Below are 72,089 nucleotides of genomic sequence, written 5' to 3' on the forward strand. Positions count from 1 at the left end.
AAATTCTATTTGGTTTCTAAGTCACCACTAAATTTATATCGTTTTCACAGCCTTCAATATAAATCAGTAAAGCCACAAGCCCACAACAAGACCAAGCAATGTCACATTTGTTAAGGCTTAAATGGATAAATAATATTTTTGTTATACGGTAATATTTCACTCGAATGTTCCACACCCATGAAAAAAAAAATTGGATACACTGCAGTGTAGAGTTTATTTGCAGAGTTCAGGCTGGCTAAACTCGATAAGGTTAGGCATTAAACACGGCGGAGTTTTTTCGGGTATCTGAAGACGACATTAACATTTGCATGTATTATCAAAAGCGTAGTGGGCATTCCTCTTTTCATATTCCTAATTCAATGTAGCTTTATTATCTTCCACTGTTTTCCTCTACATTAGTTGCTACGCTCAACGATCTCCAAAATAATTGGAGTTATTTCCATAATCGAAGCCTTCAATAGCGCATTCTATAACAACAAGCTAGAAAGAAAAGGGAAAGGGCAAATACCTTCAAGTGGAGGTTCCGCCATCAAACAACTCGACGCCACTTCTTAGGCGGTGTAGCCTAGCTTTGCATCATGCAAAAACACTCCTTCGAAAAATGCACTCCATCTAGCCAAGCCAAGACACATCGCCTCCGACTGGCACACATTTTAGGAGAAAAGCGTTTCAAATTAGCCATTGAATACACGACACGATTGAATGAACAAGTTGTCACAATTACACTTCTACGCAATTTTTATTGTTTCTGCTTTTAAGCCTTTACCTTAGGCTTACAAGGAAAGGACCCCGATGAATCCCAGGCCATAAAGTAGGCCATAAAGTAGTTCTAATCTTCAGCATTGTCATCATTTCGCAATTCTGGCATTGTGGGGGCCATCTATCATAACTGGGACTGTGTTGTAGCGTCACTCATCACATAATTCCCAAGACGCATCGCCTCCGACTGGCACACATTTTAGGAGAAAAGTGTTTCAAATTAGCCATTGAATACACGACACGATTGAATGAACAAGCTGTCACAATTACACTTCTACGCAATTTTTATTGTTTCTGGTTTTAAGCCTTTACCTTAGGCTTACAAGGAAAGGACCCCGATGAATCCCAGGCCATAAAGTAGGCCATAAAGTAGTTCTAATCTTCAGCATTGTCATCATTTCGCAATTCTGGCATTGTGGGGGCCATCTATCATAACTGGGACTGTGTTGTAGCGTCACTCATCACATAATTCCCTGTGATTACCATTATTAGCCTGCCAATATCCAGCATTTAAATTCATTTTTTACTCACATTTCCCACGGGGACAACAATCTGAAGCTACAAATGAATTTTAAGCAATGATCACAAGCAAAGACGCAAATCTAGTCGACCATAGACAGTGTTGAACGGAAAATATTTCGCTTTCGCAAAGACGTAACCAAGAGCAAGGAGATACTCAGACATATAATATCAGCAAATAGATGACTAAAACAAAAGCACATATGTGACGCACACAATTCATACCACATATTATTCTGCTTCATAACACAATTCATCAATCTTATTCGCCATTCCTACCCAGAATATTACGAATTACTCCAAATCCCTAGAACGGAGTTTAATTTCCTATGACTGAAATTATGCGATTGAGAGAGTGAGTTTAATTTCCTATGAGTGAAATAGGATAGGATGGCGTTGAATAATGAACAAGGGAAGGGTAATACTTGAGAGAGCGCCGGGTTTGCCGGAAAAGAGCACCCCTCAGGAAAAACCACCGCGCTTTCCAATCTAGCATGACATCAAAAGCTTTCCAATACAGTGAAAAAAAACACTACGATCAAACTCCACACCAAAGCAAAATAATCACCAAACTGACAAAACCAATCACCAATAAAATCAGCAGTAAGAAAGTCACAAATGAGACATAGATGAAACGAAATGATCCAAAACCCTAAAGCCTACAAAGCTGCATAGCTGAAAATCAAAAAAGCCATAATATATAATCATATATTTATTATATAGCCCCTAATTACTAAACTCCTTGTCAATTTTATAAACTGAACATAAAGAAATTAGTGAGACACTCAAACAAGGAATATGTAAAACACGGACAGAAGGGAGTAAGTCAAATCTGTACAAATGCAAAAATTCAATAAGCTGTATAAATGAAATTTAACAAAGCTAAAATATATACTCCCTCTATCCGGATCAATTCTATATACTGAAACGTAAAGAAATGACCAAGACACTCAAATAAGGAAAACGTAACGACCTGACAAAGACGGAAGGAGTAAATTAAGGAAGATAAAAAAAACCCAAAGAGATACAACAGTATTCAAAACCCAGCCGGGTTGACCGCTTAAAGAAAGAGAGTTAATCCCACAGCTAATGCAAGATTACCAACACTCTTGCAGTTGTCCCATAATCTTTTTCCTCCAGCTCCACCTTAAATACAAAATTAAACCCTTGATTAAATTTCACAGTTGAGTGTTACTCTCTTAGAAACTACTGATTTGTTACTCTCTCCGTCAGAAACTATTCAGCTATACAAATAAGGCATTTGTATATCAACTCAGCTATAATACCCCATGATCAAAACACAATTCAGCAAAACCTGTGCGGAAATCACAAGCCAATGTGTAAGTGAAATTGTGAAACCCCAATTTATTTTTTCCTATAAATTGGTGAACACATATGTCAATAAAACTAAGACTATACGATAAAAAAACCAATTTAAACTCCAGCATTTTTATAGGAGGGGCAAGTGTGATGAAAAATCTAAACTATATTGAACGACAATAAGAAATAAAAGACTTAAATAACAATTCTGAAAAATATTGAACAAGAATAGGGTCAGGAAAAACCTCTTAGATCAAAATTAGTATCAATAGTAGCCGTCTATCCGAAGTCACCGGAGTGTTGGCTCGTTACCCTCTACAAATTGCCACCATATTCTATTAGTATTTCCTAGTTGGGAAATTAAAGAAGTGTAAACATTACAATATCACATTGGCTATAAGTAATCAAGAAGACGACAATTATGTGAGGTAGCAAAAGAAATTACCTTTCCGCTCATATAAGCTGTAGGGGAGAGAAGGATAGAAGCGAAAACTGAAAAGCCAATTCAGAAGGTACCTTTCTTAGCTCTCTGGAAATACAAAATATTTCACAATGAAGCATTAGAATATTGACATATTGAAATATACAGAAAAATGGTGATAGATGAAACTGCTCATATAAACTAATGCCTAAACAACTCCCTTGAATAGACAGAGACATTGAAGATTAGTTCTAGCATTAGCTTGACAAAATAAAGATGCACACACTGGGAATGAACCCCTGTGAACTATTGTGATAGAGTATGACCATTTTCTACGCAGTAAAGTAAGGATGACACTACCAAATACATAGTACAAATTAAGAATTGAAATCAAATTTACACCCTCATGCCTTCTCTAAGAAAGAGAAACTTAAATCTTTCAAAGTTTCTAGGGGAAGAACAAAAAGGCTATTAATCAACCATGTACTAATAAATGTAATTTAGAACTTGAATCAATCAAAATCAATACTGGAATCGATCAAAATCAAGATGATTAATGCAACGATCAGATAATCGTACGACTTCGTTATCCAATCAAGGCAGTACTTGAATCAATCAAAATCTAAATAGTCAAAAGCAATCAAAACCTAAATAACCATCAAGCAATCAAACGAAAAGTAGCAATAACCAACGATAAGATCGAAGACATACCATTCCAGAATGTCGATGAATAAACCCAAATTAAGCAATCGAACACAACTGCATCACATACGATTAATTATATAAGTGAGAAACAAAATAGGCTATGGGGAAACATCAATAACTGTAGCCTTAAACTGAGCAGAATTGCAGAAATTACGGGAATCAAATTGTAAGCTGGAGAAATCGAGTTTGTTCACCTGAGTTTGTTCCGATCGCAATTGAAGGAGAAGGGAATTGAAAGACAAATAATTTTTGGTTAGAAAGAGGCGATGAGAATGAAAGAATAAACAAATTTAGGTGAGCAGGGAAGAATAAAGAGGAATGATGAGTGGTAGAGAGAAGAAGACTGTTCATCACATGCCAAGCACGGAGAACACTGCTCTACTGTTCAATGTAGAGTATTTTCCAATGTTCATGCATTTAGAAGGGTCTTAGATAAAATGTAAGCTTTCATTTATCAAAGGAGAAGGGAACCATATGTCCAAAACAGGTGGGATAGAAATCCTCAACCCATTCCAAACGGACAGTACAAAAACGGCCCAAAGCCCATACCCAATACATAAAACCAAGCCAACCCTATCTTTTATGACAACAAAACGGAGATAAGGAAAACAAAACACAAACTATTATCTCTCACATAAATGCCTTATCCAGTCTTCCTCTTTACTCCTTCGAGTAATCGACCTGCGAAACCAAATCTTCAGATCAGCTATAATGCTATCTGTTACCACTTGAGGTCTGGTGAGGCGAGCTTCATGTCTGCACTGATTCCTCTGTTGCCATATCACATATATCGCTGCATTGATGGCTCCATTGATCACATCCCTTCGATCTGGATTTTGGGGGATATAGTTATGCAGTAATTGTTATCTTATAGTTATGTACATGACGTGGACAATATGAATAGATGGGTTTTCTGATGTGGCAAAGTAACATATGGGTAGTTTGTCTTTTAATAATATTTATTTATAGATTTGTGTATTCAGGAAGAACCGGCCTCCTTATACTTAAAAACAATACCCGAAGACAATTCACCAAATAGAATTATAAAGGCTTAGGTATAAGGAGTAATGTTCTGTTAGAGGACATAACCATTTTTTCCTCTTTTATATACTACTTTGTATTTTTCGTCTGCATTACCCTTTATTATCTAAATAGTGCGATCATACTACGATGATTAGCTAATAAGGGCATTCAAGTAATTTAATTTACTAATGGTTTTATAATTCTTTTATCGTAAATCTATATTATAACATACTTACTCTATGTAGTTTTAGGATAAAATCTAAACCGTTGACAGAAAATAAAGATGATGTAAATTGAATAAAGGGTACTTCCTTCAAAAACTCTACACATAATTTTTTCTTAGAGAGCGAATCTTGAGGCAGAAATACTCTCAAATTCTTAGAAAATGAGATCCGGAAAGTTTTTTTCCATCTCCTCATAGTCCTTCATGTGTCCTCTTTTTTCCCTATCTTCATAACCATCGTCTTCCCTTTTGTTTCCACATGGTTGATGGTTGTGATGATTGGTAATCTTTGTTTAGTCCTTTTAATTGAATATTTTCAGTTTTCTTTCTCGAATTATTTCTTCTTATAAATGACTAGACTTTGATTTACTCTCCATCTTAGCCTAGGAGAGTTTATCATAATCATATGTCTTGCTCAAAGAAGGATTAATTCAAGAATTTAATAGCATATTTCATTTGTTGTTGATAGAAATGTGGTTGGAAATTTTAATTTTTTTTGGATTTCTTCTGAAATCTAAAAATTATTTCTTCTAAATCTGAAGTTTCTTCATTATAGTTTCGGGTCTCTTTATTTCTCTTTAGAATTATTTGCATATTTTAAGCACATCACCTTGTTCTCTCTTTCCTGTCGGAAGTAGTCCCCTTCTTCACCTTGGAATCCCCTTTGTTTTTGGGGAACTATCTCTGCCTTTGATCCAGTAACATCAAGCTTTTTGGGGGTTTAACTGTGCTACTTATCTGCCGTGAGCTCGTTCTTTCCCAGCTCTTTTCGAGTTCGTTTTGTGGTCCGTGAGTTTGCGGTGTCAGTGTGTTGCTTTGGTCTGTTCTCATGTCTTTTGCATTATGGTGCATCAACCTGAGCACATCCCCCAGTATGACCAATTTTTAGGGGAGAAATTGTTACCATTTCTTATGTTTTTTTAGTTTATCATTCTTTTATTCTTTGTTAGGGTTTTGGAGTGACTTCTTGTTTGAGAGCTTCCTTTTTAATATCCTTTTATTATGTTTGATTTCTGTGTGTTGAAAATCATTGGATTTTCTTGCACCTTCCTCATACGAAAGGGTGTTATAGGTTGATTTTAATCAATCTAGTTTCTTTACCTTATAAAAAAAAGGGTACTTTCTTCAATTCACGGCCTATGTAAACATATCACTAAACATATCTGTTGCACTTCCATAAAAGTCACTAAATGAAGAGGATCTAAAAATGCTATATATCAATATATAAAAGGGTGTAAACTCGATATAGGGGTATGATTATTTTTAATCCTCCCCCCCCCCCTCCTATCAACTAGGAAAATTTTGATGCACCTATTATACCAACACACTTAACACAAGTGGTGTAACTAACCAATTAGAGCCTTCCAAATTTACAACTCAGCAATTAACTTGAGAACATAATAACTGATTCCAAAACAAACGAAGTTAAAGCTAACCAATTAAGTCTCTCCTAGGGTTTTCCTATGGAAGGTTTGTCTATGCTTAGTCGTCGCTCCTTCCTACGAGTTCGAGGCTGATTTTCCCGCCTTCGGTACGTGGAAATCTTCTTTATTTCTATTTCTTTAATTCGTTCTTTCTTTTTTTTCGTTCTTTTGTGATTTCTCTTGCTCCCCTGTGAAGTTTTGTCGTAGATTTCTACTTGGGTTTCCCTCTTGATGGAAGGATGAGTAGACGAAAGGGTAAGGAGATTATGGAGGGTAGGGATCTGAATTCGGCAGTTGTCTTTAATTGGGATGGGAGTGATGATGAGGGGAATGACGTTGTTTCAGGTTCCATGCTTATAGGGAAAATCTGGGCATCGAAGGCTATCAATGTGAAGGCGGCTATAGACTCGATGATAAAATTATGGAACCCTAAAAACAAAATTATGGGTAACTTACTGGATTCCAAAGAGAAGATATTTTTGTTCAAGTTTGATGATGAGAGGGATAAGACTAGACTGCTGCACGGACAACCATGGCACTTTGACAAGTTCGTTTGGTGCCTTAATGAACCCCGGGATGATGGGAAAATAACTGAGACCCCATTATATAATCTACCTATATAGGCTCGTGTGTACGATCTTCCGCTAAAAGGGAGGCCGAATGAGGCTAACCTTCGCAGAATTGGTGCTCAAATAGGTTGTTATATTAGGGTGGATGAGGCCCCATTCCTGGAGATGGAGAGGGCAGTGCGGCTTCCAGTAGTCCATAATGTTCGTCGACCTATGAAGAAGGCTGTGGAGATACGTATGTCTTTGAAAAGGGTGCTTGATTTTACGGTCAAATACGAGAGACTACCTACTTTTTGTTATGGCTGCGGGGTACTTGGTCACAGAGAGAAAGATTGTGATGAGGGCTCTTATGAAGCGGAAGACTTAGTATTTGGCGACGAACTACGTGCCTCACCGTGAAAAGTGGTTAAGACAAATGTTGAGGTAAATCCTAGAGTTGCCTGTAATTTGAGCAGTGAGTTTGCGGATGATCAAAAGCGTATGGAGGAGGATGACCTGGAGAAGATGGTGGAGAAGCTTCAAGCCTTTGCACTGTCACATAAGTAAAAAAAGAGGGGAGTTTTGGTGGGTACTAGTCCTAATAATGATGAGCCTATTATGGTGGAGACACCAGACACTGCTATGGCGTTTGGGGATGGAGATGGGAGGCTTGGCGACATGAGCAGAGATGTGGGGTGATGCGTGTATTTTATATAAGGTTTTTACCTCATTTTTACACGCATTTCAATACTATTTTACGTGGCATCTAGCTACAAATACCCCCGAATAGTCTACTTTGGTTCGTCTTGTGTAAATTGTAGGTACAGACCGGAAAGAAGATAAATCAAGCCTAAACTCGTCCTATTTGCATACATTTATGGAGAACAAGGAATCGGAGCTTGGAATCTATCACTTTGAAGACGCGTGAGCTGATTTCGGAAGATGTCGAAGTGCCTTATGTGCTAATATAGCTCGATCGACCTCTTTTCAGTCGATCGAATGCTTTATTTCTGAAGTTTAACTCGATCGAGTAGTTTTCATACTCGATCGAGAAGGCCATTATAAGGAGTTACTCGATCGAACGGTTTTTCCATTCGATCGAGGGGATTTGCTGCATAGTTACTCGATCGAGTGGTTTTATTCCACTCGATCGAGAGGTTTTACCCTTCAGCCGTGTTTTCGCCATATATCTTATGGGCTTTTGTAATTAGGCTTATTAATTAGGTTTAGGAGTAAGATTCTCGTGTGCTATTTTACACTAGAGACTGCGTTACTCTGAGCACCTCTTCTTCCTCTCTTCTTCCCTTTCCTTTACTCTTTTCTACTCTAGACTACTCGGATTCGGAACTTGTAATTGGTACATTTACTCCTTTTTATTTCTTAATCGTAATGCTATTTTAATTCTTTCCTTCTCTTATTGCTTTTCATTATTGCCTTATTCAATCTCCATTAGCATTATTATCATGTTTAATTCCGATTATCTATGCAGCATTGTTGTTGATTCGATGATGATACGTAGCTAATTCCCTTTTGTTAAGACTAGGGAATCCATGATTATGAAGGAATAGTAATTGATTTATTTGGGTTAATGCTTGTGTAGTCTTTGTTGTTAATCGCTGCAATTAATTGTTTCTGCTTAATTAAGTCGACGCAATTAGTCATTTAATCGTAGTAAACCTTGACCTGGACCGGAAGGTTGGAAAGGGTGAGACTCGTAGCGAACATTAAGGCACCGTAGTGAGGGTGGAAGCTAAGATATTTGTGCTTTAGGGGGAATTGAGACCGGAAGGAGATAATCACTGCCCTATGGACCATACTTGCATTGACCTGAGACCTAGATTGCTTGACTGAATGATCATGGTGAACCGACTGTGTTAGCTGCTTTTTCCTTATTTGCTTAATCTTTATTCTCTTGCCTTTTTCTCTTCCTTAACCTCTTTAGTTTAGAACAAACAAATTTAAACCCCCAAATTGGTTACCGTGACGAACTTAGTAAAGCTGACATTTTCCCATTTACCTGTGGAGATCGACCCGACTTCCCTAGCTATATTATTTAGAGCCAGTTGATTATTTTTTATAGGTATACGACTAGCCTATCAAATTTTGGCGCCATTGTCGGGGATGTGGCGCAATTTTGTTGCTTTATTTTAGTGTGTCTCTCATCTCAAGGAATTTATTCATTGAGACTGATCTCATTATTTGCAAGTTCTTGACTAGTTTTGCAGATTATCTGTTCTAGAAGAGAACATTGTCGTGCCTGCTCCACTCTGTAAACTCTATCTTCCAGGATGCCTAATATAGCCAGCCATTTAGAGCCAACGGTGGATTCCCTCCCAAAAGGTTTCCTATTACCCACTACTGACTTGGGAACCTTTAGAATCCACCCATCTTATATACAGCTGGTGGAGAGAAATCTCTTCAGGGGGGGTGACCGGAGAAGATCCGTGCAAGCACATAGAGCTGTTTACAGAGTATTGTTCCACCATTCCTCTTGCTGCTGGGGTGACACATGACAGAGTGAAGGAAGTTCTCTTTCCCTTCTCTTTAGCTGATGATGCCCGGAAATGGTTCTCTTGCCTTGGCCTTTTACATGCGATATTTTCCACCACAGCGCACTAATGCGTTGAGAGCCTAGATTACTGCATTTGAGCAACTACCTACTGAAGACCTAAATGGGGCGTGGACTAGGTTCAAGAAGCTAGTTCATTATGTACCTCATCATGGTTTCAAGCGTTGGTTCCTATGTACCCAATTCTACAATGGGTTGTATCCGGACCAGAGAGTTCATCTAGATAGTGCAGCCAAACGGAGATTTCAGAAAAATGTAGAAGACAGTAAAGGGTGGCATCTTATTGCGGAGATGGCTATTCATGTTGCTGAGTATGGAAATCCCCGGGGAGGTAGGAATGCAAATGATATAGTAGTAGCTGAGGTGGAGAGTCCTAGTGGAAGTCTAGGTAGTCCGAAGATTGTAGAGACTGTGACCGAGCATGCACAAGTGTATGCTATTACTGAGCATGAGATAGTATGCGGTAGATGCGGCATGGAGGGGCATGACCCTATTGGTTGTTTAGCAGGTAGAGAGCGTGTCCTTGCCTACCAAAAATTCAGGCAGGGAGTTCCTTTCTCCCAATTATATGAAGACTTGACAAGTGCTTCAACCTCTTCTACACCAATGCCGCAGCCAGACTCCTCTTCTACAAATGGGGAGTATGCCGAATTGAAATCCTTGGTTTTGAACTTAACGCAACAGTTTGGGGAGAAAAGCACCAAGGATAATACCGCTATTGTGGAGTTAAGAGAGCAAGTTGTGCAGTTAACGCTCGCGCAAAATCAAATTCATCATCCACCCTCGTGCGATCCAGTCAATGCAATAAATCTCCGAAGTGGCCTTGATTATGAGGGGCCAAAAATGCCAGAAGACGGGGTTGTGACAGCTGATAATACCCCGGAGGATGAATTGGATGAGTTCACGGACGATATCCCTGCTGCATATTGTCCAGGCACTCGATCGAGTGAAATTTCAACTCGATCGAGTGAAATTATCCATCAAGATGCTCGATCGAGTATAAATCCTACTCGATCGAGAGGTGCTCAATTTGAAGAACTCGATCGACCAATAAATTCCTCTCGATCGAACATTCTGACAGAAGAAGTCACTCGATCGAGTGAAAATTGTACTCGTTCGAGTGAACCAGAAATACAAGAGCTCGATCGAGCTATTCAAATACCTCGATCGAGTAAAACTCAAGACAAAACCACTCGATCGAGTGAGGAAAGTGCTCGATCGAGTGCCAGAACCAGCGGAGCTCCTATTTTAGCATCTAATTCCGCTACCGTGTTATCTTCCCCTGCTGTGAAGACGTCACGTGCTGATAAAGGTAAAGAGAAAGTCGCGGGTCCACTCATTGCTACCAGAGTACCCTTTCCAGGATGTCTGAAGGACGCAAAGGTTGAGCGACAGTACGGTAAGTTTGTGGACGTTGTGAAGAATCTCCAGGTAACTGTCCCTTTTACCGAACTTATTACCCAGGTACCTACTTACGCTAAATTTATGAAAGATATTGTGACGCGTAAGAGAGAGCTAAGTGAATTTGAGATTGTTTCATTTTTGGAAGAGTCTTGTAATTTACTTTTAAATAAGGCTCCACCTAAAATGAAGGACCCGGGTAGTTTCTCTATTACCTGTGTTATAGGCAATGAAGTAATTGATAAGGCTCTTTGTGATTTAGGAGCCAGCGTCAGTGTCATGCCTCTATCTATCTGCAAGAAATTAAATATGGGTCACCTTAAATTGACTAACATCACTCTACAGATGGCTGATATATCTGTAAGACGACCCTTAGGTGTCTTAGAGGACGTGCCTGTGAAACAGGGCAAGTTCTTTATACCAGTGGACTTTATTGTTTTAGATATAGCTGAGGACACCTGGACCCCAATTATATTAGGAAGACTGTTCCTTTGTACAGCTGGGGCCATTATTGATGTCAAACAAGGGCGTTTGACTCTTGCAGTAGGGGATGACGCGATTACTTTCAGTCTGCCTGGCACTTTGGCTCGGCCAATGATAGAGGATACATGTTACTCTGTTGATATTGTTGACGAGTCTGTCTATGATTTCTGGTCGGGTTCTTTTATAAAGGACCCACTAGAAGCTCTTATGCTTTTGGATGAGTGTGCAGATAACCCAGATAACAATGATGCTATGTTAGATTTGCTTGAAGCTGCTTTAGATGAGCGTGAACTAATCGACGCTAAGGGAGAGCAACTGGAGTAGATGATCAGTACTCGTTGCTCCATAGAGGTAAAGGTACCCGAGCGTAAGCCTCTTCCCTCTCATCTAAAATATGTTTTCCTAGATGATACTGAGCAATATCCAGTTATTGTTAGTGCTAAGCTTGATAATGATCAGCTGACTGCTTTGTTAGCTGTGCTTAAGAAAAACTGGAAAGCTTTGGGTTATTCTTTGGATGATATCAAGGGGATTAGTCCCGGTATTTGTATGCACAGGATAGAGCTGGAGGAAGATCACAAACCTTGCAGACAGGGTCAGCAGCGCTGGCTGAATCAGAAGATGCAAGATGTTGTGATGGCTGAGGTAATGAAGCTGCTTGACGCAGGTATTATCTATTCTGTTGGTCATTCTAAGTGGGTGAGTCCAGTGCAGGTAGTCCCTAAGAAAGGAGGGACTACTGTGATTAGGAATGACAAAAATGAGTTAATACCTACAAGAGTAGTGACTGGTTGGCGGATGTGTATAGACTACAAACAGCTGAATGCCGCCACCAAGAAAGATCATTTTCCCCTTCCTTTTATTGATCAGATGGTAGAAAGGTTAGCTTCTCATAAGTTTTTCTTCTATTTAGACCGGTATTCAGGGTTCTTTCAGATCCCTATTCACCAGATGATCAAGCTAAGACTACTTTTACTTGTCCTCAGGGCGTGTTTGCTTATCGCAGGATGCCTTTTGGTTTATGTAATGCCCCTACTACCTTTCAAAGGTGCATGATGGGGATATTTTCAGAGTATATTGAGTCTATTATGGAAGTTTTCATAAACGATTTTAGTGTTTATGGAAGTGATTTTTCTAATTGTCTGTCTAACCTTGATAAAGTGTTGCAGCGCTGCATTGAAGTTAACCTTGTGCTTAACTGGGAGAAGTGCCATTTCATGGTCAACGAGGGAGTTGTCTTAGGGCACTTAGTTTTTGATAGGGGAATAGAAGTTGCTAAAGCAAAAGTGGAAGTGATTCAACAATTACCTCCTCCTGTTAATGTTAAAGGAGTGAGGAGTTTCCTTGGTCACGCCGGCTCGCCGGTTTATTAAAGATTTTTTAAAAATTGCTAAACCACTTACACAACTGCTACTTAAGGATGCCCCTTTTGTATTTACTGACGAGTGTCATTCTGCTTTTAACAGGTTAAAGCAGGCTTTGGTATCTGCGCCGATCATACAACCTCCCGACTGGGATTTGTCGTTCGAGATAATGTGTGATGCCAGTGACTATGCACTAGAAGCGGTGCTAGGCCAAAGGAAAGACAAAGCTTTAAATGCAATCTAATATGCGAGCCGAACTCTGGATGAGGCTCAAGTGAAGTACACCACCACTGAAAAAGAGCTGCTAGCTGTAGTTTATGCCTTAGAGAAATTTCGTTCTTATTTGATTGGGTCAGAAGTTACTATTTTTACTGACCATGCAGCTTTGAGGCACCTCGTTGCTAAGAAGGAGGCTAAACCACGGCTATTGAGATGGATACTCCTTCTTCAGGAGTTTGATTTGCAGATAAAAGATAAGAAAGGAGCTGAGAATGTTGTAGCTGATCATCTGTCGCGACTGTCACGGCAAGAGGGAGAGGATTCTTTACCTATTGATGAGTCTTTTCCTGACGATTCTTTATTTATCGTATTGTCTTCTATTATTAACCAAGAACCTTGGTATGCAGATATAGCTAATTACGTTGTCAGTGGCAAGCTACCGCCTGACCTTTCTCATCAGCAGAGGAAGCGTTTTCTGTATAACGCTAAGCAGTACTTTTGGGATGATCCTTATTTGTTTAAGAAATCTGCAGACGGTCTCTACAGACGGTGTATTCCGCAGTGGGAGGTCAAAGTAGTACTGGAAGGCTGTCACTCATCCTCTTATGGTGGTCACCACGGTCCATCGCGCACCGTGGCTAAGGTACTTCAGTCTGGTTTTTACTGGCCTACTTTGTTTCTGCGATGCTAAGTCTTTTGTTTCAGCTTGTGATGCCTGCCAACGATTAGGGAACGTTTCAAAGAGACATGAGATGACACAAAATGGTATCTTAGAGGTCGAGGTTTTCGATGTCTGGGGCATTGATTTCCAAGGACCGTTCCCATCTAGTAAAGGTAACAGGTATATTTTAGTAGCTGTTGATTATGTGTCTAAGTGGGTTGAGGCAATTGCTTCACCCCATTGTGATGCCAAGACCGTGATAAAGATGTTTAAAAAGATCATATTTCCCCGATTTGGTGTCCCTAGGGTCGTCATTAGTGGTGGGGGAATGCACTTTAAAGAAAAGAAACAAACTTCCATTCTGTCTAAGGTTGGTGTTCAACACCGGGGTGGTTTGGGGTATCATCCCCAAACTAGTGGCCAGGTTGAGGTCTCTAATCGCGAGATTAAAGAGATCTTGTCTAAAGTAGTTTCTAAATCACGGAAGGACTGGAGTCTTAAATTAGAAGACACATTATAGGCTTACAGAACTGCCTTTAAGACACCGATTGGTGCATCACCTTATCGATTAGTTTATGGGAAATCATGTCATTTACCTGTTGAGTTGGAATGCAAGGCTTGGTGGGAAATTCATGAACTTAACTTTGATCCTAAGTTGTGTGGTCAGAACCGTCTTTTGCAGCTAGATGAATTGGAGGAGTTTAGGCTTAACGCCTATGATAGCTCGCACATTTACAAGGAAAAGACGAAGAGATGGCATGACAAAAGAATTCTACCTCGGGAATTTCATGTCGAAAGAAAGGTGTTCTTTGTTTAATGCCCGATCGCGATCAAGTTTCTGGCAAGTCAAGTCCAGGTGGAGTGGTCCTTACACGGTGACAGTTGTCACTAAATTTGGATCCGTTGAGCTAGAAGGTCCCGAGGGAAATCGGTTCAAGGTGAATGGGCAATATGTGAAGCATTATCACGAAGCGAATGAAGCAGACAATCGTGTTGAACTCTTGTACTTCGACGAGCTTGACGCGCCAGTTAATTGATGCCAGAAAGGTCGTGCGGGACCTCTTAAACCTGCACTTTCCGGGAGGCAACCCGGACTATTTTGTTGAATTTTTGTTGAACTTATTTCTTTTCCCTTAGCTGTATGTTGAACTTTAAACGCCGAACTATGCGTCCCTTGCATTTCCTATGCTTCTTATTCGTGTTTTGCAGGTGCAGCAACTCGATCGAGTAGTTTTTCTACTCGATCGATCACTTTTGCTTTGATATTCACTCGATTGAGTAACTACTATCCTCGATCGACAAGCTGAAAAATCACGATCACTCGATCGAGTAACATATTCGCTCGATCGAGTGGTTTTGCGTTTTCTGACACAAAACCACTCGATCGAGCTGTTCTGAGTTGCTCGATCGAACTGTTCCGTCTTCCAGCCGCTAGTTTTCGTCTGTTGAGCTGATGTTGGACTACCTATGACCTCCCATGTTCATTGTCGGTTTGGGAAGGTCCCTCTTTATGACGTCTTGTAAGTATTCCGACTCCAGTTATCCTTTTCTCCTTAGTTTGCATTCCTTTCCCTATTTTTGGTAGAATGAGGGCTTTGTACGGTTTGGTTTCGGGAGGTATGAATCCATATCTGTGTCTGCATGTTTTCTTACATTTCCGTTTGCACGTTTAAGTTTTTCGCATGCATCGTTGTTTTTATTTCAGAAAAATCACATAAAATTCAAAAAAATTCACGTTTATTTTGAGTCGGAACGTTTAAAATTTGACACTACATTGAGTCTTTACCTCGCCCTGCATATTCTTGACATTTTGTTGGCATGATAATGTGCATAGTCTACGAGTTTTTGTTTCTCTCTTATCTGAACGAATAGACTTGACTCACGTATTGGCAAGCTACATTACATTCTGAGGTTAGAGCTTTATAAATTGGTGACATTCATGACCGGTTTCATTTAGGATGTGAGTAGTACTCTCTGTAAGACATGTAACATCAATTTGCATAAGCATGAATCCAGTCTTCTAAATACCTATATGCATTCGGTCTGTGGATGGTGACACATGTTAGGAGAGGCAGTTCCCTTTATTTCATTCTACTCATGAGCCTCACATAGCCAAATTGCCTTTTTTTGTCCTATTAGCTACAACCTATAATTTTGCCTACCCTAGCCGAGCTAGTGATGAGCAGCTGTTTGGAATGCTTTACTGCAGTTTGGTTATATATCTAATTTCAGAAGTCGGTGGAAGAATTGAAGGGAATGAAAAGAAAAAAATGTTGTGAAAAAGAAAAAAAAAATAGAAAAAGAATTGAAGAAGAAATATGGAAAAAAGAAAAAAAAAATCATAGGCGGAAAAATGAAAAAATTGTATAGATGATTTTCACTCCCATGTCTTATTTATATCTTATGGGGAGTTGACAAGTTTATGGTGTTTTGTGAGTTGAGTGCATCTAATTTGCCTTTGTTTTGTATTGTTATATTGAGTATGAAGTTGGGATGCAGTTCAATATTTGGATCCGTTGTTGCTAGCCAGGCTATTAACTCCACATTTCCAAATTCATCTTAGCCCCTTCTTACCCATTACCTCACTTACCCAAATGTAAGTCCTCGACATGTTTCTTGGTCATTAGCTTGGTTGGAATGCGTATGTACGGTTGTAGAGACTTTATTCATGTTAACTGCATGCATGTTCTTATAGGTCGAGTTAGGTGAGTGTCTTTGCTTCTCTCTATCTTTCACTTATATACTCACCATGTCCTTAAATTTGAGTGATGAGCGACCCGTGAGAGTCCGATATCTTTGTTTCTTGCAAGGTCGACGGTTCAGTAAGTTTGAAACATTCGTTTGCACTTATCACTTGCCACTTTGTTAGTTGTTGCATTAAACTGGTTTTGGCGGATGATTTGTAGCTGATGCATTGGTCCCGTTCCACTATTTGTTCTTAGTTGCATTCATAGTTTGCTTGGAGACAAGCAAAGGTTTGGTTTGGGGAGATTTGATGCGTGTATTTTATATAAGGATTTTACCTCATTTTTACACGTATTTCTATACTATTTTACGTGGCATCTAGCTACAAATACCCCCGAATAGTCTACTTTGGTTCGTCTTGTGTAAATTGCGGGTACAGACCGGAAAGAAGATAAATCAAGCCTAAACTCGTCCTATTTGCATACATTTATGTAGAACAAGGAATCGGAGTTTGGAATCTATCACTTTGAAGACGCGTGAGCTGATTTCGGAAGGTGTCGAAGTGCCTTATGTGCTAATATAGCTTGATCGACCTCTTTTCAGTCGATCAAATGCTTTATTTCTGAAGTTTAACTCGATCGAATAGTTTTCATACTCGATCGAGAAGGCCATTATAAGGAGTTACTTGATCGAACGGTTTTTCCATTCGATCGAGGGGATTTGCTGCAAAGTTACTCGATCGAGTGGTTTTATTCCACTCGATCGAGAGGTTTTACCCTTCAGCCGTGTTTTCGCCTTATTTCTTATGGGCTTTTGTAATTAGGCTTATTAATTAGGTTTAGGAGTAAGATTCTCGTGTGCTATTTTACACTAGAAACTGCGTTACTCTGAGCACCTCTTCTTCCTCACTTCTTCCCTTTCTTTTACTCTTTTCTACTCTAGACTACTCGGATTCGGAACTTGTAATCGGTACATTTACTCCTTTTTATTTCTTAATCATAATTGCTATGTTAATTCTTTCCTTCTCTTATTGCTTTTCATTATTGCCTTATTCAATCTCCATTAGCAATATTATCATGTTTAATTCCGATTATCTATGCATTGTTGTTGTTGATTCGATGATGATACGTAGCTAATTCCCCTTTTCTAAAACTAGGGAATCCATGATTATGAAGGAATAGTAATTGATTTATTAGGGTTAATGCTTGTGTAGTCTTTGTTGTTAATCATTGCAATTAATTGTTTCTGCCTAATTAAGTCGACACAATTAGTCATTTAATCGTAGTAAACCTTGACCTGGACCGGAAGGTTGGAAAGGGTGAGACTCGTAACGAACGTTAGGGCACCGTAGTGAGGGCGGAAGCTAAGATATTTGTGCTTTAGGGTGAATTGAGACCGGAAGGAGATATTCACTGCCCCATGGACCATACTTGCATTGACCTGAGACCTAGATTGCTTGACTGAATGATCATGGTGAACCGACTGTCTTAGCTGCTTTTTCCTTATTTGCTTAATCTTTATTCTTTTGCCTTTTTCTCTTCCTTAACCTCTTTAGTTTAGAACAAACAAATTCAAACCCCCAAATTGGTTACCGTGACGGACTTAGTAAAGCTGACATTTTTCCATCTCCCTGTGGAGATCGACCCGATTTCCCTAGCTATATTAGTTAGAGCCAAGTTGGTTATTTTTGATAGGTATATGACTAGCTTTGTCATGGGAGATAAATCTGTTTGTTTTACGAGGGGGAGGATGAACCTCGATGGAGCTAGGCATTTGTGGAGCAAAACGTGGCTCCTGATGGTCGAGGGAAGGACATAGAGGGTACGGGGATGAGCAGGAATGTAGGGTAGCACTGGAAGCGGTTGGCCAGGGAAGGATGAGTGGGAACGATTTGTGATAAGGAGGTGCTAAATAATAATAAAAAATGGGGTCGAAAAGATGACGAGAGGGAGGAGGCTGTTATGAATAAAAAGGTTCACTATCACAGGGATGTGTCTATATCTGAGGCGGAGGTTGAGCTAGCCCAACCCCGCTGGTCCCAATGAGTATTTTGAGCCTTAACTGCAGGGGACTGGGCAACCCTGATGCAGTAGGCGGTCTTCGAAACCTAGTCCGACGGGAGGCCTCGACTATTATATTCATATGTAAAACTAAATTGAATAGTCGTGATATGAGGAAAGTTAGGAATCGTTTGGATGGGTATGATGGGTACGAGGTGGATAGTGTAGGAATATCGAGTGGCTTGGCAATGTTATGGAGGAATGATTTGATTTGTCACTTTCGTTCAGCTTCTGTTCACTATATTGACGTGGATATTGAGTTCGATGGTCATAGATGGCGACTTACTGGTTTCTATGGGTGGTCCACGGTTCAGGATTGTCATCTGTCTTGGCAACAACTTTGTTTAATTTCTCGTAAATCTGATTACCCGTGGATTTGTGTGGCTGACTATAAAGAAATCCTTTTTTCAAATGAGATGAAAGGCGGACAAAGAGCTCAATGGCAAATGAACAACTTTCGCGGTACAGTGGAGGAGTGCGGGCTTAGAGATTTACCAATGGAAGGTTATGCGTTCACTTATGACAATGGACAGGTCGAGGATGACAATAGAAAGAGTAGGATTGACCGTGCAATGATGGGTAGTTCTTGGGGTGACTTGTTCCCGTATGCAAAACTCTTCCACCTCCCTAGAGAATGGTCAGATCATGCGCCGATCAAGGTGGTCTGCGAGAGCGTGAGGAGGATTTGCAAGAGCGTTTGAAACTTTTCCGTTTTGAACAAATTTGGGTAGGAGAGGACGGGTGTGAAGATGCGGTGAAAAGGGTGTGGGATTTTGATACGGGTAACTTGTTTGAGACTATCAATCGCTATGCCTTTGAGATCAAAAAGTGAAAAGGGGTGAGCATTGGTAAAATACTTAGGGATCTCAAGAAGAAAAGGAGTCGCCTGGTCCGTCTTAATGAGGGGGAGTGATCAATGAAACTGGTGAAAGAAAGGCGGAAAGGCGGTTCGAGAAATAGCTCATCTTCTTAGACAGGAGGAATTCTTTTGGAGGCAGCGGTCTATAGCCTTATGGTTACGTGATGGGGATCGTAATACCAAGTTCTTCCATAGAAAAGCAGGGCAACGGAAAGCCATGAATCATATTGCTAAACTTGTAGATGACCATGGGATAACTCATAATAATAACCGTGATATTGCTTCGTGTGCCGTGTCCTATTTTTCTAAGTTATTTTGCAGCTCCCGACCTTTGGGATTTGGTGATATGCTGATCGGTGTGGAGGGTAGAGTGACGGAGGAAATGAACGCTGGTCTTAACAGCAACTATAGTGAAGAGGAGGTGGTTTTTGCTCTAAACAAAATGCGTATGCTCAAAGCTCCAGGAATTGACGGTATGAATGGTCTCTTTTATCAAAATTATTGGCATATTTTTTGTCCCTCTATGATTCGCACGGTGTTGAGTGCACTTAATGGACCTCCAATTCCGGAGGGCCTTAATAAAACAAATATTGTATTGATTCCGAAAAAGAAAGCCCCGGACAAAATGGCTGAGTTTAGACCTATTAGCCTTTGTAATGTTATTTATAAATTAATTTATTAGGTACTGGCTAATCGCTTAAAGGTCTTTTTGGGGGATGTCATTTCGGAAAACCAAAGTGCTTTTACCCCTGGCCGACTTATTACCGATAACGTCCTTGTTGCGTTCGAATTATTCCACCATATGAAAAATTCTAGAAGTGGGGGCGGTCACATGGCGCTTAAGCTTGATATGTCTAAGGCCTATTATAGAGTGGAGTGGAGCTTTTTGCGAGCGGTTTCAAATGCTATGGGGTTTGAGAATCACTGGGTTAATCGGGTTATGACGTGTATTGAGACGGTCTCATATGTTGTGAGTGTGAATGGGATGTTGTCCGAGGAGTTCAGGCTGGAAAGAGGGATTCGGCAAGATGACCCATTATCTCCTTATCTTTTCATCCTATGTGCTCAAGTGTTTTCGAGCATAATTAGGCGGGCGATCGAGAATGGTTCCCTACATGGTATTAGTATTACTCTGTCTGCTCCCGTTGTTTCTCACCTCTTTTTTGCAGACGATAGCATTATTTTTGTGAAGGCAAAGGAGAGGAAGCGAGGTGTGTGCGTGACATCTTATGTGACTACGAGAAGGCCTCGGGCCAACTTGTGAGCTTTGATAAAATGACGGTTTCCTTCAGCAAGGGCACGACTTGGGCAAGAAAACAGGCTGTTCTAGGTGTACTCAATGTTTGAATGGTTGAGGAGCAGGAGAAATACTTGGATCTCCCTACAGTAGTGGGACGATCGAAATATGTGATCACTAAGACTATCCGAGATAGGATTAGAAAGAAGTTGCAGGGATGGAGGGGAATGCTGCTCTCCAAAGCGGGTAAGGAAACTTTGATAAAGGCTATAGGCTAATCTATTCCTACTTATGCTATAAGTATTTTTAAGCTCCTGGCTAATTTTTGTGATAAATTGCGATCTCTTGTTTCCCGGTTTGGTGGGGGAGTGAGAATGGCAGGAGGAAGATACCTTGGGTGGCATGGGAGAAGATGTGTCGGCTTAATGTCGTGGCGGAATGGGTTTTTGTGATTTCAAAAAGTTTAATATGGCGCCCCTCGGGAAACAAGCATGGCGTTTGGTTACTAACTCGGAATGCTTAATGGTAAGAGTTCTAAAAGGAAAACATTTCCCAAATTCGTCTTTCATGGAATCCGAGACGGGACATAACCCGAGTTACACATGGTGAGGGATATGGTGGGCTCGTGGTGTTCTCGATATGGGTGTCCAGAACAGGATAGGGGATGGCCTAAGCACGAGAGTTTGGGAAGATCCTTGGGTGCATGGTATGCAAACGAGATGCATCATTTCACCTACGGGTCAGGCAGATGACCTTCTTGTGGCTGATCTTATGTCGGAGGATGGTAGTGGGTGGAATGCTACGAGAGTCCAAGCTGTGTTGCTGCCCTTTGAGGCGAGTTGTATTCTTAATATTCGACTTAGTCATGCTAAACCCATAGATAAGTGGTGTTTGGACCTGGAAAAAGACGGAGAATACTCCGTGAAATATGCCTATCACGCACTTAATGGCGACGGGATAGAGATGGTGGTATCGTCTGACTATGCGAATGAAAAGAGGCTTTGGAATGTCACTTGGAAAACCTCAGTATTGCCTCATATAAAAGTGTTTTTCTGGCAGCGTTGCAATGATGCTATAGCTACTAAGAAGAATATTGCAGCCCGATCGGAATTGACGGATACTATGTGTCCACGATGCCATGACTACGTGGAGACTTGTCTCCATATGGTCCAGGATTGTGGCTGGGTTGGAGGGGTTTGGGAGGGCCTGGAGTTGGAGGTTGGACGGGGGAGGGAACATAAAAGTGTGCAAGATTGGGTGGATGACATTATGCGGGATATGGGAGCGAGTCGAGTTGATGGTAGGTGATATGGCAGCTGACCTAAGGTAGGAGGTACCTGGGGTTGGCGTGGCTAAGATCAACGTGGATGCGGGCTTGATTATGGGGCTAGGAGTTGGATGGGGGTGGTCTGTCGTAACAGTCAGGTGAGTGTCGAGTGGTGTGTGGCGTTACAGGCGGTTGTTGAGATGGAAACAAATTTCGCGGAAGCAATAACGATTTTACACGGAGCCCATGAAGCAGATAGAGCGGGAATCAAGCATGTTATCTTTGAGAGTGATTGCTTGAGCGTTGTGGAAGAGCTTCGGTTGAAGAAGCATGGTCGAAGCGATATTCATCTAGTCTACTTTGATATTTTATCTACTTGTTCGTTCTTTGAATCTTTTAGTTTTTTCTTTCGTTCGTCGTAAATTTAATTCGGTTGCTCATTAACTTGCTCGCTTCTATCCTTGGCTAGTGGGTAGACAAGTTTGGTCGGATGACTTCCCTTCTGACATTGTAAACTCGGCATTAAAGGATTTATTAGCTGTGGTATAATACGCTGTTGGGTGTTTATAAAAAAAAAAAAGAATATTATACCAATTGAATAGACTAAAACACACCAAAGATATTTCCAAAAAAATTTCCCCCGTAATCACATTTCCATCACTGTAATTGCGCGCTTCTTTCCTCAAAGTATATTCAGTATTTTCATTTTTCCTTTACATGCTCTCTGGAGATAATAAAAGGTCACGTAATGGCTTCAATACATTGTGAAATAGGCGAACATCCGGTTAGGGAAATGATAATGTCGACTCATTCCATGAAGAGCCTCCCATACTTGTAAATCGTGAAGTGCAGATGAATAAAATTAAAAGCGGTATTCCATTTACTGATAAAGATAGTGCATATGACTACTATAATAGATATTTTATCTCGAAGGGGTTTAGCATCTGAAAACATATTATTAGACGGAACAAGGATGAGAAAATAACTAGTCGGACATTTGTTTGCTCAAAACAAGGGGAGTCGGAAGCCCAATCTGAAAATCGTATAAAAGTTCTTACTAGGTGTAAAGCATTTGTTGAAATAAAAGAGATGGAAGGTGCTTGGATACTATCAGATTATTATGATGAACATAATCATGAGATGGCAGATGACAGTGAAAAACATTGGTTGAGGTCCGCTCGAAATATAAACATAGCGAATGAGAAAATTATTTCTTCAATGGTTGCAGCGGGTATTGGCGCTACCCAAACCTTTGCATATCTAGCTGATGAACATGGCGGAGAAAAGAAGGTCCCATTCACTCTAGGGAATCTTAATAATCATATTCAAACACGCAAAATGATTCTCTTGGAAGCGGGAGATGCTCAAATCCTTGTTAACCAGTTTAAGCAACAACATAAAAATGACCCGATGTTTCTTATAGCCTCCAATTAGACTCGGAATGTCATATGGCAAACTTTTTCTGGAGAGATGGTAAGTCATTAATAGACTAAGAGTGTTTTGGAGATGTTATTATATTTGATTCTGCCCACCGCACAAACAAATACGGAATGATACGTGCTCCGTTCATTGGAATCAACCACCAAAAAAAGAACGTGGTGTTTAGCCGTGCTTTCTTAATTGATGAAACGACTCCAACTTTTGTTTGGCTTTTTAAGATTTTCTTAGAAGAAATGGGCAATCGACACCCCGTTACCATATTTACTGATCAAGTCAAAGCACTGGAAAATGCTATCAAGCAGGTAGGTATTTCCTAACACTAGACATAGATTATGTATGTGGCATTTATCTCAAAACGCAGGAAAACATTTGAGTCATCATTTAGCTAATCCGGTTTTTAAGGAAAGTTTTGGAAAATGTGTTTATGGCTGCAAATCAGAGATGGAGTTTGAAACATGTTGGGCAAAAATGATCGCTGGTTATAATCTTATTGATCATAAATGGCTTTCTTATTTGTATGACCTTCGACAAAACTGGTGTCCGGCCTTTAGCCTAGATATCTTTTCAGCTGGACAAAGTGAAAGTAAAAATAGTGTTTTCCGCAAAATTTCTTGCAAACGATGACTTTATCTCAAATTGTTTACCATATACAAAAAGTGGCTGGAAGATGGCCTTCTAAAGAACGAAAGTTAGACTTCCGAGGAAAGCAGGGAGTGCCATTACATGCTGCCCGAGATAGTGGTTTTTTACGGCAAGCCGTTGGGATTTATACCGTCAAAATATTTACTGAATTTCGAAAAGAGCTCTATGATACCTTACACCTAGTACTAGTTGAGATTACAACCAACAAGGAAGAACTGATATATATCCTGCGACAGGAGACACAAACATCACAATTCTATGTGCATTTCAATCATGTACGTTTATCAGTCACGTGTTCCTGTAAGAAGTTCGAAACCTTGGGGTTATTATGTTGTCATGCCTTGATAGTACTTAATTTGAATGGGGTGAGCTCTATCCTGTCTTGTTACGTGCTTAAACGCTAGACAAAGGATGTAAAAAAAGGAGAAAGGGTGGTGGAAACTACTTACTTAAGTCGTAATTCTTGCGGATTATTTTCGGCCACGTTAGCAAGATCTGAACTCATGCTCAAAGCTTACAAGTCAATTGACAATAGTGTGCTAGATTCTAGGGGTTTCAACATTGCAAAGAAGTACTTAACTGCTTGGGCAAAAGAGAGAGAAAATCATATGACAACCATAAATTTGACATGTGAAAATACTTCTGATTCAGAAAATGACTCGGAGGCAGAGATAGATGTATGTGATTCTTCTCGTGTTATTAAAATTAAGAATCCCACTAAAAAGAGGCCAAAGGTAAGTCTAATGCTAGATTATTAAAAGGAGCATTGGAAAGGAATAGAAAACGCAGGCCTCAAGAGAAGTAATAACATGACTACAGTTAGTATTTTTCCCTGTCATTTACTATTTTATTGTTGAGCTTCAATTTGTAGTAAATTTTGTTCATTTTGTAGTGCTTCCTGTTGTATATGTCTTAGATTTCAGAGGTTAGTGCTTTATTACTTAAGGTGTGATGTTTTTATTGTTTCAGGTAATACAAATATGCATCTCAAGCATGAAAATCGAAAGTCCGGGGAAATATACACCCCATCGCTTTAGGCATCTATGTACTTTAGTTATTTTTTATTCATTTTTGTTTAATCGATGATCGTAAGCCTAAATATTGGTTTGTCCATTCTTGCATTTTTTTTTGTATTTTTTTTCATAGAGTAAATGAAAAATAACTTTCTTTTAAAATTCAATTTTCTAAAATTACTTCCTTATATAATTTTTTCTAAAATTACTCCCTTAAGATACACTTTTATTAAAAATTGCTTCAAAACTCCAATATAGGTGACTTGTTCCGTTTGTTTTTGAACTTATTCTCCATTGTTATACCTTTAAAAATATAAATTGACTAAGTTACAAACGGAATAAGTTCATAAACATACGGAATAAGTCGCCTAAATTAGACTTTTGAAGCAATTTTTAACAAAAGTGCATCTTAAGGGAGTACTTTAATAAAAAAAATTATATAAGCGAGTAATTTTCAAAAACTAAATTTTTAAAGGGAGTTATTTTTAATTTACTCTTTTTCATACATCAACTTTTAGCTGAAAAGGATGATTAGTTCCATTCGGTTCCTTTTGTGTACATTTTGTATTCTTTGTTTACGTATTAATTTCGCTGAGACTTGTATATACAAGCGTGGAAAAGTATAGAATTTTTTTGATGCAGCAGGTAGGTAGTGTTTGTGGGTGTAATACAAAGTATTTCATTCTTTCAACCTAACTGATATAAAGCCGTAGTACATTCATAACTCTTCATAATTGAAAGTGGTTGTTGATAGAGTTTAGAGAAAATATAAGAAAACGGTTTTATCATTGAGAATTGCATGAATTACATTAACACAATAGCACTATTTATACAAGAGGATTCATAAGCTAAATCTACCTAATTGATACACTAGCCGTGATACATGGTAAATCACAAGGAAAGAATTTCCTATACAAAATCTACTATAAATAAAGAGATTATATTTACTATATAAAAGATAAAACTTTTCAATGATAAAATCTTCAGGAATATTTTGCGTATCTTTATGATATATTCTCTATACGCTCCCGCAAGACGAACGGTCGAAGAGTAAGTTCGATCTTCGAGAAATGAGTTGTGTGAAGTGGTCATTTGAATGTTGGTGTCTTTGATTCATTGGTGGGTTGAATAAAGGAGATAGGTGTCGGCATTGGGTTAGGGTTTATGGGTTGTAATGAAGTTGGTAATTGTCAGGGTTGTTGGATGGCCATAGGGATGGGCCAACCGTTGTTGAGATGGTGGGTGCAATTTGGTGTGTTCTTGTGTAAACGGAGGTTTAGGGGATGATTAATCGGAGGGACTTGATGGTCCGAAACTGGCGGCGGCAAATATAAATCGAGCATGGGGTTCAATGGCGGTCGTACAACCAGGTCTCACAACCACGGTGCGCCAAAGCTTGTAGGTGGGTGCGCAGGTGTTAATCATCCTTGGTCCTAGGAATTTCCATAGGGTGTGTCTAGCATGATGAAAGACTGAAGTTTGTGAGCCATGAAGGAGCTAGATTTGGGTTTGCCATAATGGCAAGATGCATGGGATTGTTTGCTGCGTGGAATATCATTTTTGTTGTTGTTGTGTGAAATTAGGGTTACAGTAAAGATAGTATGTCCCAAGGTGAGGAATTTGAAGGTTGAAAGTGATCGGATATATATAATATGGTCACAACATGGGCCATGAGCTTTCTTGTGCTTCAAGGTGGCTATGATGAATGCACTTATGGAGTGATGGGCAAAACATTAGGTGTGCCACACGTTGCGGTGATGTAGACGGGTGGGTCGCTAGAATTGGGTAGTGTGTGGGTGAAACAAAGGTGGTAATTAATGAACAAATTCACCAATTCGGTTATGGAGAGCCGTGACGATGAAGGGCATCGAGGCGGTTGAGTTTGTCGTATTAATACGGTCATAATAATAATAATATTACTAATAATCATCCTGGTTGGTTGGTGCGGAATTTGGTGGTAATATGCAATTTTTGTGGTGGTCGGGAAGGTGTTGGCCGAGTCTTGAAAGTGGTCGAGACGGATGTCACCATAATATTAGTGTATCACGGGTTTGGTTTAAGGGTTGTGGTGTGGGATGGATCCCTTCTTTGATATTTATCAAGGTAAAAAATTATGGGTGGGGCTGGTTTTTACGTTAAGGTAGAAAAAAAAATATTGTGCAAGTTTGAATAAGCAAATCTCAAGACGAGTGTTTTTGGCTGTGATGTTGGTTTGTACCAAGAGGATGGTAGTTTTGTGACAACAGATGGTGGTCGTAAGGTTATGCCCAGGTTTCGAAGGCCGTGAGCAGGGTTGTTATTTTAACGGTTGTGAAAAAAAAAAGTATTGGCCATAGTTTTCGGAGTGGTGGTTAAAAGGGTGGTAGCCAAAATATATATGAGGGGTTTTGATGCAATTCTAGGGTTGGTGGCAGCGGAAGAGAGGTGTAGGTATAGGCCAAGCGAAATCGGGTTTTGGGTGGGTGATTCGGCCTAAGGATCTACTCTGAGGTGTTACCCTCTATCAAGAGCACGAGGCTCTGATACCATGATAGAGTTTAGAGAAAATATAAGAGAACGGTTTTATCATTGAGAATTGCATGAATTACATTAACACAATAGCACTATTTATACAAGAGGATTCATAAGCTAAATCTACCTAATTGATACACTAGCCGTGATACATGGTAAATCACAAGGAAAGAATTTCCTATACAAAATCTACTATAAATAAAGAGATTATATTAACTATATAAAAGATAAAACTTTTCAATGATAAAATCTTCAGGAATATTTTGCGTATCTTTATGATATATTCTCTATAGTTGTTTGAATCAAAGTGATGCCACAAGTAATTTTGATCAAAAGATTGTCGGAATAGTAACTTAGCTATGGAGTAAAAGTCATTCCGATATCTTTTCTTAGTTCAGAATTTTACAAGTTACAAACTTGTATTTGTATGTTCCTCATTCTATCTAAAGTTAACAAATCCATAAGCCTTTTCATTGACAACTAGTGGCGGAGCCAAGATTTGAACTTAGAGGGGCCCGAAAAATTTTAGGAGGGGGCGAACGGCTAATTTCATAAGGTACACTCAAAAAAATTTCGAAAAATTTAACTAAAAACTTCGAAAATTTCATCCTCCAGGGAGTAACCGCCCCTGCTAGCCCCCAGCTTCACCACTGTTGACAACCCAAGAATGTGCTATACTAATTATTTCATTCTCGACAATCTAACAAAGGTACTGAAATTAACCAAATCAACCACCATAAGAGATTCAATCTCAAGCGGCAGTTGAGCGGACAGACAAGATTGATGGTAATCAGGAAGCCATCACTCGCTGTAATTCTACAATTGCTTCTGCTACATCGGCTACCCGCTTTGCCTTCACGCGCACGTCTTGTGGCAACAATTTTCACTTCTCTATAAGCATTAGTGAGGTAAAAAGCTAGTTAGGTAGACAACAACTGTGAATGCTTTTAATTTATTTTATGAACGATTGTTTTTATCTGTAAACCCAATTACTAACACTACCATTACCATTAGTAATTTATTTATCCTATTTTGCTGATATTATGATTTAATTTCAATTTTAGTAAAGACCCAGTATAAGAAGAAAAAAATGCTTACATGTTACTCTGCCTTTTTTCTTATCACACCAAAAGAACATCAAGAGAATAAGAATTAAAATGATGAAAGAACATGAAGAGAAGAAGATTTGAATGATGTTGGTGTAATAATGATCTAGAAAAAAGAAGCAATGGAAAGAAACCTGTGTTTTATATAAATATTGAGTGTGTTATGTTAAATTGTTAACGCCGTTTGTTTTGTGATGCAGTAGTTATCTTATCAAGTTGAGTTGTAAGTTTGGAAGGTTTTAATTGGTTGGTCGCACCACATGTGTTAAGTGTGTTGGTGTATAGGGTGCAGCAAAAATTTACATAGTCTTTCCCATTAACATAATTGCTCATTTATGTACAAATTTTATTCTTTTATGGACTCTTTTTCATAATTTTTACACTTCATGCCCTTCCTCTAAAGGGGCGTTTGGTTCACAATGGTATGACAATAGTAGTATGCATGGTGGGGAATGAAATTTCATTCTCTTGGGGGGTGACGTGACTGGAAATAGAGGGTTTAGGGAGTATGGGAGAGAATGAAGAGGGGAAAGGGTATTGGAAAAATGGTGAAACAAACAATAAAAAAGGGAATGAAGGAGCATGATTTCCTTTCCCTTTCTTGTAGACCACGAACCAAACGCCCCCCTAAAACCCCCACAAAAAACATCTCTTTTCCGTTTCTCTTCAAAATTAATCAAATTTTCATCAAAATACTTTATTGATCTTAATTCTCATATTAATCAAGTGATAAATCATCGGTAATTATGCATCAAATTTTTGTGCATCAAATAAATTAAATGCAAATTGAATTAGAGGTGATACTAGTGCAAATAACGGATGAAGTAGACATTGGCTTTCTTATTTAAATAATTAGGGTTTGTGTTTCTAAAATTATAGGTAAAAAACAATTTTGTGTAGGGGATAATTAGCCAATTCGTGCTTTGAATATGTACTACCCAATCTGATTTCAGTGGCAGATGTCATGTTGATTGCATAGTCAATTAGAAGCAATGGCATGTTGAGTTTGTTGACTACGTTGCCAATTATTACTATTATTAATTTGATTTCACTAGTGTGTGCGGGGACGAAGGTTGTTGTGGTTAGTGGGGTTGTGGAGAGGAGGGAGAGGGTGGCGTACGGTGGGAGGAGTGGCGGTAGCTGGTAACGGTGGTGGTAGAGAGGTGGAGGGAGTAAATTAAAAGTGAGAATTGGAAAAAATACAAAATTGAAAAAAATGGGTGTTAAGATGACAAGGGCAAAATGGGAAATTAAGTATATAATTGAGTAAATCATGTACATGAAAGAGCAACACCCTTAATTAATCCTTTATATTGAATTTGCAAAATTCGATTCAAGAGTGATGGAGCGAGGGAGGGGCTAGGCGGCCTCCCCCGTTGACATTTGAAGATTTCAAAATTTTTAGTTAAAATTTCCTGATTTTTTAGAGGTTGCCCGCTGAAATTTTCCGCCCTACTGACTTTAAATTCTAGCTCCGACAGCAGACTACTATTCAACTTAATAAAATAACTATATTAAATATAATTAACATAGTCTTCTAAAAATAACTCAACTTTTAATTTTAAACAATAATAATTCCATCACAAAATGTCCCATTACCTAACTAAATTGCAATTTTAGCAAATTGAGGATTGATATTTTGTATAATACTTTAATACATCTTTAATATATGATAATTATGTAAAAAATATTAATTTAATCCATATCCAAATTTTTAAATTTTAAATTTTAAATTTTTTTGATATTATCTGTAAAATACAAAGGTTGGATTTTATTATTGCGATGGAAAGTCATCTGACAAAATATCGTATTTTAAAATAATAATCCAACTTTTTTTATATAATATATTTGATTTTAAAGATTTATTCAAATATTTTACAAAATATTATTCCCTTATTTGCTAAAAATGCAATTTAGTTGAGTAATAGGATATTTTTGTGACGAAAATGCAAAGGTTGGATTATTATTGTTTAAGTTGAAAGGTTGGGTTATTTTTAGAAGACTAAACAAAAGGTTGAGTTATTTTCGTAAAATTTGCCTATTTTATTTATTATATGACTCCATTAATTTGATTATATTGTTTAGTGATATGTTGCACTTCTAGTGAACAAAAGGAATTAGGGCCTAGTAGAAGATGAATAGGCACAAATAAGATTTTGTGGGAAAAAAAAATCTGTATTGATTCTACCTTTTATTTTTTATTGATGTATTTTTTTTATTGGAGAGTTTGAAAAAAAAGGGTTCGGACTTCTTGCCGGAATTATTTGAAAGATAAAATAAAAAATGAATAGTATTTACAAGTAACAACAAAATTAAGGCAATCAATCAAAATCAATATGCGTTGATTCGAAATGTGAATCCAATATAAAACCTTGGGTACACAAGAAATGTATTGAATCGATTCTTTGTATTAATCGATTCCAACAAACTCTCAAGTCTCAATCATATAAGTATAAGGAAATATTTGACATATAACCATATTTAGGGGTGTTATTCTTGGGTCCGGGGCTCGAACCGGACCAAATCGGATCATATCAAACTTAGTGAATGAAGACCAAACAAGGGTAAAATTGTGGACCGTTGACTGGACCATAGTTATGTTGGTCAGGACCGATGTGGACCCATAAAATGTATGGACCGGACCGGACCGATCCATGTGGACGAGTTAATATATTGCTTGTTACTTTATTATTTCAAGGATTACTAACATTTTGAAATCACCTATTGTTTTAGGGTTAAAACCAAATCCAACTTATTTTTGATAAATAGTTTGAAAACTTTGAAACCCGTTTTATTTTTTATTTAATAGTTTGGATTTTAATTTCATTTAAGAAAAAAAAAAAAAAAAATCTCTTCTACAAGCACCGTTTTGACTTTGGAGGCCAACCCTACCCAATACGTATATATATATTCTTCAGTTCTATAATTCTATAATTTTGTCTACGCTATCAGAAATATTTTGTGATAAAGCGTGCGCAGCCGCTTCGCTAATCACTCCAACAGAGGCCATAATCAAAGATTCAGAGAAAAAAAAAAAAAAAAAAGGTACTGCATTTATTATATCTGTGTTTTTGTATGGTTATTGACTACTCGATCCGTCTTCAGTCATTTGTTTATCTTTATATGATACGTATCACGTATGGGACGGTGACTGATGATTTGTTGTAAATGTTTTGAAATTGATCAGATGTTACCAGAAGAGTCACGGCTAGCAATTTGGCGTTATCTCAAAACAGAAATGGAACAGACTCGGTTACGTATGGAGAAGTCTTTGCCAGCAAGCCAGGATTTCCAACAAATTTTGCATATACTCAAAAAAACATATAAACAGTTTCTGGTAACACCCGAAGATTTCGATAATATTTTGCGTATATTAAACACTAGTAGTGATGGGTTGCATATGCTCGTGTTTGCATTGTCGTCCATCAACGGTATTGGCAAATGTTATGCTCTTATTTGCTGCAAGAAGGCTGGCATTGACATCGACGGCTACATATGGTTTTTTTCTTTATCCTTTTTCCATTTTGTTAACACAATTTCTCGCCTATAACGGTCACAAGTTATATATGATGGGAAAGGAGGTTGTGACTATCACAAACAAGACTTGTTGTTTGTTAATTATTTATATGCTAGCTGTCATATAATGACATTATGTGGCGGTTTTGTTTAAGGCATGCCTAAATCAGTTACAGTGTTGTTAGAATCGGGATTTTTCTAATTAGTAATTATGTATTGTATGTAGCTTTAACAATTCAATAATGTTGAGAAAGATATTTGGAGGTGGCGTGTTGACGGCTGCAGAGCTTGGTAATCTCCTGATGATTTTGGCAAATCCACGGGAGTTGAAGACACCAGACTGGCATCTTAATAGACAGGAGGACTACTCAGATGGTCGTTTCAGGCAGATCGTTTCTAATAACAAGCTTGACATGAAACTGCGAGACAAGGCTGATCAGCGCTGTACGAAAATCAGGTTTGTTCTTGTTCTGGTATGATTTGGTTGTACTTACTGTCTTGGAGAAAGTTGTCAACGCACACCGGCCAGAGTATTGTACTTACTTACTCTTGTATACAGAAACTACTCGGGTGTTAGAGTTCGTGAACAACGCACCAGAACCGTCGGACGCAGGTGAAAGACTGTCAGTGTCTCGAAGAAGCGTTATGCAAATCGCCCTATCTCTCTTTTTCAATCACTTTGTTTTAAGTTGTCTCTTGTTTTTACTGTGATGATGAAAGACTAGCTGTGTTTGATTACTTTTGTAAGTCCTAAAACATTTATCCTGCTGATCTATTATTCTATTTGCAAGAGATCTCTAAAGAGTGTATTAGGAAGGCGAAAGTGCAAAACTCATCGATCGAATCACTTTTAACACATTAGCTACTAGAAGAGTTAGGATTTACAACACCCTATTCATAATATTCTCATTTGATTTTGATGGTAAATGAGGTTTATTTTACCAAAGTTTTCACAATATATAATTGATACAGTTTGCAAAATACGATTATCTGAAAATATTTACTTTGATAACTCAAACGTCACAACGCTTACATTGTACTCGGTATCTTTCAACATAGAAACCGAACCTAAAAGATCTCACAACAACTACGGCATTGTACGTACATCAAGTGAAGAAGGCGGAAAAAAAAAACAGGTAAAAAAAACACAAGCCTTACCTTCCTTCTGGGATTTAATATACACAAGGGTTTGACGTCCAAAGATTACTACTGCATTAATAACCAATAGCAAGAACATCATGAATCCCTCCGCTTATTGTATTGCTGACAATCGGCTGGCTGTTGCACAGTTCGTTTAGAACTTATTTATCACCTAACATCACCATATTAAACATAATCAGCGCCTCGCAACTGAGTTATCAAGATTTCGAAGATTTTGGGAGCTGTTGCTATGACACAATGATTGGGATCAGGCCAAGACAATTATTTCTGATATCAAGATTCCAAACTGAGATTTAATACCATGCTCAACATCTAAAAGCTGACAAAATCAAAACTGTGGCTACAAAGTTAACCCTACTCTTCAGTCTCTTCAGATTCACTTTCCTCCTCGCTCTCCAACTTCAGATGATTTACATTCCTTTCCAATGGTGGAAGCCCATCATTGGACTCACAAGAGTTACCTTCTTCGTCACTCAGTTCCCCATCTTTATCTTCTTTACCTTGCACGACTTTCACTGTTTTCGAGGTTTCCTGAGACAACCAAGCATTTTGAACTGAGAGTATCTCAACGCTGTCTTTACATTCCGAATAAGCCTTGAGCAACTCCTTATTAAGTGACAGAAACGCGTGCCCCCATTTGAACTTGCCAAGCAACAAATTCGCAGTTTCCTCTTCGCCGCAAATGATCAACGCAGCCGACAAAGCTTCCACGCAAGATAACTCACATGGCCTGCCGTAGTTCACCGGGTTGGCTGCCACCAGCCAAGGTAGTAAGCGAGGAGCAGCACACCGTAGCTTCACAAATGGCACATCACCCAGCCGTGCCCACGAACAATCTACAACGGCCAACCCTCGCTGTTTGATCAAAGAGTAGTCCTCTCTCGAGACACAACTTGTCCCGACAGGGCTTAGGACAACACCCCCGAAACCAGCTGTCACTCGCAATTCTTTCAACAAGTTAAACCTAGCTAATTTCCGACCAGTGCACTTTTTTGAGTCACATTGTCCGAAATCCCACATGGCAAGCTGGACTTTGGGTCCTGCAAGTTCGGTTTCGTTATCTATTGTGTGCTCGTTTGGAAGCGACTCGCCTTCAACAGAAGGATCATAGCTGGAGCTAGGTTGGGCTCGCTGGGAACGATGATTTTTCACTCGCCTGGGCTTGTTATGACCCATGAGATACTGCTCAAGGCTAACTCTTATTGAGCAACTATATCCTGCAAATAATTTTAATCAAGTACTGCAAGATACGCACACAAAAGCTAATGAAGTATACCACACACCACTAGCTAAAATTCCTAATCAATACTCTGTCATCAATAGCATTTTTGGATAGGCTTTTAGGTAGAAATCTTCACACTTACCCTCTGGCCTCTAGTCTCTACTACAACAAATATACTTAAAAAAAAAGAAGCGTAAACTATCGACTTGGACAGACCAAAAAATAAAAAGAGTGAACTTGATACGATTATGGATGTCATAATTAGGCTAGGATACAAGCTCGCATTCGTATCAGAACTACTAGCGAGGGGTAATGTCCGTCTCTTTCACATTGAACTTCAAGGGAAGAATGATGCCATACAGGCCCGGTTCTGAGGGTCGTCTGGAGGGGCGGCGGCCTAGGGCCCAGGCTAGAAAGGGGCCCATTGTTCAGAGTTTTAAAATAATAATAGTGGTAAGAAAAGAAAAAAAAATCTAATTTAGTAAAAACGAAGCAATGCTTTTCTAATTTCTCACCCTGACTCTCTAGTCTCTACCCTCTTTTTTTTTTTCTAAGACCCGAATTCCCAACTCTTTTCTTTTTAAATTGGAAATTTAGAATTTAAAAACTCATCTTCTAATTCCTAAGCAACGGTTTCTTAATTTCAATGGCCCAAGATATAAGATATATGATCACTGATTAACTTATTGAGTCGATCATAACCCTAAAGCTTTGATTGAGATGGTCTTCAAATGTGGTAGGGTGAGGCTCTTGATAAAAGTTAACGCCTTAATTAAGAGTTAATCTTCTTCCACTACCACCACCCTTAATCCACCTTACACAAACCCACTATTAATGTTTTGCCGCAACTCCTTTGGTCAACCACCGCCAAAATTATTGGCCACCAGCCTCTTGGCCAAATTACCACCAAAATTGCATTATCTCACTACTAAAATTCGACCACCACTCCTTTGGTCACTATTAAAATTCGGCCACAACCCCTCATGGTAGATATTATTTTTAAGCGAAAGCAGCAAACCACTTGCCCAAAACCCGGCATGGCTCATCCCAAAATCCACAAAGCCTCTTCCCCTACACGAAAGAATTGCATTATACCCACTCCAAATTATGACACTATCCTTCTCTCACTACCAATTTCGGCCACCATCTTCTTATTCTTCTACTGGATTTACCTCAAAAGAATAAGAGGACAATTATCTAGAGTAATTAATGCATTTTTTGTAATTGGAAAGGTATACGCAAAAATAAAATTCAAACACCACTGATTTCACTTGCATTAACTAGCACATGTACATTATCCCTGAAAATCAAATAAGCAAAGCTCAAAGTTTAAAGCATTCATTCATTAACTAGCACACTCTTGGACAAATCCTCATCATCAGTAAAATCAGACGAAACATATGAAATTAAGAACAAATTAATATCAATTGAATAGCAAATTAATACAGTACTAATTTAAGGGCAAATTCGTATGAGATTCAATTCAAATAAGCATATGAAATTAAAAACAATAAAAAGATTAAAATCATACTTACTAAATAATTGATGGATTCGAAATAGGAATACAAAAAAGAGGGATTTATCCTTCTTGCTGGTCGTCGTCGTCTTCGGCGGTCACTATCGTCGTCGGCTGCCGTATAATCTCAGTTTATGGTTAGAGGTGCGTTTAGGGTTTGAGCCTAGAGGTGGGTTTTGGGTTCAACCAAAGAATTGGGATTTTGGTAAAGAAAGACACTAAAATAAGAGTCCATATTCGAGTCCATACTTGGCAGTTAGTACATTGATTTTTTTTTTTTTTTTTTTTTAAGGTAAAGAAATTAGGTTGATTAATTAACCTATACCATCCTTTCGGATGAGAAAGGTAAACGAAATTCAAAGAATTTTCATTTACCACGGAGAACCATGATAAAAAAGGGTACAAAGAAGGAGACTCTCGTCTGAAAAGTCGGATACTTTAAAACCCCCAAAACAAATTCATTACGATAAAATAGAAGAGCTGAGAAGTTACCTTACCAAACTGTAAAGAACACAAAAGGGGGAACAAAGAAACCTAAAAACCAGATTTGTTTACGCATCCAAAAGGATTAAAAACTTCAATACACATTCATCAAAAAGCTAAACTTTATATTCTGAAAAAAAATGAACAATGAGTTCAATTTACAAAGATAAATCGATAAAAATTGCTATTAAATCCTTAATTTAAACCTTCTTTAACTAAGATATGCCCTCCTAGGCTAAATTGGAGAGCAAATTAAAGTCTAATCTTTAAGAAGGAGAAAATGAAGAAAAATGGCTGAAATATTATGAAAAAATTAACAATGACTTCAATTTACAAAGGTAAATCGATAAATATTGCTATTAAATCCTTAATTTAAACTTTCCTTAACTAAGATATGTGACTAAAAAATGCCATCCCAGACTAAAGTGGAGAGCAAATTAAAGTCTAATCTTTAAGAAGGAGAAAATCAAGAAAAATGGCTGAATTTTTTTGAAAAAAGACTTGATAAGAGACTAGGATCTACCTCATCTTGAAGGAGGAACATGGCTATGAAGAATGAAGATTAAAGAATAGGGATGAAGAAGATCTTGGGAAGGAGGCTTCTACACCCATTTCTTTAAGTCTTAGATTTTTTTGCTTTTAAGAAGGTTTTCTCTTTCTAAATTGTTAGAGCGAGAGGGAGCCTAGTACATTGATCATTCGGTTGAGATTGTTTTCTCCAAACATCTAACGATCCTAAATTTATTCATAAATATTCATAAAAGTAAAGGTAAAATGAAAGTTAGAAGGGAAATTATTATTAAATGGGGCTTGAAAGAAGGAAATTGTAAGGATCCTAATCTAGAAAATAGAACCATGTGTGTTACTTAGAGCTGATCATATGGCTCAAGCCCCACCCGGCCCAGCCCGATTTTTCCCCAGGCTTGGGCCTCTATTTTAGGCCCGAAAAGCCAACGGCTCGAAGCCCATGGCCGATTCAATATAATAGGGCCGGGTTTGGGCCGACGTTATGCCCGGATTTTGGCCCGGCACGGCTCGAACATTGCAAAATTTACGAATATGTAAAATTTAAGAATGTTAATAAGCATTCAGTAAAATAATTAACCTATCAATTATTGTATTGTAAATAAGTCATAGTCACTTGTTTACATGTATTAATTTGATAAGGCTTAGTATTTTCCTTTACTAGTATTTAAATGATAAAAAATGAGCTAATGATTTTGTATCACACTAGTGCCGATAAATTTTTTACCATTATCGGCGTGCTAAGTCAGTATTTTTTAGCCTAATGAACAACAAATATCAAATCAGTTATAACACTACAACAACATACAGTAAGCACCGCACTAAAATATATTATTACACTACTAAAAATTCTGCATTTAGTTTGTATGGATCACCTCTATCAGTAGGTTCATAAAATGTACGTTAGGTTACTACTTAATTGACAATACTTGAAAAAATCACATAATTCTTTACGAAAATTTTGATAACAAATACACAAAGTATCTAACTTCATAATGGGGATTTCTAAACTTATTTCAAGAGAAACAAATAAAATTTAGCCCGAATTGGCTCGAAAGCCCGCTTTAACCCCGGACGGGCCAAGTTTGGGTCGATGAAATAAGCCCGTACTTGTAGCCCGACCCGCACACTTGGGCTTAATTTTGCCAGAACTCTGATTGCTTACGGCTTATGCCCATTAATTTTTGCTTAATGAGCCCATTTTTCTTTTAAATATTAATTCTTTTATAAAACATTTTTACAGAGTGTGAGGTTAAGACGGTGAAGGAATAAGAGGAGAGTAATTGTGTGTATTTTTAGATTTTTTTATTAGGCGGGTCAAAATAAATAGGTTTTGTAGATTGTAGTTGGTATTTGGGTCGTGCGAATTTTGCTCGAACTCTGATTGCTTACGGCTTACGCCCATTAATTTTCGCTGAAGAAGCCCATTTTTTTAAAAAAATATTAATTATTTTATAAACGTTTTTACACATGCATTAATAAAAAACCATGTATAACTTTACATTATTTAACCTCATAAAACTTCCATTACTTAACATGGTTAAGTGATAAGGGCATCAATGTAGTTTGTGGATGGTTTTACAATGACTTATTGTAAGACATTTTATGAGAAACTTACTATTTTTTTTATAAAAAAATTTAGAGTGGGCCTAAATACATTATCAGAATGTCTTGAGACACTCTCTTTATGTTTCATATGACTGATTTGCCATTTAACTTCCAACTTCTCAAATGCAGTTATTATAATAAAATCAGAGGTATTTTCGTCCATTACTTATAATTGGAGTGTCCCAGGAGATTTTGTGAATGTATTTATTGCACCCAAAATTTATTAGAATGTATATGTATATCCTATGAGCATAAGACTATCGCCTTAGATCGGCTTATACGGGATAAGCCATATTACAAGTAAGGTTATAAATTTTAGATAAAACTAAAGTTTTAAGTGTATTTGTAATTTATAAGTACAATTAATTATTCTTTCAGTTAGATTATATAAATATTAATGTATTTTATTAATATTAGTGACTTATATGTTCTATAATTACATTTAAGACAACTTACATTAACAGGTTACTCCGGGATCCCATGTCAATATTCACTGGACTTAACCACGAAAAAGACAGGTTGAATCTAAGGGGAACTAAGTTAACGGGTTACTTCAGCTCGACTGGTTTATATCAAAATTCGTTGGACTTAACCTCGGAAAACACTAGCCGGTGTCAAGTCAAATTTCTACAGGTATATCATAGATGCTTTAATGTTTGACCTTAGAATTTATAATTTTTTAAAAAATTACCCCAATTCATTTAATTCATATTTCTCGGTTTTTATTTAGCCTCTCAAATCTCAATCATTATGTCAAGTAGTAACTCAAACTTAGATTTCAAGAGGACAAATCATTGGACAATTAAACTTAATGCGTCTTATATCTTAATATTGTTGCCTTCTAAATGCAAATATTATTTATATTTCAAGTCCAAATTCTTAAATATGACTTTATACAAAAGTTAAGTGTTATGATTTTTTTAAAATAATGATGTTTGAAGTGCATATCCGTGCAATTTTCACTAATTAACAATCGAAACTAAACAAAAAAAGGGTTAATTTTTTAAATTTAAACGTGTACGGAGCAAAATTATTTTAAACTTGCACGGGTTCTACAAACCTAAATGAGTTTGACTAAATAATAAATAGGTTTAACAATTTGCACGGATATGCAACTATTTAGGGAGTTTCACTTTTAGTAATTTTGTTTTATTCATCTGAATCCTTTTATTTGATATGTAAGTGGAGTTTTTTGAAGTCCCTGCCTAACAAGACAAAGTATTAACTCAAATTTAATTACCAAGAAAATATATCATACATACTGTAATAACTACCTAGCCAATTGACCCTAATGCATTATTTACTTTAATTGCAAATGTAAATTGTAAAAAAAAAACTTAAATATGACTTTAGAACTCAAATATTACAATTGTAATTTAAAATTGTTGAACAAAAAGTAAAAACATTTATTACTTTATTTTAAAATTTTCATTTTAAGATAATTAACTTTAAAAGGAGATAATTAACTATTATATATTACTTGTCGGTATTAATTGTCGGGCGGTTAATTTTATTTAATAATCAACTTTAAAAGGAGATAATTAACAAAAATTAAAAATATTTATTATTATATACTACTTGTTGGTATTAATTGTCGGGCAGTTAATTTTATTAAGAGAGAGAATATTGAGCTTTTATGTTTATATGATTGTATCGAAGATAACATAGAATATACGAGTAATCTGTGAATATTTTTTTTCTAATTTTTAGAATATAACATAAATATAGACAAAACTTTCGTATACAAATTGTATACTTTTTTTATCAATAAATCTTGATAAAACATTATTCAGTCAGGACTTTGTGCATTTTTTTGTAAAAAATCTTCATTCATTATTTAGATTTTACAAATAAAATGAATGAGTAGATCCGTGTAATTTTTGCACGGGTTTAAAGTTAGTAAATGGTAAACAAATGACCGGAACGGAGGGAGTATAATAAATAAAGACAAAATATTGAAGACAAACAACAATAATAACAAAAATCGTGGCAAAAGATTAATAAACGTAACAATATTCATAGCAAAATATTAGTAATTTGTGATAAAATTTAGTAAATTGTGGTCATAAACATGACATATGTTTGGCGATATATTATGGCAATATACCTATTGATTAATAAAAGTTTTTTCTTACGAGTCTTTTTTTGTTCCTCAAGGCCCAATCAATCACTAATCCGGGTTTACAAAACACCATCAACGTAAAAACATAGATAGTCCCGTGAATTTCACGGGTAATAGAACTAGTGATTTAAAAAAAATGATCATACATTGTATTTCCATTCTCTTTAAAAAACCCAAAAGACATTTACTGTAGCCAGAACAGTAACTCTTGTCATTTCTGCCCATTTTGCCCTTGCCTATTATTCATCCTATTTTTCGTTCCATTTATCATTCCTCACCAGACATTCTCGTTTCTCCCTCTTTCACTCTTCCACCTTCAATTCCCCTCACTTTCCCACCTACTATTACCATCTGCGCACACTCATTTTCCCCACCATTCCCCATATCAATTATTCATGCTTATGCGGAGGATAAATGAGATCTATGTGTCGATCAAAGTCGCCAGCGAGGGACATCGGCGGGTTAGATGAGGTATCTTAAGTTTAATTAACCCTTTGCTGCTGATGTTAGATGACGTATGTTATTGATTGTGAATTAATTAAATAAGTTAGGGTTTAATTTGAATTAAATTAAATAAGTTAGGGTTTAAATTTTTGGATTTAAATTGGTTGCATGCAGTAATCTGCAGCTTAAAAGGTGACTGATTATGTTCGAACTGAGGAGCGTCGCCAGCGAGGGACGTCAGCATTAGTGAGGTACTTTAAGTTTAAATTAACCCATTGCTGCTGATGTTAGATGAGCTATATTATTGATTGTGAATTAAATAAGTTAGGATTTAGGGCCTCAAAGGAGAAGGATTGCCTATTTTAGCACTCGAATACATTTTAATTTAACCGGTTTATTTCGTTTGTTTTTATACCTATTTTCTATTTTCCTAATTTCTTGTGGCGACCTTTGCATGTGGGGGTGGCAAAATTATTATCATGCTATAATTCCAATGTAAATTTCTGTGCTATTTTGGTGTTTCGCTATTGTATTTGATCTCCTTTCCTTGAGATGATTTGGGGATTCCTGCATTTTTTTGGTTGTTGTGATGCCGTGTTTTCGTGCATGAAATTGTTGCTTTATATTTAGTCCCACAACATTATTTGTTTATTTTTGGTCCAATAACATTATATGGAAGTGTAGAAATGTTGAAGAACATCCTCATTTGATGTCGTTGATTTATTGGCTCCAGTTAGTTATTCTGTATAATTTGGGGTGATTTGATTATGATGGATATAGAGATGTAGTTAAATAATCCATTAGCTTTCTTAGTCAAGTGGGCGCAGGGCGTGATTATTAATCTTCTAAAGAACGCGCATAAGCTCGAGCTGTTGCTGAATCGCCCGTGCTTTAGTCCGTCTATTTGTTGTCCTTGAACTGACTAGAAGGTTCTATTAATGCAGGCCACTCTCAATCGTAGGAGATAAACCTATCGACAAAAAGACGAGGAGCAATCCTCAAAACATGTCAAACTGGACTCCGCTGCACAATCTCATCCTGAAAAGCACAGGTAACTGTCGTGCATTGCCGTGCTCTGTAATTATATTTATGTGTATGATATTGTGACCGGGGATGGGAAAGCTTACTGTCACCTTTATTAGAAAATACTCTCAAGCTATGGCGCTTACTCAAATGTTTGGACACGAACATGGTAGCTGCATTCTTGTAGACATGAGCACACTGCTTACAAATTAGAATTTGGCTAACAAGATTTGTTTTCTCACAATTTTTTATTTATTTAGGGGAGATTGATTGTGGTCACTTTTTCTTATTGTTATTTATCACCCAGCTGCACTTTTTATTTTGGGATAATTGATTGTGGTATGTACACATAATCATGTTCTTATAAGATGCAATATACCGTAGGGAAGATAACTAATTCCACTAAAGTTATAAACTACCTCATACATACCTACAACCTCAAAGTTATTGACGCCAACCACAACTCCATATGCACCAATTACGTGGTTGTCCAGTGTGCCCACGCAAGGGAGATCTACCTAACACTCTTAACAGTTAAGGAAAGGGTTTCGGCATTCAAAAGAACCTGGAGCCTACTACCGTACTTGTTAAACATGATGTATTCACCTGGCATGGAGAACCCTTCAACAAACCAATTGTTCAATCCCCACCTCTTCCACCGCAAAAACACACATGGTCACCTGAAAACCCAATGAATGTCGTGAACTGCTTGGGAAGCGAAAACCCAGATTTCTATAAAGTTCCGTCAGAGTTAGAAGCCGTTGTTAGGCGTCATAGGAATGCTTAGGGTTACAGCATTCAGGTTATATTCCTATAATCCTATAGCAGCCAATTGTAATGATGTAAGCATGGCCGCTACTTTTATGATTTTGTTGGCAGTTAGCCATTAATTAGGATATAGTGGTTTTAGAAATGATGAAATAAAAAAAATGACGGGTAAAATGTAAGCCCATATTATTAATTTGAGTTTGTGACAATTTTTGTTATGCATCTGAAAACAATGTATGCATGTTTTAAACACAAAGGTAAGGGGTAAGGCTCTAGGTAATGTTCTATATTGTACTTGGTTTAGATGTAAAAATATCTAGGGTCCTGTTCAGATGTTCATGTTGTAAATATCTAAATAAGTGCATTCTCATTTTAATGTTCGATTTGTTATTCTTATTATATGATAAATAGCTTATCCTAGAAAATTTGCAAGGCCGCTTACTCAATATCTCTTACGTGAATACCAGGTTGCAGGACATATGTTTGAGGCTGAATTGAGTGGGTACAATGCTAGAATAGACATTCTAGAGGGAGATATGCTTGGGAGACTTCGGGTAAGAACTTTTCTGCGGGCCTCATCCTCTAGATAGCATACGTTGTTTGTATGTCTTGTATTTGTTGTTCTATTTTAAGTTGTGATCTTCCGAGCAACAACAAAAGGGCTAGAAAACCATTGTGCAAGGTTGCTTAATTCATAGTGCGGTGATGAGAAAGGCGGCCAGAATAGAACATGGAGTTTGAAATGATACAATTAAGAAATATGAATACACAATTACACATAATACTTATCAAGTGTATTCAACTATTTAAACCATAAGTAAAAAATTGTGAGCGTATGGCTTATATAATGAGTGCTGATTTCAATTATGTTAATATTAGTATGTCAAAGATGATCAGATTGTGGCAGTGCAGTGAAGCTGGTAGCAATTATGTTATTAATTTCTTTTGTTCTTGGATGTGGTATGATGGGTAGGTGTTCAATGTTTGTTTATTTGATTATAGTTACTTTGTAATTTGAAGTAACTTGGGATTAGGATTGAGAGTCCTCCAAAATATATTTAATATAGACATCTCTTTTAAGCGTCATATCTATTACGGCTATATGTTTGAGTAGAGTTAGTGCATTGAATTCTGGTCACCAAAGGAAATTACTATTGTTCGAGATCAGCTCATAAGGGTTTGTTTAGAGAGGTGAGAAGATATTCGCATTTGACGGTGAAGATTTCTTTTGAGACGGTCTTATATTTGACATACAATTAATAATATTTGGCTTAAAGTAAATCACATAAAATACTTGGGACTTAACGGAAATCACAAAAAAATAAATCTTTGTCGACATAGATTCTGGTGATCACGAGTGGGATTGTTCAAGTAGATAAAGGGACATAAGAGAGCTATAGGGATGGCAATCAAGAGAGTAGTCTAATCGAAAACGCGATCATCATATGGATAGGCTATGATACTCTGACCGCGATCATCAACAAGGGATATGGTTGGAGGGAGGGAGGAGATATGCTCTTTGTTTGCTTTTGTTCAAATTCGGGAGGAAAGGAGGGAAAGGGAGGGAGAGAAGAGAGCATTTGTGCTTAGTTTTTTATAATTTGTCTCCGCATAGACGGTGTACGCGCCATTGATTTCGACTTATATGAGACTAACTACATATCTATCACAACATCACGGAATGTGGGACAAGCTCCATATCCTTATTCTAAAAATGCCGTGCTTAATAAGGCATAACATATGGTTGATGGGGACTAACTTATTCTAGAAAAAGGCAATAGGGTAGGGTGATTCTTAGTTTTGTTTTTAACTTCCCACGTCATGTTAGGGGCTATGTTTAGTGTTAATGTTTTTAAGTGGGTACTTTTTTTTTCAATTTCATAAATTTGGTATCTCGTCTTTCTTAAATCATATAAATTCCCGTACTTGGTAGTTTAGTGTCGGTCTTATACGAGTCAGGGGGAGAAGGAATTAGACATGGAAAGGGAGAGGGAGAGGGGAGAAGGAAAGAGAGGTTGGGATAAGGGGCAGATGCAGAGGAAGAGAGTGAGGGGGAGGATGAAGGATAAATGAGCTTTGCTTAGTATTGCTTAGACGAAGAGGAGAGCGGGAGAGAGACACTATGCTTGGTTTATTCATATTGGGAGGGAGGTTGAGGGAGAGGGAGAATGGGCCGAACGTAGAGGGAGGGTAAAGGGAGGTTTGACAATTGAGAAGATGGGAGGAGCAGTGTCATTTCAGTGTTGATGTTGGTCATTGAGTTTTTCGATCAGGTTTGAGATGGGACATTATGTGTTAGACTCATTTTAGTGCGTTGCTATTAGGACATGGGTCTTCTTATCATGGTTATGAATTGCTCAACCAAGTTTTCGAGCCATTTTGGGTTATGTGGGTTTTGCTTCAAATAATTTGATGTTGGTCATTGAATCGGGTATTGCAGATCAAGTCATTTATAGGTCCGTGTTTTTATTTTCCCTGTTTGGTCAATTTTGTCGAGAACCGGACTACATATATCCATTTTCTTGAGCCACCCATTTAACTCATGGGTTTGATTTTTGTTATTTAATAAATAGATTCTTGTTGCTGCTGATGATGGTTCATTTTAAAGTTTTAGCGGAACGCTCGCTGCTCACGTCATAGTATAGTTAATGTAGATCCATGAGGTGGATGGTTAGCCTACTACTCTACTGCTGTCAAATTGTTTTACATTCATGTAAAGCTAGAAGTTCCCCTTGCCTATCTATGACTTTGTCTCATACAACCTAACCTAACATAAGAGAAGGAGAGGAGGAGAGTACCAGATGCAAAGAGAAAAGGGAATGAAGACAGAGAGGGGAATGGAGAAGAGGGGGACGAGGAGGAACAGGGGGAGGGAGAGGAGGAGAGATAGCAGGAAACAGGGGAAGGAGGAAGAGGAGGTGAGAATTATGTGAACCCCGTTGACATATTTGCAGTATTCGACGTAAAGGTATCCATAAATTTTAAACTTTTTTACGTAAGAATGCTTGCTATATAAAGGACGAGAAGGAGGATGAGGAGGAAGAAGAGGAGTAGAAAGGAAGGTATTAGCAAAGGGAAATTTGACTCGTCTAGGAAGAGATGGAACTATTAGGTGATCAAATATTGAAGACAATTATGACATTTTGTTTTCTTTGAGATAGTCTCATATGTGACATAGACCCAACATAATTTTGGGAAGTAAAGGAACGCAACTGTTTTTCCTATTTCACGCATTGCAAGTTGCAACTCCAAAGTTAACAGCATTTTGCCATCTGTGGTAGGGAAACCCACTATTGGCTATAGTTATTAGTCACCAAAAAAACACCTACTGTAACATCGTATTGTGGGGCTTTTATGAGACCATTTTCTTGATAAAATGAAGCTAAGCCCAATTTTTTTTTTTGATATTATCCTCCTTCAAGCTTTACCCAGTCACACACGGTCTTTACTTGTTTTGTTGCACTTAACTGCTCATAATGTGAACTTTTCACTCCTCGATTCCTTTTTCGTGGTATATTACCATATGCTTGTATGTGTTTTTGGTAGGAAATATTTCTTAGATGATTGTCTTGTGTTTGTTTGACGACATGTTACAATGTTATGTTTCAGATTATAGACTGACATGTTTTTGTTTTGGAGAATGAAGGGAAATAGGCCAATTAAGATCACGACTCACATAACTCTAAATTTGACCCAAAGAGCTGGGATATAGCACGTCCAAAGGGTTCTCCGCTGTTCTTATATGCTAAATATTCAAGAGGTTGTACAAGTTGGTTATGTGGCGTAAAACCCTCGCAAAAAAAGGGGACGGAAGCTCTGAAGGTGGTTCCTAGCCAGCACCAAGAATCTTGCCGTTGTTGAAGAGGCCACTACTGCCGCACTTGTCCTGCCTAATGTATCTGCAGATGGCTCTGTAGGCTGTTGCAAACTCTAACCCTTTTACATAGTCAATGTATGCAGGTGCGGTATAGTCGAGTGCTTAATAGGTAACCTATGATAGGGCCTTTTGAGTCTATGACGACATGTCTGAACTGCTCATAATAATTTATGTAATAATAGAATGTGATGAATTCGTTTGTGTTGTAAATTAGATCAGTACTACCATGATGCCCTTTATTGCACGAGAAGTCATATTTTAAACGATAGGCTATTGTTAGTGTGACTTGTGAGGAGGATAAGGTACTTGGTATACTGTTCGGCTCTAACAACTACGAAGTATATTTTTCATTGAGAGAAAGAACGATATTTGATATTTTTATCCGAATATACTCTACTTGCCTTACCTTCTCTCGATTAAAGTTATTACTTCTCCAAATTGGGGCACCGCGCCCGATAGGGCGCGGTGCAACAACTAGTTTTTTAAAGTGGCCCTAATCTACACTTTTGCCTAGGGTCCCACAAACCTCAGGATCGGGCCTGATGCCATAAAAGCTAGACGGTAAGCGAGTAACAACCTACTAATTAGCTTCCTCCTATGTATTATACACAAATATCCAATCAATAATAAAGGGTAAAAAGAATTACACAAGTATTGAATAAGGCAACCTTACACATGCTTATTGTAGACGGGTTAGCTTCGTAAATATGAAGTATCCGCTTTACATAATTTTTGTATAAAACCGCCTTAGAAGAGACTAAAGATGAAGATTAATTTCAAGCAATTAAGATTCAATACCCAGTTGTTCTTAATCCATCAGACAAAACATCAGGAACTAGAGAAATACCAATAATAAAAGAAGCCATCTTTTTGTTGTAAAATTAAAACCCAACTTCCAAAAATCCATTACCAAACCATCAAATGAATAATAAACCATTGAATTGGATATTGATGAAAAATCATCCCCAAAACATACTAGTATATAATTACAGCAAATAACAGTGATAAATCATAGCGTATAATTGGAACAATCATAATCACAATTATAGATAAGAAAATAAGGGGAATATAAAGAAATAAAGAAAGGGATGAAGGGATGAAGGGTGTAACCTGATACAGTCTTACGAAGTGCGAATGGCGGCGACCAAGGGAGTGGAGAGGAGAGGGAGTAAACAGTAACTCGAGTAAAATGGGCAAAGGTTGCAATTGTATAACTCGGGTTGCAGCATGTCTTGCTATAGACGGATATATTCGACTATAGCAAGAGACGGGTCAAATACCCTTGGGTCCTACCACGCAAGTTGTTGTTTGTCTTATGCGTAATGTGGCATGTTACTTGGCCCGTCTTTAGTTATAGATGGATAATTGCCGTCTATAATGAGATTTTGTGCTCGGGTTGATCCGTCAGGAACCCTCGTGTTTTTCAAATTCGTACATAAATTAGTTTTATACCCGTGCACGAAATGCGCAGGTTTTAATACTCAGCTATAATATTTTTTTTTTTGTAAAAGAAAAAACAAAAAACGTATTGATAAAGGTTTAGAGTTGTGCAAAAATAACTATACATGATTAATTGTTCAATTGCTTAACTAAGTAGGTATTTAAGGGGATGCTAATCAATCTCTCTTAATAAACTCAACTCGAATTTACACAAAAGACAAAGGGGAAAAGGTGAGATTTCTACTTATAAAGGTAGATCGGGGCATAGGAGGCATGTTCCACCATTAGTCCAAGCTTGAAGGCTAAAGGAAGAGCATTGGAAGTATTTTAGAGAGAGGGGAAGGATTTTGGAGAGATAAGGAGGAAGGTGGAAATGATTTTTGGGTTAGGAAAGGAAGGAGGTAAATCCCGTATTCTGAACACAACGACACTCGACCGAGTGCCAAGTCCACTCGGTCGAGTGAACTCACTCGGCCGAGTAGCACTCCACTCGGTCGAGTGGACGCACTCGGTCGAGTGTACCTTTCACTCGACCGAGTAAACTCACTCGATCCGCTGCAAGGTCAAGTGTAAAGCCGTCTTTTCCTTCTTCTCACGCGTTCCGAGGTCTAAGTACGGGTTCCACAAATGCCGGGTATTACAATTATAATAGTCCTTACATATATTAGAGAAACGGGAAGAAAAATAAAAGCCAGAGGGAGTATGTTATTAGGTTTGGTGCCCGGCTACGCCTGGACTGTCTTTATTTACCATTTAAATTGTATTTTCTATGAAATATGTTGGGAATCGTTTTTGGCATGATTCGACCGATTGTGGCAGGGAACTCGACCGAGTGAGGGTATATGTGATTTTGCAATAGCTACTGGATTGTGACAACTCGACCGAGTATAGAGGGTACTCGACCGAGTGCGGCTGTGACACCCCCATACTCCAAGTGCCTTACCAGGACCACTCAGGTATAAAGCTGTCACCATATCGGTTTCCCGAGGCAATGATAATCAAAAGACAATAAAGAAACAACGTTTAAATAGTATGAAGTTTAAGTGAGTAAATACAATCCAAAACCAACGGCCAAAATACGGTTTACATAATCTCAAAACAACTGTCTAAAAACTATCAAAACTACAGCGGAAGACTCTATCATCTGATGGCGACACATCCCAGCTATCCCATGTATCTCGACTCATACCTGCTCAACAACTGCTCACCATCCCCGAATGGATCACCACAGTTTTTAAAACAATTAAACGGGGTCAGTACTAATCACACAATTTACATAACTCAATAAAACAACACACAACACAGCTCAATCGTCACAGATATACCCCGAATTCCATCACCAACTCCACAATACTGAGTACACACTAAAGTGTGTAGCCCTGCCAGAGCACCCATCGCAACAGGTTACTACTCACCGCCAGTGAGGGACCGCAGCCATTCCCACCTAAGCCCCGCTCATCTACGTCGAGCGATAAACCCAAATCCATTAATGTGCACATCCCTTCTGTGGCGGGTTCCACAGAAGGCGAATAATGGGCGTGAAGCCACTCCCGCAAGTGACTCCACTCAGCCAGGGATGCACCCCGAAGAACACAGACATATACAATCAATCACAACTACTAACAGCAACCACATCCAACAACCGTCACAATACTAGTATGATGATATTCAACAATCACAAATCACAACCAACACATCATGTGACTAATACTGAGTAGGGAAACCCTACCTGGAATGCAATACAATCAGACGATCTCAACAGCTGTTATCAAAAAGCCTCCTCTACGAATCCTCCTCATAACATATGATCACATAATTACTAACAATCATAAAAACTAACAAAAACCCCCAATCCCCCAATTTTGGGTTTAAACAAACTTAATAAATCTTACCCTCGACGAAAGGATCACAAAAATGTAAAGGATGATGAATTCCGACCTCTCAAGCTCCGGGATTTGTCAATAATGCGAAAGATGCGAAGAACGTAGTTTGAAATCTCTTTTGAAATGATTAGGTTTAAAAAAGTGTTTAATGATGATGACGGAAAGTTATGTATATCTATTCGCATTATTAACAAAACCCGACAAAACATTACCCGTAAACCGAGCCACTCGATCGAGTAACTAACGTACTCGATCGAGTGCCCCCTACTTGATCGAGTACCAAGGCTACTCGATCGAGTACCCTACAGACAGAACACTGTTTTAAAAACCAAAACACCCTTACTCGACAGAGTAAGGCCCACTCGATAGAGTACCCAGAGGCTCATAAAACCGTAGTATTACAGTCTTCCCTCCTTAAAAAGAACTTCGTCCCCGAAGTTCAAACCACAACAAAACAAAACATACCACCACACTCCCGACACGACAACCAACATAAAACTCAACATAAAAACATGCTACCAACCAAACTCAACCCGACTTAAACCACTACAAAACATACCGACACAACACAAAAGGGTGTAAAAACTCTTTGCGATCATCTCCTACCCCCCTAAAAGAAACAAGGTTACGTCCCCGTAACCATACATACCTGATCAAAAAGGAAAGGGTATCGCTCTCTCATGGCCTCCTCTACCTCCCATGTAGCTTCCTCTACCTCATGATTAGACCAAAGGATCGTAAGCAAAACTGCCTCACCATTCCTAGGCTTCCTAACCTTCCGGTCAAGAATATGCTTAGGCACCTCAAGATAAGGCAAGGACTCATCTAGCTCTATGCTCTATGCCTCTAACACATGTGACGGATCACTCACATACTTCCGCAACTGAGATACATGAAACACATTATGTACCCTATCCAAAGAAGATGGTAAAGCCAAATGATAAGCAACCTCTCCAACCCGGTCTAGGATCTCATAAGGTCCTATGAACTTCTGACTCAACTTGCCTTTCTTCCCAAATCTCATAACCCCACGCATAGGAGACACTTTCAGAAGAACCTTGTCCCCAACCTGAAACTCTATATCCCGACGATGTAGGTCTGCATAACTCTTTTGCCTATCCTGAGCCGCTCTCATCCTTTCCCTGATCATTTTAATCTGCTAAACCATCTTATGTACCATCTCTGGTCCCAAAACCACTGCCTCAGCAATATCGTCCCAACAAATCGGACTCCTACATCTCCTCCCATATAAGGCCTCAAACGGTGTCATGGCAATACTGGTGTGATAGCTGTTGTTGTAATAAAACTCAATCAAATCAAATCTCTGCTCCCAGCTGTAGACAACTTATTTCTGCACCTCCCGCAAACCACCCGGTGATGATTGGGCTGCATGTTTGGTACGCGGAACGATTTGTGACAGTTCGTAAGTTTATCGTCAAGTAATTGCTCAAACACTGATGTCTACCTCTTAAATGTCATCTACGCGCCGATACGGTCGTTTTGACAGTAATTAGAGTACATTTGGAGTCCGGGCCTAAAACCGTCTTTATTTTCTGATAACCGCTAAAATCCCGTGTCAGAATGTTCTGGAATGTTCCGGATATTTATATTCCATATTTTTATAAATCTTTTGCAATCTTTTAGTCTTTGGTAAAGAATTTCTCGTAATATTCATACAAAATATTAAGGAAGCAGTGACTTCTGCGCCTCTTCCCAAGTCCTTTTCTGCATATTTTTCGTATCTTTTTCATATTTTTTCGAGATTCACTTCCAAAGTCTCTCCGAAAACCCTAGTTCTTCACGTGATTAGTATAAATAGAAGCCTTCGCTCCTCATATTTCTCACGCGAGTGTCCGCCCTTCTCTTCTCCCTTTGCATTCTAAACCACGTTCTTACTTTTTGGCGTCTACGTGCTTGAACTTTCGACCACGTAAGCTCGGATCCTTCTGAGCACCAGCCTCGTTTGCATGACCGACCAATTTAACCAACTCCACAATCAATCAACTTAATCAATCTTAATCGTTTTCCTCTTACGAGGGCACTTTCATCTACATTCGAGTCGAGCATCACTAAACGTATACTTAGTCCTTCTCGTTTCGTCAAACATGTAAGTCTGAAAGTGTAAATCTCTCTTTTATTTATTGTTATTTACTTTTTGTAATCATTAATGTAAGGTTTATGTCGAAAATACCATTAAAACCGATTTCTAAAAACCTTGTTTAAAACCTTTTTATGGATTATCAGAGGACAACCGTCGAGAAAGGACGCAGCACCTGCTGCGCCTTTTCGAAGGGACGCAGCACCTGCTGCGCCTCTTCGTGAGGCTGCCGCAGTTCCTGCTTCCTTTCTTCTTCCTTCGTCTTTTGTCAATTATTTTCTTTTTTTTTGTTTATTGTTCTTTGACATGATTTAAGCATAATAATTCCAATATGTAATATATTGTTCATCATTTAACATATAGTTCATCGTTAAATTCCCGACTTAAATCCCTTATAATCCAATATTTGCGGATTTTCCTCATTTAATTCAATCCGGGTTGTAGAGATTCGATTCATTCATATTGAGTCTCTGGAATTCGATCTTTGATATATTTCCATCTGTTTATTCATCATTAGTCCATCATTAATTCGTCATATTTAACCTAGTTAGTTCACCTATGTCATTAATCAATCCTTCGTTCATGTATTTAATTTGTTTACATTCGTTTCATCCATGTTTTATCGTTTTTATGACCCATTCACATGTAATTAATGTATTAAATCACTTTCATCCGAGTCGAATATCGTAATCAATCATTAAAATCACCGACGAATACTAACAATTTGCAGTTCCGGCTTCACAGCCAGAACTCAGCCTTGGAACAGATGCAACAACTGATGCGCCTCTTCCAGAGGGCGCAGCTCTGCTGCGTCTCTTCCAGAGGGCGCAGCTCTGCTGCGCCTGTTCCAGGTTGACTTCTGTCTCTGAACTCCCGTTTTGCCTTGACCTAATTTAGTTACGTATTTAATTTAACTTTTATTCGTATTATCACCTTAATTTCTGTTCGTTCATTTATTTATTCTTTCTTTCTCAAATTATCCGTTTTAAAGGTATTTTCGACATAGATCATAAATCCGATGTAATTATTGTAATTTTCTTTATTTTATTATTGCATTTTTATTATCATATTGTTTGTATGCCTTCGCATGTAATTGAACTTAAATCTCTACTTTGACCCAATTGTATGATAAATTACTTGTTCACCGACTTAGTTAATTCTCACATGCTAGGATTAATCCAATGGATGTTGCATTGCATGCATATAATCGACAATATATCGAGTATAGATAAACTTCCCTAATCATTAGTAGAGGCCGCTATCGAGGCGGGTGGGATTAGGTGTTCGATCAAAAGAGCTTCCTAATACGTACTCTCACCCCTTACTCCAGATCTCTGTGAACATCCGTGTTCATTGGCATCCACGAGAGTCATTTTAGACATAGAATGCTAAGGGTAACGAGTTCTTGGTGTTCATGTCACTACTTTGTGTCTTGACATGGCATGAGGTATTCGAACGGTTCCAATCCCATAAAAATTGGTGGCGACTCCACAAATGCAAACGCTTGTTCTCCCAAGCGCCCCCGTGGGCCCATGTTCACAGTTTGGCGACTCCGCTGGGGATAATACACTTACGTGTAGCCAAAAGGGTGAAACTTGAACAAGGTTAGGGAATAGTTTGTACAAGACAATTGTCGGTTTTCATAACTCGGTCTTCCTAGATCGTTTCATTCGGCCTTTCTAGGCCCAACCCAACCCAATCGACCAATCGTCCTGTCTAAACGGTCCTAATTCTTATTTGGGCCTAAGGATGGATAGCGATTGACGTCATCCATACCATGGTACTTACTCTTGTTTGTATCAAGGGCTTTCACTACTTGAGGAAATGGACTAGGAATCGGCCTTACTCTTGTTTGGTACGAGCCCTTCCACAGACTTCGGGTTTGATTGTTCGGTATGGCAACCCACCCTTTAAACCAAAACCCTTTTAAATGCACTCAGCATCCCGTTATAATGCTTGTATAAATGTTGGTACCTTACGTGTTCACCATTTCTAAACGAAACCATGACGGTTTTTTGTAAAATCAAAATCCCTTTAAAATGTAAATTTCGAAAAGGCCAATGATTAGCGCAAAACCGAGTCAAAACTCTGTCCATTTGTCGAGTCAAAATTTCGGGCCCAAGCCCTTTTCAAAACCTCACTTCGAGTCCACTCCTACAACTACAGTACAGTTGACTAGGACCAACATTTTTCAAATTTCGTCATTTCTTCAAAGCTCACTCGACACAAGTGGCACACACCCACTTCCTGAGTCAAAAACATTTCTCTCTTAGTAAGTGTGCTAGGATGGTCGATCGTGTTTTGATTCGTCATCGATCTCTTGTTCAGTTTCCAAGATGCCTAAAACAAGCGACGCGAACTTCAATCAACTCCAGAATGGTAATGATCAAATCCTAACCGCGCTGGCTCGTCTCCAAGTTACTTAAGACTAAGTGTATGATCGCCTCGACACCATCGAAGGCCGAATCTATACCGTAGAAACAAGGTTGCCTTCTCGGGAAAGTGAAATAGATGATGGCTTTGTGAACGCCTTCGGGGAAGAAAACCCTCCCATAGGAATGACTGCAGCTGAGAAACGACTCCAATACTTAGAAGAACAATTGATGTATCTCAAAGGGGATGACATTTATAGGGAAAATAACCGTAAGTATGAGGTCGTGAGTTCCAAGTTGCCAACCAACTTCAACATGACGGACATCCCTAGATTCAAGGGACATGAAAACCCTTTGAACCACATCCGTGCTTTCAAGGACTACTTGTCTATCAAAGGCATCAAACCCGAGATGTTCTTAAGGATCTTTCCTTCATCTCTTGACACCATCCCAAAGCAATGGTTTTACTCTCTAGAACATAAGAAGATCGCTACTTGGGAAGATGCCGCAATCGAGTTTGCTAAACAATATGCGGATAATGCGGAGATCCAAGTTAACATGCGCACTTTAGAGGTTCTTACCCAAAATGACAAAGAAGGTTTCACCTACTTCCTAAGTAGGTGGAGGAAGACTAGTACCCAACTAGTAGAACGCCCAGACGAAGCTACCCTCGTGGAAAAGTTCGTGGACAACCTAAAACCCATCTATGCGAGTCATTTGAGGTACCAAAACATCAAAACTTTCAAAGATTTAACCGTACTAGAAACAAGGATCGAAGATGACATCCGTAAAGGGCTCTTGTCCAAAACGGTAGACCGAGGATATTGTTAGGGATAAAAATATCACTTAAATATCCTGACGTGGAATCATATTATCAGCGAAAAGAAGTGGCAAAAGCACGGCCACGTGTAGCACAACGGTTGGTAGAAGAAGGGAGAGGGGGATTGCTGAGGTGGCACACTAAGGACCGCAGGATTAAATAAGCAACAAACACAATATAGCCCAAAAGAAAGAAGCCCACACACAAGAAAAGATAAAGGACTCAGTCAACCAACAAACTCTTATTTTGTAGAGAGTTGACCCGATATTCCGCAACAGACGCAGAAGCAGCTTCCAAACCCTAAGCTTTGACTCCAACAGCTATAAAAGGATAAGGAGAATAGTACTGAAGGCATTCAGGAGATCATCAAGCAACACTACACTCTAAAAAATTCATCAGCAATTGACGATAATTATCTAGCAGCGTAAAAATTGTATTTCCTTACTTGGGCGTTTTTTACATCGATTATAGTGCAAAGTTGGCGGGATTCCGACTCCCCCCGCGGTTGTTCCCACACCGGGTTTTCCGCGTCACCAAAAATCTCTCGTGTCATTCCTTTGTTTATATTTTCCTTCTTTACTTCATCGCATATCCACTCTTTAAATTAGTTATTATCCAATATTAACCGGCCGTAAATCAATCACTATCACTCACCAATTAAATAAATAACTCGGTAAATTTTTACCAAAACAGTTTGGCGCCCACCGTGGGGCATAGTGATCACTTTCTATAGCCAAGCCTCGCAAAACCGAACCAGCCATTACAATGTCTGGAACCAGCCAGAATCCTTCCAGCAGCTAGAGTATGTCAGCCCTATCTTCTGCAGTAGGAATTACTTCTGCATCTGCAGGACCAGTCAGTGCATCCCCAGCGTCCAGCCAAGCGATCCCTGCCAGCATGTCGACCAGAGCCATGCCCCAGCCTCAGAAGCCACCACAGATTCCAAAGGCAACAGGTGCATCCAGTCAGTCCAAATCCAGCAGGGAAAGCAACCCCAGCAGAGGAGGCGAAGCAGTATCCAGAAGCCCGACCCAGGAAAGCTCAGGCGCAGAAGTTCTCCGAAGCAGAGGGTCCCCAGCACTCGATCCGATGCAGTTGATGATTCAGGGGATGGACATTCTCGTCGGTCATTAAGATCCGAGGAAAGACAACCGAACATGATGGCTCGGATCGTGACGGCGATCCGGTCAAACCAAAGATCGCACCCGAGGCTCCAGCCAGAACCAGCGGTGGAGGACTGGGTCGACCAATCCTGTCAGAACTAGTTACCAGGCTGGATCTTGCAGGGGTAGCACCCAGCGAACCAATCGAGCCAAGAGGATTGGGATGTCTGTCATTTGATTATCCACCCGGTCAGAAAGCGCATACAACGGTAACGCTTTATTTAGCACCCCTTCGGATCGACCTTCCACCCTTTTCGGTACCCCCGCACACTGAGACACCGGGATGGCGATCCTGGACTGTCTCCCAATACAAAGAATTCCATCCTGCAACCAGTTCACTGTGGGAGCCTGGATCGGAGGATTACGACGAGACACCAGGATGGCGGCCTGGATCCATAATCGTGCAACACCAGAACCGTCACCCAAAGATCGGGCCAAATTTCTCGAGCACCCTGGCTGGGAGGTACGCTGCTTTGGTTCCTTCCCTTTTGTTTCTAACCCTCTTGCGGGAGCGGGTAACTCGTTGGAGCAAAGAATACCAGGAGGCGAGGGAGCTAATGTATAGGATACCGGGCGTAGCCCGTCCATTGGAGAAAGCGACCAAAGATAGCTACGCCGACTCACCTTTCGTGGATGATATAGCTCTAATCGGTGTTCCTAAAGGATGTGTGCCGCCAGCTATGACACTCTATGACGGGACCACGGATCCACTTGACCATATCAACCACTACAAGCGAGAAAATGATGGTGATAACCGCAAACTTGATCTCTAAAGGAAGCTTGCATGTGCAAAGGTTTCGGATCAACACTATCGGGAGCACCACGGTGGTTCGTCGGCTTACCGAACAAGAGCATATCCAGGCTTCGCCGACCTAGTCAATGCCTTCAATCGCGATTCGCAAAGGTGAAAAGCCGAGAAGCGGACCAAATGACCTCTACCGGCTAGTGCAAGGGTTTGAGGAATCTACCCGTGATTACTTGAATCGGTTCAACAAAGAGAAGGTGTCAATTCCGAGGTGTGATATAGCAACCGCTATACAAGCCTTCCGCCGAGGGTCGCACCGGGATTCACAAACTATACAAGGAACTAACCATGCATCCATGCACTACCTTTGAGGAGGTGCAATCGAAGGCGATTCTTGTCATGAGGCTGGAAGAAGACTCTGCTTTAAGAGGCACTTATGATTCGGACCCAGTATCCAAAAAGGCTCCAGAGAAGAAGAGCGAAAGATCCAAACCCTACAAAGCGGAGCGCGTGAATAAAGTTTCGGAAATTCGAAGGAAAGTCCGGCGGATCCGCCTCCGAAAGTAAGTGAGTATGGTTTCACTACCAACCTTGCAGGACTATTCAAAGCCTTGAAGGAGCCGGGACGCAGAGTCGGATGGCCAAAACTTCCGAAGGAAACCCCGGCGAGAGACACGGCAAAAGTGTGAGTTCCACGGCAGGAACACTCACAACACCGATGAATGCCACTCCCTCAGAAAGGAAGTCAAATTCCACTATGACCAAGGAAACCTGGATCATCTCCTACCCGAAACACAACCGAGTAAATTCGGCGGATCGGGTTACGCCTCCCCTCCTCCTCATTGCTCTAGAACCGTGAATGTCATTACGGTGGATCGGAGGCGTGTGGGTGACATACTCGGCGGCTAAGAGGCATGCAACCAGGACTAAGGGAGACAGACCAGAGCTCCTGCCGGGTTAACCACCAGAATCTGCCGTCGGTCACCTTCGACGAAACAAAGGACGGGGATCTACTCTGAGCACACCACGATGCTCTAATCATCACGCTTCCCATAGGAAATTGCAAGGTGAAAAAGATTATGGTGGATACCGGAAGCTCCGTCAACTTGATCATGATGGAAACACTCAAAGGAATGGGATTCACCGAGAAAGATCTAGCAAAGAAGGCAATTCCCTTGGTTGGTTTCAAAGTGAAACAAAGCACTCCCTAGGAGAAATCATCATCCCAACCTACGCCGGGGGTGTAAACAAACAGGTGAGGTATCTGGTTATTGATGGGCCCTCTACTTACAATGTAATCCTTGGCAGGCCCTGGATCCACGAGATGAAAGCAATTCCCTCAACGTACCACCAATGCCTGAAGTTTCCAACACCTTGGGGGTGCAAGAAATACGTGGGGATCGGGAAGAAGCTAAGGATTGCTACAAGGTGGCTCAAGCCGACAACGTTCGCCCGCATAGCAATTCAGAGCCGGCGCATCCGGGACGAGTACATTGAGCCTCGGCGAGTGGAACTAGACGAAGTCATCCTGGACTCGTTTGCATCCGAACGAACTGTTCTCATTGGATCTGAGTGTAGAGGTAAGATTCGTGAAGAACTCGTTCGGTTGTTGAGAACTAACATAGATTGCTTTTCTTGGTCACATGATGATATGATAGGGATAGACCCAAGTGTGATAACTCACAAGCTAAGTGTGGATCCAAGCTATAAACCTGTGCAGCAGAAAAGAAGAAAATTTGCTTCTGAAAGAAACCAGGTTATAAATCAAGAAGTAGATAACACCTTTGCTGCAGAAAGATTCGTGAAGTAAAATACCCTGAGTGGTTGTCTAATGTGGTAGTGGTCCCAAAGAAGAATGGCAAGTGGAGGGTCTGCGTCGATTTCACGGATTTAAACAAAGCTTGCCCAAAGGACCCATTCCCTCTACCACACATAGACGCCATGGTAGATGCTACTGCGGGCCACGAGATGCTGACATTCCTGGATGCCTGGAGCGGATATAACCAGATAAAGATGCACCCCGGTGACCGGAAAAGACAAGCGTTCGGATCCGAGAGAGGTATCTATTGTTATAATATCATGCCTTTTGGACCGAAAAATGCGGGATCTACCTATCGAGGGTGGTGAACATGATGTTTAAAGAACAAATAGGCCAAACTATGGAAGTATATATAGACGATATGGTCGTCAAATCGAAACGAGCTTCACAAAGACCACCAAAGACTGGCGAAAACTTTCAATACCCTCGGAAATACCAAATGAAGTGAATCCTACGAAGTGCACCTTCGGAGTATCCATGTGGAAAGTTCCTAGGGTACATGGTGACCCGAGGGGGATAGAGGCCAAGACCGCAAATAAGAGCAATTATGCAAATGGAATCACCGCAGAAGCCAAAAGACGTCTAGCGCTTTGGAAGAGTGGCGGCCTTAAACGATTCATATCCGGATCCTCGGACAGATGCGGGCTATTCTATGATATACTCGGAAAAAGCCAAAGATTTGAGTGGACGGACGACCACGAAAAGCATTTCGAAGCGTTATCTCGGCCCCCCACCTCTCCCGTCGAAACCAGAGCCAGGAGAACCACTTTTCCCGTATCATCGATCCACGAAGCGGCGATCGGTGCGGTGCTAGTACAAGAGCAGGAAGGATCACAGCATCCGGTATACTACATCAGTAAGTCTCTGCTTCCGGCAGAGAACAGGTACACATCACTAGAAAAACTCGTCCTCGCACTAGTTACTGCATCCTATAAACTGCGTCCCTACTTCGAGTCTCATACTATTTCTGTGATAACTAATTATCCTCTTAAAACTATCATGAGAAAACCAGAATTGTCAGGACGAATGGCTAAATGGTCCGTACATTTGAGCGGGTACGATTTGAAGTTTGAACCCCGTACGGCCATAAAGTCTCGTGCTGCGCGGACTTTGTGTCGACTTCTCGCTCAAAGACTCCGCACCCGGGCCGAACAGGACATCCTGAGTCTAGAAGAAGACAAAGGAGAACAAGTGTGGAAGTTACATGTGGACGGAGCCTCAAACGCCAAAGGAGCAGGAGTAGGGCTGGTCCTCAAATCACCCCAGGGAGACCTCATAGTCCAGGCCGTACGGTGTGAATTCAAAGCCACAAACAACGAAGCAGAATATGAGGCACTAATCCTGGGTCCGAAGGCGCTCGGATCGAAAATCGACACCTTCAGTTTGCGGTGATTCTAAGCTTATAGTTAACCATGTTAATGATCACTATGAAGCGGGGACCCCGGATGATGGCATATCCGGATATAGCAAAGGAGCCGAAAGTCGGGTTTGTCACATTCAACATCAAGCAAATCCCCGGGAGCGAATGCGAGAAGCGACGCAGATAGCCACCCCGGGGCAACCTTCAAGACAGGAACTATCTCCACGATACCAATTGTTCACGTGCTGGAGCCAGCAACACTAAAATCTCAACAGGAAGCAGAAAAAGTGTGCAGCACCAGCAGTGAAGAAAATACTCCAGACTGGAGGAAACCCTACCTAGACTGGTTGCAGAATGACGTTCTACCAGCAGATAAAAAGGAGGTAAGGGGCTTTAAAATGAGAGCCTCCAGATTCCTACTAATCGATAATGTTCTTTTCAGGAAATCCCTCGCTGGACCCTACCTCAGATGCCTGGATCGAGAAGAGTCTCGGTACATTTTTGCATGCTCTCCATAGTGGAGAATGTGGAAACCATGCGGGGGCGGGCCATCCAACAAGGCATTGAGGCAGGGATACTTCTGGCCCACAATGCGCAAAGATGCCATGGAATTAGCAAAAAGATGCGATGCTTGCCAGAGGCACGCCCATGTTAGCCACCAGCCAGCAGAGCCTCTGCACCAGGTTATCTCACCATGGCCTTTCATGAAGTGAGGGATGGATATCGTGGGACCACTACCCAGAGCACCAGGAAAGAAAGTCTACATGCTCGCCATGACGGATTACTTTTCCAAATGGATAGAAGCAGAATCATTCTCCCAGGTTACAGAAACCCAGGTGATATCTTTCATTAAACGCAATATCATATGCAGGTTTGGCATTCCATCTGAAATTATATGCGATAATGGGTCTCAATTCATTGGAAATAAGACGGAAGCTTTTTGTGCTAGGTGGAATATCTCGTTGCAAAAATCTACTCCCGGAACCCCGGTCAACGGACAAGCCGAATCCAGCAACAAGATTATCATTGAAAACTTGAAAAAGAAACTAGAAGAGATTGGGGGCAAATGGGCAGAAGAGCTACCTCTGGTTCTCTGGGCCGACAGAACCACACCAAAGGTTGCAACGGGGCAAACCCCCTTTAGCCTGGTGTTCGGAGCGGAAAAGCGGTCATCCCATCTCAAGTCGGGGTCCCAACCCACAGATATGGATGCATCACAGAAGACCGGAATCAGGTGGAAATGGCAAGCAGCCTGGACACGATAGATGAACTCAGAACCAGCGCCCAGATCAGGATGGCTTCCTACCGGCAAACTGTGGCTAAAAGCTACAACAAGAACGTAAAAGTAAGAACTCTGCAGGAGGGAGATCTGGTCCTGAGGAAAGTCTTCCAGAATACCAAGAACCAGCAAGCAGGGAAATTCGCCTACAACTGGGAGGGACCATACCAAGTAGAAAGCACAGTTGGAAATGGAGCCTACCGACTCATGACTATGGAGGGGCAAATGGTTCCCAGATCCTGGAATATCACCCACTTGAAAAAATATTTTACTTAAGTCACCAGCATGGTCAACAACTGGGTACTCAGCCTACCAGATACAGTCCAGCCAGGTTCTAGATATTGCCTTACATATTTTCTGGCTCTGAATATTTTTCTGTCTCTGAGTATCTTTATATCTCCAAATCTTTTTCTGGCCCTAAAAACACTTTCCTGCTTCTAAAATATTTTTCTATTTTTAAATAGTTTTCTGGGTCTGGATATCTCCTGATTCTGAATATTTTCTGGCTCCAAAACGTTATTTTTGAATTCAACATTTCTGGTTATAATAGCCTTGCTCGTATTTTAATTCTAACAAGTTTTAAAGTGTAAAACCACCTTGAATAATTTAAATTTTTTCAAGTAAGCCAAGGAAATAAAATGCAAACTAATCGCGAGAGCTCGTATTCATTACGAAGGCGTGTGTCCGTGGCTAAGCACGTACAACCGGGACAACCATCCTCCCGCGATGCATTAGCACCCACGCAAGCCTGGCTCCTCGGGACGAGTGGGCATACTAGACCCCTTAGCCGAATCTAACAAATGCGATGGCCAAACAAACGAAGTGCATGCACAAATCAAAGCACCAGAAACGGTACGACACAAAGAGATAACCAGCAGAAAATACTTAAGTCGTAAAAGCAAAGTACGTCTGGCATCAGAACCAGATCCGAATACATAAACTGTTCAAAATAAAGATGTTATGCCCCGTAGGGCCAAAAACTAACTAAACCTAGCAAAGTCTTTCAGGTGCAAAGGAAAACTAATCTATGTCAATATGCTCCACAGCTTCAGAAGCAGCTGCCTGAGCATCAGGAGCAGGAGAATTCACCTCTTCCTCAGCGCCTGGATCATCAGCAGGAACAGTACCGGGCTCCACCAAGCCAGCCAATATATCCAGATTCAGACCGTCCGGAAAGGTAGCAGCGAGCCTCCCCTCTTCAGCACCTAAATCCCAGGCCGAATGCTCCCCCTTCTGGAACGTCTTTATACAGCTGATCTTCGTTTCCAGAGCAGCATAGGACAGAGCATCCACTAGAGTCCTTTTCAACTCCTGCACATCAGAAGCCTTCTCCTCCTGAATCTGAGCAGCACGAGCCTCCGCATCAGAAGCACGTCTCTCCACCTCTGAGATACGCCTCTCAGCTTCTGAGGCACGCTTTTCAGCTTCAGCAGCCTTCTTTTTAGCATCAGCAGCCTCCTGCTCGGCATCAGCAGCTTTCTTCTCAGCACCAGAAACCCGCTCTTCAGCAGCAGAAAGATTGCTCTGCAAACTCTGCTTCTGAGCAGCCTCCTCCAGCAGCAAACTTTGGGATCTATCCAGATCAGCGTGAATCTTAAGCCTACCCTCATTTACTTCTTTCGCCAGCTTCTGAAATTTGGCATTTTCCGCTTCCATAAGAGGGACCTTCTTCCTCAGATACAGGGACATCTGGAAGGACTGCCAGACCAAAGCGAAATGTCAAAAGAGAAAAGGGGGATTCTTCAGAGACAATCAAACATATGTTACCTCGAAAGACTGCTCTGCTGCACGATCTGCTAAATAGCGCAAAGCCCTTGTCCCCATCACAGACTCAGGGGCAAGAAACAGCAACTGATCCATCATGCCCAGATTGCGTTCAGATTTGGCCTTACCAAAGTCATCTGGAAATGAAAGGACTATATCCTTGGAGGCAGGAGCAGGTTTGGAACCGGAGGCAGCCCCAGAAGCAGGGATAGTTTCAGATATTGGGGTCGAACCAGCAGCAGGCGTAGCTGAGACAGAAACAGGAGTAGGTTTGGGTACAGGAGGATCCCCAGAAGCATATAACCCATGCCCAGGTAGCGAAGGCCTCACAGCTAGAGGCGTGGCTTCAATGGGAGACTGCTCCTTAGCCCGGTTCGCAGCAGCAGACCTCCTCTTGGGACGGGGTCCAGAACCAGGGGCGGGGGTGGACTTCCTTTTCTCAACTGGCTTGGGGGCAACCGCAACCTGCTCTTTCACTCTCTGAGCCAAAACATCTTCCAGTGAAATTCTAGATTTTGCAGAACCTGGAAGCAGCAAAGATCGAGTCAGAACCAGATACATGAAAAATCCGGAAACAGAACCAAGTCAAAAAAGGGAAGAACAACGTACTAGTCGACATTGAATCCTTTTCTTCAGCAGCTGTTTTCTTCACCGCAGCAGCAGAATCCTGGACCAGGTTGGGAAAGGTCCTATTTTCTGGAGGTGGACTAAATAGTTTGGAAAGAGATGCGGTTTTGTCAGGAGACAAAGGCAAGGGACACAAACCTGCACAAAAAACCAAGTAAGGAAATATAAAAGCATCAAAGAAAAATACACAGGAATAAGGGCATGCAAGTACCGTCTGTTGATCGCCAGACACTGACAATGTAGTCAGTCGGAGCAGGAAGAGTGTCAATTTTCACGAAAATAAAGCGGGAGAACCACTTGCTGTCATCCGGCTTCACGGGGAAGATGATGCAATTCTTTTCCCCGTCTCGAACCCGAATGGTCACTTGACCCCGAGCAAGGGACCTGACCGAGAACAAGTGTGCAAGGTCTGGGAGACCAATCTCATAACCAAAACGGTTATTCATCGCATCAATCGCAAGCAAGGTCCGCCAAGTATATGGAGCCACTTGGCAAATAGCCAAATGATTCAAGTTCAGATACTCTTGAACCAGAGGAGGAAAAGGAAACCTCAAACCCAGACGGAAAGCATATTCATATAAACATATCCACCCCTCCCTCACTGAGTCGGCTTTTTGGCCAGGGGTTGGGATGTGAAACACCACATCGTCAGAAAAACCAAAGGTTTTCTTGATATAATCAAGATCCTCGGAGGTAAAGTCCGAATCACAAGAATGTTTGGCGGAAAGGACGCCGCCGGAGAGGAAATCGTCAGACGGCATCACTGGATCCGAGGCCGAGGTCGAAGAAACGGATTTTTGTGACATGATATGCAAAGAAATGAAAAGAAAATGAAGTTGAAGACGAAGTACCTGTGGAAAAGCAACCGGCAGAAGGAGAGAGAGTTTTTAGGAAGAAGAGACGAAGGTGATTGATGGTGATGGAGAAGTGAGAAAGTGGGGAGTTTTGGGGAAAACCGAGGGGGTATAATGAGAGAGGAAGAGTTAGTGGGAGAGTGGGATAGTAATTGTGGCGGTTGAAGAGCTATTAAGAGGAGAAGTTGTAGAAACCAAGATAACTGCTAAAACTTCGTCAGTTCTCCGCAGCGCAACAGAAATTCCCGCCTAAAAATATTTGAGACGGAAATTTGGGGGCAATTGTTAGGGATAAAAATATCACTTAAATATCCTGACGTGGCATCGTATTATCAGCGAAAAGAAGTGGCAAAAGCACGGCCACGTGTAGCACAGCGGTTGGTAGAAGAAGGGAGAGGGGGATTGCTGAGGTGGCACACTAAGGACCACAGGATTAAATAAGCAACAAACATAATATAGCCCAAAAGAAAGAATCCCACACACAAGAAAAGATAAAGGACTCAGTCAACCAACAAACTCCTATTTTGTAGAGAGTTGACCCGATATTCCGCAACAGACGCAGAAGCAGCTTCCAAACCCTAAGCTTTGACTCCAACAGCTATAAAAGGACAAGGAGAATAGTACTGAAGGCATTCAGGAGATCATCAAGAAACACTACACTCTAAAAAATTCATCAGCAATTGACGATAATTATCTAGCAGCGTAAAAATTGTATTTCCTTACTTGGGCGTTTTTTACATCGATTATAGTGCAAAGTTGGCGGGATTCCGACTCCCCCTGGGGTTGTTCCCACACCGGGTTTTCCCCGTCACCAAAAATCTCTCGTGTCATTCCTTTGTTTATATTTTCCTTCTTTACTTCATCGCATATCCACTCTTTAAATTAGTTATTATCCAATATTAACCGGCCGTAGATCAATCACTATCACTCACCAATTAAATAAATAACTCGGTAAATTTTTACCAAAACAGATATCAAGGCTCAACAAGTCGTTCTTACGGCTCCACTAGCAAGACCGATGAAGTTAATCTCCTCAAGCCATCCAAGAAGAGTACCCCACCGAGGAAATTTACAAATCTTGGGGACACTTACTCCAACGCTCTAAAAAGATTGATGAAATAAGGCAAACTCCAACCCATAGGCCCTACACCTGAACCAGAAAAGAAATCCAAGTTCTGGGACGAGAACTCATACTGCGAATATCATAGGGGTAAGGGACATGACACGGAAAAATGCTACAAGTTGAAAAATGCGCTTCAAGATATGATTGAGGATGGTCGACTACCAATACCGCCGGGAGGTAAGCCCAACAACACTCAGAATCCTCTTGGAATTCTAGTGACCACAGGTGAAGAATCTACCTTAGATTGCTCACACCTCATTTCTCCAGTCGAAGATGAGATCCACGCGATCGAGAATGAAGGGTTCTACTCTATCATTTCCCCTACTATTACCGACTTCATCGCATGGGCAAAAAGTGTGGATAGGCAAGTTTCGGAATTGGAAAATATGGTGACAACTCTACATAACCCTAATGCAACACCTAAAGAACATGCGCCACTAATCTTCTCCCAAAATGCTACTATGCAAGAAGTAGTCGCCGTGGTTGATAAACTAATCGACCAAATTACGCAATTAGAGGACGAGATCATAAGAATGAGGGAACTAGCTACAGTCAATCGAGTATGGGCCGATGATGATGAAGACGAGTATCTCATTGAACACTCCCTAGTCAAGGAAATAGTCCAAAATGGTAAAGACCAAGATGTAGACCACCTAACTCGTTCAGGACGTCCATATCAAAATACTGCTCAAAATGGTCCAACCAACGTTATCACACCAAATGATAACGAAGAAGACTCCACTGATCATTTTCTAAAGCAATTACAGAAGACAAAGGCTGATCTTTCAGTCTGGCAACTAGTAGCAAGCTCATTCCCACATCGCCAAGCTTTACTACAAGATTTGGCCAAACTAAACGTAGCACATAACTCCACACCCGACGATGTAGTCAACTTGGTCTTCCAAGAATCACCGAAGCTAAGTAATCCTATTACTTTCTCAGATAAAGATCTGCCGCCCTTTGGCGCTAGTCACAACTTGGCTCTTTACATCACTGTCGTTTGCTTAAAGAAGAATGTGCCAATGACCTTGGTGGATGATGGCTCCGCGGTCAACGTCATACCCTTAAAAACGACATACAAACTAGGCATGAAAGAGTCGGATTGGACCCCTACCAACCAAGGTGTCCGCGCATATGATGGTACACGACGAAAGGTAGTAGGACTCGTTAACCTAACAATAGCCACTGGGGCAATTGAGCGAAGGGTTAACTTTCAAATAGTGGACATCGAAGCTTCCTTCAACATACTTCTGGGAAGACCTTGGATTCACGCTTCCAAAGCGGTAACATCCACCCTTCACCAAAAGATCAAAATCCCACTAAATGGCAAAGTGGTGACGATCACTTCGTCGCCAATCAAGGCAATAATCGAAAAGAAGTCAAATAATCAAGTCCTTGCGGATCCAGTATATGAACTTGGGGGCTTTGAAAGCATAAGTGTCATAGAAAGTGAGTTGGCACCCCTATACTACGATCCTTACTCCAACTTGGTGGTCAACCACATACTCAAATCCCAGGGATACTTCCCGGGAATGCCTTTGAATCCTGCCCGAAGAAATACCTTCGCACCCTACAAGGAAGGCAACTCAAAAAGAGTACCACTGGGACTAGGATACAAACCCACTAAAGAGGAAGTTCTCGAGATGCTCACTCAAGTTCAAAGCCGTAAGCACGTAGGAGTCCAAATGCGACCATATCTCCCTACCCTAAACGGATACTTTGTTAGGGAAGGAAGTCAAAAACTCTTTCACGGATTTCCCGAACCTTGGCACTATCTCGGAAGGAAGCTAGTCGGAATCGAGATCTTTCACGATTGCTACTTCATTCCTCCAGAAACGGTTCCTACCATCAAGGCCCGTCAAGCACCTTGCTTAGATGAACAAGCTGTTAGTCTACTATTTGGAGAAGATCGATTTGTTAAAGCCGCGCAGGATAAGATCATTACCATGATACTTCATGACGATCACTTCAACCCTACCGCGTTAATCACAGAAACAAACGCCAACCAGCAGAAAGGATGGAGAAAATCAATCAAGTGGAACAACAATCAAGGAAGACTCTCCAAGCTCACCACTGGAGAAGGAGAGATGTTCAAGGGAGAACCAGAAGACGATGAATTCGAGTCAGAGTCGGAGTCAGAGTCAGAGTCTAGAGAAGTTACTAAGGAATCTCCTCCTGTTGTCATCCCTATTCCCTTTGTTTCTCCTAGCTTAGCCACAAATAGTAACAGTAGTTCGGGAAATGCCCCAACAACTATCCCTTTGCCGCCGCTGACCACAGATCAGATGGCTTCTTTGTTTCAACTTTTCTCAAACTTTAATATGAATAAATCAGGTTCTGCTTACTCTTTGTGTTATCTTGAATGCAATTCTGTTTACGATGATACCGAGGATGACCCAGACCCAGACTCAATTGAGATACCTCCCTACATAGCCAAGGAAATACTACAAGAGGGGGAAGGGGGACCAGTAATAGAGAACACCGAACCCATCAATATAGGAACCGAACTAGAACCCCAAGAACTTAGGATAGGGACTACCTTGAGCTCTACCGAAAGGGCCAGTTTCATAGACCTCTTGCACGAGTTCAAAGACGTTTTCGCTTGGTCCTACAAAGACTTGCCAGGGATCGATAGGGATATCGTCGAACATAGAATCCCAATTAAGCCAGGTTTCAAACCCGTGAAACAGAAGCTTCGTCGAATGAGGACAGAATGGGCTCTCAAGATTAAGGAAGAAGTCGATAAGCAATTCAAAGCCGGGTTCATCAAAGTTTCCGAGTACTCTGACTGGGTAGCTAACATAGTACCCGTACCCAAAAAGGATGGGAGAATCCGTGTTTGTGTTGACTTTAGAGACTTAAACAAAGCAAGTCCTAAGGATGACTTTCCTCTACCACATATCGACATATTGGTGGACAATACCGCAGATCACGCGTTACTATCCTTCATGGATGGGTACGCGGGTTACAATCAAATCAAGATGGCCATAGAAGACATGCATAAGACCGCCTTTGTCACTCAATGGGGAACCTACTGCTATACGGTCATGCCATTTGGGTTAATCAACGCCGGAGCTACATATCAACGCACCGCAACCACACTCCTACATGACATGATGCATAAAGAAGTTGAGGTATACGTAGATGATATGATTGTCAAGTCCAAGGATAGAATTGCGAACCTTCGCAAATTCTTCTCAAGGCTACGAAAGTATAACATGAGGCTCAATCCTCAGAAATGCGCATTCGGAGTAACATCTGGCAAACTCCTGGGATACATCGTTAGCCAACGAGGTATAGAAATAGATCCTTCCAAGATCAAAGCTCTGATCGAAAGGCCACAACCTCAAACGGAAAAAGAAGTCAGGGGATTCCTGGGAAAAGTGCACTATATAAGTCGATTCATATCGAAGCTCACCATGATCTGTGAACCTATCTTCAAAAAGCTCAAGAAAACAGATCCCACCATGTGGGATGATGACTGTCAAAAGCCATTCGACCGAATCATGGAGATATTAGCTAAACCACCAGTGCTCATGCCACCTCAACGAGATCAACCACTTGGTTGATATCTCACAGTAACCGAAACAGCCATGGGCGCCATGCTGCTTAAACCGTAGGAAAGGAAGAAAGGGCTATCTACTACCTTAGTAAGAAGTTCCTGGAGTACGAGTGCAAATACTTACAACTCGAAAAGACATGCCTCGCTCTTGTGTGGGCAACGAAGAAGCTACGTCATTACATGCTTAGCTACTCCGTCAAAATATACTCCAAAATGGACCCTGTCAAATACCTCTTCGAGAAACCCGTTCTCAACGGACGCCTAGCAAGATGGACCTTGATGCTCTCAGAGTTCAATCTCAAATACGTGCCTCTGAAAGTTATAAAAGGGCGTGCCGTGGCCGAATTCTTTGCAGAAAATCCCATCAATGATGCACAAACAATAGATACTTGGTCATTTCCAGACGAGGATATACTCCAAACCGATGTAGACTCCTGGGACCTTTACTTTGATGGAGCATCCAACTTAAGAGGATTTGGAATAGGAGTGTTGCTCATTTCTCCTGAAGGCGAGCATACACCGATCTCTATCAAACTCGACTTCGAGGTGACAAATAATGCTGCAGAATACGAAGTTTGTCTCATTGGACTACAAGCGGCAGTGAGCTTGGGCATTAAAAACCTCCGAGTGCATGAGGATTCGTCCCTGATAATCAATTAAGTTACGGGATCTTGGAAAATCCGAAGCGAAAGCCTAGCACCTTATCAAGCCAGAATAGACCAAGTTGCCCAATTCTTTGATCACGTGACCTACCTACACCTACCTCGAGAATAAAATCAATTTGCAGATGCTCTTGCAAAACTTGCATCTCTAATTAATATGCCAGATGACATGGTGGAAATGCCTTTATGTATCGAACGACGGTCAGAGCCAGCTTATGTCCACCAAATCACCGATGAAGAGGAAATCACAGAGGAACCTTGGTTCCAAGCAATCCTAAATTTCAAGCTCAACGGTACCTATCCACCGGATATGGACAAAAGGGGACAACGTGCTATACGCCTACTAGCTTCCCAATACGTCCTCATGCAAGGAGAGCTATACAAAAGAACACCTCTTGGTGTAATCCTACGTTGCCTTGAACATTCACAGGCGCGGAAAGTGATGGAAGAAGTCCATGATGGAGAATGCGGTCCTCACATGAGTGGGCCCATGATGGCAAGGAAAATCACACGTTTGGGGTATTATTGGACCACAATGGAATCCGATTGCATCAAATACGTAAGACATTGCCACAACTGCCAAATCTTCGGGAATGTACATCATGTCCCTCCTTCATTGCTCTATACGATGACATATCCTTGACCATTTTCTGCCTGGGGAATTGATATAATCGGGAAGATAACTCCAACCGGAACAGGAGGTCACTGTTTCATCCTAGTGGCAATTGACTATTTCACAAAATGGGTAGAAGCGGCTTCCTATAGTAGTCTCACGGCTAAAAATGTAGCAAAGTTCATACAAAACAACATCATCTGTCGATACGGTTGCCCACATGAGATCATTAGTGATAATGGATCACATTTCCAAGCTGAGACTGAGCAACTACTAGCCAAGTACAAAATTAAGCGTCACCACTCTTCGCCATATAGACCACAGACTAATGGCGCGGTAGAGGCTGCAAATAAGAACGTTGTCACAATTCTCAAGAAAATGATTGACAACTATCGAGATTGGCCGAGCAAGATACCCTTTGCTTTGTGGGGATATCGTACATCTGTTAGGACGCCCACTGGGGCCACTCCTTTCTATTTAACCTACGGCATGGAAGCTGTACAACCAGTCGAGTTACAAATACCATCCCTACGTATCTTACTCGAGAGCCAAATCCCAGAAGCCGATTGGAAGAGGGATAGATATAAAGAACTCATCCTCCTGGATGAACGTAGGCGCATTACATAATGTCCAAACATATCAAGCACGTATCAAACGAGCTTTCAACAAAAGGGTCAAGCCAAGGAACATCAAGGAAGGAGACTTAGTACTCAAGTCAATTAGAGCCCATTTACCTGTCGATCCACGAGGAAAGTTCAAACCTAGTTGGGCTGGCCCATTTCTAGTCAAGTACATACTTCCAGGGGGTGCGGTTAGAATCACAGACCTAGATGGGAATGAATTTGCCAATCCGACAAACCTTGACCAACTAAAACGGTATTATGCCTAGAATAGGAACAAAAACGCGCCTCGCGTAACCCCACGTGTCGCTCTTGTGACACTAAATAAACGGCCCCTGGCCAAGCTGAATAAGCTAATGTCACCTTGCTCTTGCACTTTGACAAATTGTCATCCTCACATCGTCAAATAAACTAAATTGCACCTTAAGAGTAAGTAAAAAGCCCATGCTTATCTTCTAAGTTCATTACAAGCTCTTGCTTAGAACAATTATTCTTTTATATTTACTCAAACTACGTGCAAGGGTTTGATTTAATTTTCTTAATGAAAACGTAGGCAATCCT

The 72,089-nt window shown here is 40.1% G+C and overlaps 2 protein-coding genes and 2 long non-coding RNA genes across 6 annotated transcripts; 2 read left to right on the plus strand and 2 right to left on the minus strand.

Moving 5' to 3' along the window:
- Positions 1 to 2,756: 2,756 nt before the first annotated feature.
- LOC141594329 (uncharacterized) lies at positions 2,757 to 4,148 on the minus strand. Its single transcript, XR_012522126.1, has 4 exons — positions 3,919 to 4,148; positions 3,731 to 3,778; positions 3,044 to 3,127; positions 2,757 to 2,946 (listed from the first exon to the last, which is right to left on the minus strand). It is a non-coding gene; the product is annotated as an uncharacterized LOC141594329 (long non-coding RNA).
- A 27,248-nt stretch (positions 4,149 to 31,396) lies between these two features.
- Positions 31,397 to 32,765, plus strand: LOC141596806 (small ribosomal subunit protein uS13z/uS13y/uS13x-like). The gene is made up of 4 exons (XM_074417056.1): positions 31,397 to 31,504; positions 31,647 to 31,957; positions 32,202 to 32,432; positions 32,535 to 32,765. The coding sequence occupies exons 2-4, from the start codon at positions 31,647 to 31,649 to the stop codon at positions 32,590 to 32,592; spliced, it is 600 nt and encodes a 199-aa protein (XP_074273157.1). The 5' UTR covers positions 31,397 to 31,504; the 3' UTR covers positions 32,593 to 32,765.
- A 196-nt stretch (positions 32,766 to 32,961) lies between these two features.
- On the minus strand, positions 32,962 to 36,065 carry LOC141596805 (uncharacterized). Of its 2 annotated transcripts, none has more exons than XM_074417054.1 (2): positions 35,894 to 36,065; positions 32,962 to 34,353 (listed from the first exon to the last, which is right to left on the minus strand). In XM_074417054.1, the coding sequence occupies exon 2, from the start codon at positions 34,310 to 34,312 to the stop codon at positions 33,491 to 33,493; it is 822 nt and encodes a 273-aa protein (XP_074273155.1). In that variant the 5' UTR covers positions 34,313 to 34,353; positions 35,894 to 36,065; the 3' UTR covers positions 32,962 to 33,490. The 2 variants fall into 2 exon arrangements, with proteins under 2 accessions (XP_074273155.1, XP_074273156.1); XM_074417055.1 differs by having other exon boundaries at positions 35,890 to 35,999.
- A 4,740-nt stretch (positions 36,066 to 40,805) lies between these two features.
- On the plus strand, positions 40,806 to 47,106 carry LOC141594330 (uncharacterized). 2 transcript variants are annotated; one of them, XR_012522128.1, is made up of 5 exons: positions 40,806 to 41,083; positions 41,231 to 41,307; positions 42,001 to 42,107; positions 43,315 to 43,401; positions 46,487 to 47,106. It is a non-coding gene; the product is annotated as an uncharacterized LOC141594330 (long non-coding RNA). The 2 variants fall into 2 exon arrangements; XR_012522127.1 differs by having other exon boundaries at positions 40,807 to 41,083; positions 46,494 to 47,106.
- Positions 47,107 to 72,089: the final 24,983 nt, after the last annotated feature.

This window comes from Silene latifolia, chromosome 8, assembly GCF_048544455.1.
Source record: "Silene latifolia isolate original U9 population chromosome 8, ASM4854445v1, whole genome shotgun sequence".
Taxonomy (NCBI): Eukaryota; Viridiplantae; Streptophyta; class Magnoliopsida; order Caryophyllales; family Caryophyllaceae; genus Silene; species Silene latifolia.

Excerpts from the sequence above, each read along its gene's own strand:
- LOC141596805 (XM_074417054.1), bottom strand. The coding sequence starts at position 34,312 with ATGGGTCATAACAAGCCCAGGCGAGTGAAAAATCATCGTTCCCAGCGA.
- LOC141596806 (XM_074417056.1), top strand. The coding sequence starts at position 31,647 with ATGTTACCAGAAGAGTCACGGCTAGCAATTTGGCGTTATCTCAAAACA. Across the intron at positions 31,958-32,201 it reads GACATCGACGGCTACATATG|CTTTAACAATTCAATAATGT; the intron begins GTTTTTTTCTTT and ends TATTGTATGTAG. Across the intron at positions 32,433-32,534 it reads CAGCGCTGTACGAAAATCAG|AAACTACTCGGGTGTTAGAG; the intron begins GTTTGTTCTTGT and ends TCTTGTATACAG.